The 72,089-nt window shown below is 40.4% G+C and overlaps 3 protein-coding genes across 8 annotated transcripts; 1 reads left to right on the top strand and 2 right to left on the bottom strand.

Moving 5' to 3' along the window:
• Nucleotides 1–2,227: 2,227 nt before the first annotated feature.
• Nucleotides 2,228–6,515, top strand: LOC103724136 (protein indeterminate-domain 7-like). Its single transcript, XM_008815303.6, has 4 exons — nt 2,228–2,667; nt 2,828–3,261; nt 3,422–3,821; nt 5,720–6,515. The coding sequence occupies exons 2-4, from the start codon at nt 3,066–3,068 to the stop codon at nt 6,378–6,380; spliced, it is 1,257 nt and encodes a 418-aa protein (XP_008813525.3). The 5' UTR covers nt 2,228–2,667; nt 2,828–3,065; the 3' UTR covers nt 6,381–6,515.
• Nucleotides 6,516–16,149: 9,634 nt separating this feature from the next.
• LOC103724137 (putative aldo-keto reductase 1) lies at nt 16,150–35,257 on the bottom strand. Of its 6 annotated transcripts, none has more exons than XR_003383080.3 (9): nt 34,925–35,257; nt 34,670–34,837; nt 34,343–34,546; nt 34,072–34,244; nt 32,122–32,218; nt 31,828–31,981; nt 20,406–20,447; nt 20,230–20,317; nt 16,150–16,558 (listed from the first exon to the last, which is right to left on the bottom strand). XR_003383080.3 is itself a non-coding variant. In XM_008815304.5 (7 exons), exons 1-7 carry the CDS (start codon nt 34,982–34,984, stop codon nt 16,380–16,382), a joined length of 1,035 nt encoding a protein of 344 aa, XP_008813526.1. In that variant the 5' UTR covers nt 34,985–35,257; the 3' UTR covers nt 16,150–16,379. The 6 variants fall into 6 exon arrangements, 3 of the variants coding, with proteins under 3 accessions (XP_008813526.1, XP_088577731.1, XP_088577732.1); XR_015986964.1 differs by having other exon boundaries at nt 20,098–20,317; XM_008815304.5 differs by lacking the exons at nt 20,230–20,317; nt 20,406–20,447.
• Nucleotides 35,258–40,071: 4,814 nt separating this feature from the next.
• On the bottom strand, nt 40,072–46,137 carry LOC103724138 (perakine reductase-like). Its single transcript, XM_008815305.4, has 7 exons — nt 45,953–46,137; nt 44,819–44,986; nt 43,327–43,530; nt 43,068–43,240; nt 42,663–42,759; nt 42,410–42,563; nt 40,072–40,508 (listed from the first exon to the last, which is right to left on the bottom strand). Exons 1-7 carry the CDS (start codon nt 46,010–46,012, stop codon nt 40,303–40,305), a joined length of 1,062 nt encoding a protein of 353 aa, XP_008813527.2. The 5' UTR covers nt 46,013–46,137; the 3' UTR covers nt 40,072–40,302.
• Between the last annotated feature and the right edge of the window lie 25,952 nt (nt 46,138–72,089).

The following is a 72,089-nucleotide window of genomic DNA, read 5'->3' on the forward strand; positions in this document are numbered from 1 at the left end:
AACCATGCATTATCATAAGATTCCAAAATAAAGCACATTTAGTCATAAAATAACGTTCGTCAACTTCATGCATTATGAATAGTATGATTCAAATTTATTAATATAATAATCTTATAATTTCTTATAAATCTAGAAAAAAAGTAACATTACTTATCTTGCGAGCGAAATAAAACTACAAATGCAATTAATTTTTATGATCTCTTTTAGAATCTATGATTCTGGTGAGCGCTCAACTGAAATCTCCGGCGAACACCTTGAGCTAAGACCGTTAGATACCAAAGGAGAAGAAGGAATCAATGATGGTCTAGTGGTGGTGATTGGCAAAACTTGTTGGCGATGAGGCGAAAGAGGCATGAGGATCTTTAAATATCCGTTGGAGGCTAAGTTTCCTATCTCTTATAGAAAATCGGGATGGAGGAGTTCGTCTTCTATTCCAAATCAAACAGAGCTCCATCCTTTTTTTCATCTTCCATTCCAATTTGAATAGGGCTCTATATATCTTTTTTTTATATCATCTCCTACTACAACACTTATATCTGAGCCGATCAAGTAGACTAGGCCAATTTCTTATTAGATGGGTTGGGTGCTACATAATTAGTATTAATTAAGTTGATATCGATACGGAATAAATTAGCAAATTAAATATTCCGGGGAATTTTTCATCTATACTATTTTTAGTATTAAATTAGTTAAGCTTTTCTTGCATGAGTGTCGCTGTATCCAGAGCCTCCTCACATGTGCAAGTGTTCTCTGACTAAATATAATAGTTAAAATTTTTATAGCCATCATGATATATTCAACATTAAGATATCAACTCTTGAATACTTGCAAAGAATCTCTTAATAAATCCATGCCATGAAAACCATATTAAGGCTAAACATAAAACTTTTTTATAGCGTGTCAGTTTTAATATGATATGTTCTCACATTTCTAGACACTGTTTTTAGGGTGTGCAAATATTATGACATTAGGAATAATAGGAATATCATAATGTAGAATCATGTGTACAAATTTTTATGGTAGAAAACAAATATTAACAATATGAAAGTGCATCCTACAATTTTCTAGTGAACATACTTCTCGTTTTGGTGAAAAGGATTAGTGCAGTTCACAACCAAGAAGATTATTCCCCGACAAAAATTATAGATCTTGAAATAATTTGTTTTATGAGATTAATGAAATCAAGGTATTGTTAGTAAGGCATTATGACAATAAGATCAATCTATGCACACGGCCCTACTCTTTTCTTGTACAATTGCAATAGCTATGATTGAGCTTTTATTAAAGACTTTTCATGACCCATATCTTGAGTGAAGGTAAGGAATCCTATTCCCTTAAATACATTTATTTACGCAAGCCACTTCTCTAAATAGAAATAAAACTCTCTGTTGAGCAACTGTGCGCACATTTTTTTTTGTGAGCTGGATCATCATATTGTTCTACAATGAATACATCCAAAAAGATAGAAAAGAGAAAGAGAGGAGAGGTGGTGAGGACATATAGTTATTATACATACAGCCACCAGAATGCTGCACAACATACGAGGCGACCCAATCAGCAATCTCATTTGCCTCTCAGTAAATATGGGTGACCTCAGAGGCTACACAAGCAGTTCCTCAACAAGTTGTGGATATCCTGCAATAGTGAGTGCTCATCGCCTAACCTGGCATGGCTTAGGATCCACCTAATTACTTTGCCCAGTCCCCTTTCAGGTGAATTCAATCCATCCTCACGGTGAGCCTCGCAAGGGTAATATTCTCTCATACAGCTTTGAGCTCAACTTTAGAAACAGAAACAGCGTAGACCCGACTATCTCCTGCCGCACATTCTGAGAGTCAGTACTCAGTAGTGTACATTTTTTAAGAGGAAGATACTCTCTTGCACTTTTACAACGGCACCATAAACATAAACATGCACTGAATAATAAAAGCAAGATGTCTGAATGACCGAAACAAAAGAGAATCCCAATGTCCCATTGGAAAGATTGAAAGACAATGAAACCAGCAAATCCATGCATATGAACTGATGTCCAATCTATGAGCTAGCAGCTACTAAGATCTTAGCAAACAAAAAGGATGTGTGGTTGCAAAAAGGAAACCTCGGGTTAATTGGTAAGTGAGGGCATCAATCAATGGGTCAATCATGCTTGTGGTGGGCTACAAAAAAAAAGCATGTGGATGCAAGTCTGATCTGCTTTTAACCCCTTTCCAAAGCTTGCTAAGCCTCCCTTAAGCTCCCAAGTAAGCAAATACTTCTTTCTAAAAACACCCCCTCCAATCAAGTCCCTTTTACAAAACATAAAGTCTCAAAAATGTTTGAAACAAATGGTGGGATTCCTGGCCTTGGGAGGCCGAAGCTCATCCACATTTTACTTTGTGCACCTCTCTCTCTCTCTCTCTCTCTCCCTCTCTCTCTCTCTCTCTCACACACACACACTAACACACAGAGAGAGAGAGAGTGGCCCATTTCTGCACTCAACTGGTTTCTTTTGCTTTCTGGGTCTTTCTCTAATTTGCCAGCCCTTCCCTCCCGAATCTCCAACAGCAATAATAGCTCGGTCTCATAACAGAAAAATAAAGCTCACCACCTTCAGGACCGAGTTCCTAAAATCTCTCGGTGCTATCCCTTTCAGCACAAGAGAGAGAAAGGGAGTTGAATTATGGAAGAGTACTCTTTCCACACCTCGAAATTAAACCCTTTTATTTGTTTGAAATTTGATTGCATGCGTTTGAGAGCACATGGAAAGAGATGTTCGCCGATTTGAGCTGCAGAACTGCAAATCACAAGAATTTTGATATTACCACTCTTCCAATGATGCCTTTTTCAGGTACCATCCATCACGAAGTGTCTCCTGTGCCACTCCATGAAGTGACAAGATAAAGTCAAGTCAAGTTTTTATTCTCTCCACTCTTCTCATACATGCACAGTCTCTCTCTGCATCTGTCTCTCCTCAAGGAGCTTTAGGCCTAGAGATAAGAACACGGAAGAAACCAGATACTACTGTTTGAGCCCTTTTTCTTCCAGCACAGGTGAAAGAAAACGAACAAAAAAAAGAAAAGCTTCCCATGTTCCCATCGGGCACCATGTCCAACTGCACCTCCATGTCTGAAGAAGCCAGTGTTTCTTCTGATACCAGAGCCCATGACTACAATAATAGTTTGAGCTCTCTGTGCGCACCCATATCTCCTCCGTATCGCCAACAACAGCAACAAGAGCCACAACCAAAGGCTAAGAAGAAGAGAAGCCAGCCTGGGAACCCAGGTAGGAAGGATCTCCTCCAATTTTTCTTTTAATTTATTCATATAAAAAGATAAATTCTCGCGAAAGAAGGGAAAAAAATAAAGAATATGGTTGTTTTTATGATCTAATTTTATTGATGTCGGATTTTCTCACAAAACCATTTTGTTGGTGTTGGCTATAGACCCAGATGCTGAAGTGATTGCTTTGTCCCCAAAGACCCTGATGGCTACCAATAGATTTGTGTGTGAGATATGTAACAAGGGTTTTCAGAGGGATCAGAACCTCCAGCTCCACAGGAGGGGCCACAACCTGCCATGGAAGCTGAGGCAGAAGAGCAGCAAGGAAGGGGTGAGGAAGAGGGTGTATGTGTGCCCAGAGGCATCCTGTATCCACCACCACCCTTCCAGGGCCCTTGGGGACCTCACAGGGATCAAGAAGCACTACAGTAGGAAGCATGGGGAGAAGAAGTGGAAGTGTGAGAAGTGCTCCAAGAGATATGCTGTGCACTCTGACTGGAAGGCCCATGTGAAGACCTGTGGGACAAGGGAGTATAGATGTGATTGTGGTGCCCTCTTCTCTAGGTTGGTGATCTTCTCTTTCAAGTTTTCTGGAGGTAACTCATTTATTATTTAGTATAGTAATAATCATGGAAGTAGGTGAATCTCTTTTCTTCCTTTTCTTCTCCTCCATATATTCCTCACCTCCTGGTTTCCCTACTTGTTTGGTTACTCCTAGAATTACATACTTGGATTTTCATGCGAGGTAATTTCATTGCAAGCCTAGTATGGACCTATTTTATCAATATATGTGTGTGTGTGTTGTTGAGATCTTTAGGTTGGATCCTACAATAATATTATTGATATCGAATTCCGGGGGCACATATATGAACTTGTTGATCTCGTCAAAGCAAACTAAGGTGTAGATTTCGTACGTGTGATTTCTACCTAGGGTTTGATAACGAGAATTCCATGATTTCTAGCTAATTATATGAAGATTATCTCCATCAAAATTCAAAGGGAAAAGAGACGAGGACCTTCATTGGGCTGCAAGGGATTTCAGATGCGAATTAAGACATCCCTTCTGTGTCTTTACCTTCTTCTTGCATGCTGTTTTTGCTTCATTCTTCGTGATTTCTTGATCTGGAACTAGATATTTTATATAATTGTTATAAGAGTATTTCTTTTCATGCATTATCTAATAATATTCGGCACTACAAAGAGAAGATCACTGCATGAAATTTTTAGCCAATCACATGGGACACATCTTAAACTTAGAGTTCGATGCGTCCCATTGTCTTCCTTTACTTTTATTTACTGTTCGTTTGGATTCAGAAAAGAGATTTCTAGTGGAATTCATGCTCAAATGGAAGTCCTTTTTTTCTCAATGTAATGTTCATTATTGATGTGGGGCAACGAACCTACGAGAAGAACCGCATGTGACTTATCTGAAACGTAATTGATTGCATCGACAGATTATAGAATCGCCACTGTACATAGTTGTCAGTTCATGATTGTTCTTAAGCTGACAAAACTCTTCATTGCCATGTGAGGGGATGGGACGAGAGAGAGAGAGAGAGAGAGAGAGACAAGGTCAATATCAAAGTCTTCCTTAAAATCAATTATAGAGATTGTGTTGGTAATGCAAGACAAAAGCTGGAAACAAAAGCAAAACACCATAGGGAAGGAAGATATTATATCATTGGATGTATCTACTGTTATAAGATTTTATCCCACGCCCATTTCGTTGTCCTCTTGCATTTGTACTGAAAACTGAAGTAATAAAAACCTGGAATGGTACCTCTTCTCTTTTCCTTATCTATTTTTGGGCATCAATTAAATGTGATATTGATTAAAATCCTCCTTTAACTACCGTGGTAAACAAAACTTAGAGCTACATGCACCTCTAAATTATGTTTAAAAAATGATATATAAGATGATCCAAGAAGTAAAAAGTGAGAAGGTCAAGAATGTGTTTCTTCGGTTAATTTTGTTTTTTTTTTATTAATGTAAAGGACCTTCTCTATTCAGCTATCGAGGTGGAATTCAAAATGAAGCAATCCCTTCTTCATTAGTTAAAATCTCTCTCTCTCTCTTTCTCTTATAACTGAGAACTTTTTCCTAACATCTTCCAAGAATGTCTTCTTCTCTTTCTCCATATATAAACCCCTTTTCCTTTTTCTTAACCCCTCCTACGCCCTCTCATTTGTATCCCATCTCATCTCCCATGCATGACACCTCCTTTTATTGATCTTTCCAACTATGTATACCATCTCCATCAACATGTAATAAAGAAAGTAATAAAACCTACTCTTTTATTCTTCGTCGCCCTTTCTTATCCTCCCTATGATTGTGATTTTCTTTATCTAGTATCATTTGCATCATCCTCCACTTTCTTTCCAAAGCTTTTCAAGCTCAAAATGTAAAGGTCCTCCATATTCATTTTTATTATTCTATTTCATTGTCCATATCTTCTTTTGCAGGAAGGACAGCTTCATCACCCATAGAGCCTTTTGTGATGCCTTGGCAGAGGAGAGTGCAAGACTCATGGCCACCAACACCGATGCCACCAAGATGACTACTTCGATCTCCCCTCCACTCCTCAACCCTCCTCTCTTCCTCCCCTTCTCCTCTTGGGACTCCCTCCCAAACCCTAACCCTAACTTGAACACTAGTACTCCATATCAACTCAAGCCTGAGAACACCCTACCCTCCCTCCCCCACCCTTATTACCTCCACCACCTCCCCACCGCCACCTCCCCCTACCTGTCGGCCACTTCCCTCCTCCAAAGAGCCTCCACCATGGGCCCCACAACCACCACCACGACTACCGGCTCCGCCACCATCTCCACCGCCGCCGGCGGCCAGATGGGCAGCTCGATGTTCGACGCTGGGCATCCGTCCGCATGGCAGAGGAGCGACGGCCCGACCAGGGACTTCCTCGGGGTGGTGGCCAGCGAGACCGGCGAGGAGGAGCTGCTCTCCCTAACCGGAGCCCTCGGCCTGGATCTGGTGACCGCCGCCTCCTGCGACCGCGGTGACCACGCCAAGCACTTGGCCGGGTTCCCTCCGGTCCCCGGGACGTGGGGTGACCGTCGAGCTCATTCCTATGCCCCTCGTTTTGGGGAGGAGTATCCAGGATGATGCCACCCGCCCAGAATTCATCTCTTTTCTTTTGTGAATTTTATTCTACTCTACTTTTTAAGTTTATATATTGCTAGAACCAATGGAAGGCATATCGTGAAATATCGTATGAATTTTATTATTTGATTTTTATAAGTTTTTCTCTGGATAATTATGGAACAATGGTGGCTTGGTATTTGCTTTGTAGAATGGGTGTCAAAGTTTTGTGAAAGCAGTTTTGGCTTGTTCGGCAGTGGTCCAATGCTCGTACTCGCACATTAAGAAATTGAACCGTGCTACTACCATGCCTGCGCGCATTATGTTTACCCTATGTAGGACCAAACAGCTCGAGCGTATTTTCGAGCACGGATCTTCTGCACCGCGCAGTTGGCACCGTAAATATTCGAGAGCTTGCATCAGGCCTTCAAAGAAGGTGGCCTTACGTATCAGCATGTACTCCTTTGATGGATACTGAGGGTGGCCATTTAATGCTGCACAAAAGTCTATGGTCCAACCACAAAGGATCTTAAACCATTATCAAAACCATGTGAACATTGTTAAAATATTTACAGAAGAAAAAAAAAAACTCTATTTTACCATATTTGTTATACCCCGGGAGTTATATATATTCATATACAAATTTTATCTAAAAAAATAATATAGGCTAATAATGATCACGTTAACAAGATAAAATATTATGGTTGATACATATTATTATGTAATCTCTAAAATCACTTTAACAAGATCATACTGACAAAAAAAATAATATAAATTGATACAAGATTATGCTTATAAAAACAATATTATAGGTGATGCAGATTATTATGCGATCTTTAAAAGTATGCTAATATCCTCCTTCAAACTCAAGATGGTATTATAGGTGCCAACTTGAGTTTGGAAACTACATCACGAATGTACCTAGAGACTAATTTACTAGATCAACAGCTGAAGTAGCAGCTCAGAAACTGACGTGATAGACTGGAAGCTGACATAGCAGCTCAGAGATTGACATAGTGGTAGATCAAGAGCTAACGTGGCAGCACAAAACCTGATGTAGTAGAACATGAGCTATTATAGTAGCTTAAAAATTGATATAGCAAATTAGGAGTTGACATAATAACGTAGAAATTGATATCGCAGACTAATGTGTTAAACTGATGTGACAACATAGAATTTGATATGGCATAACAAAAGCTGGCATAACAACTTATAAATCGATGCAACAAATCAAAAGCTAACGCAGCAAACTACTGCATTTAGCAATGCTGACATAGCTAAATGATTTGGTAGACCAATTCATCTACTAATATTACTGACTAACATAGCAAACAAGTACCCGTCGATATATCAGATTGATGTGAGAGATTGACGTGTCTGCTGATATGGCTGATTGACTTGTCTGACAATGTAGCAGCGAGAAGATGCATAGAAAATAGCAATCACAATGAGAACAAAGCTCAGAGAGAAGGCAACCAAAGATCGACGATTCTTGTAGACGGAGGCACCATGAAAGAGAAGCAAGAGATCTCGAACTAGATGGTGAAGGAGCCAGAGAAAGCAAATAAAATCAAATATGGAGAGAAAGGGCTGAGCGACGATGAGGAGAGACGACTGAATATCTATAGCTGAGAAGAAAAGTGGTGGAGAGGAGCTGCGGATCTATATAAAAGAAAAGATCTTCAAGTATTAATCTATCAGAAATAGATGATATGTAGATCTACTATAAAATATGAGATTTTTGAATATTGATTTACTAGAAAATAGAGGATCTGTAGGAAAACAGAGAATTTGTGATCTACAAAAAAATAGAGGATCTTTGAGTGTTGATTCATCCGAGAACATAAAATGATAGATCAGCAATAGGAATTTTCAAAGTTTCCAGATATGCAAACGACGGTCGCAACAAGGACGAAAGAGATGGTGGTGGTAGATTAGGTGATCGGTTGCTCTGATACTATGTTAAAATATTTGCAGAAGAAGAAAAAAAACTCTAAACTATGCAGTTTGATTTAATCAAAATCAATTCTTGTTTTGCCTAATAAGTTTTGGATGAAAAGAGAAAGAGAGAGAGAGAGAAAAAAAGTAATTTTATTTCTCTGTTTCATCACATTCGATATATCTTAGGAGTTATATATACTCGTGTATAGACTTCTTATAAGAAAAATAATATAGACTGATATATTATCACACTAACAAAAAAAAATTATGGATGATACAGGTTGTTATGTGATTCCTAAAATTACTCTAACAAGATCATGCTAATAAAAAAAATATATAAATTGATACAGGATCGCACAAAAAAAATATTATGGATGATGCAGGTTATTACGTGATCTCTAAAATTATACTAACAAATATAAAGCATGTGAAAGCATGTTATCAACAAAGACCTAGATCTACTCTTTGGCATATCTCTGTTGAAAACTTTCTCTTTCTCTAGAGGTCCGCATTTTAAACTTGAGCAGTGACACATTGTCACCATGTTGCTCAATAGAAAGAAAAAGTTGATCAGGATAACATGGGAGATCACAGAAATGTTGCTCAAAATAACATAGCCATGTGTTCAAAAAATAAAAATTTATTTTAAACTTTTCATACCTTGGTTTGATTATTATCTAAGGATCAATTTATGGCGATGTCTCGCTTTAAGTCCTAAGGGTACAATATAAACTAACATATTGTTTATTACATATTTATATATACTAGCATGCAAGAATGTGCAAGGCACGTCTACTAAAATATTAAAAATAGATAAGTACAAAATAAATAATAAAAATATTAAAAAAATAAATAATATTAAAGAAGTATAAAATAAGATTTAATAGAAGATAGGGATTGGAGGTGGATAAGCCTATGGTAGAGGAAGATAGAGAAAAAGAGCAAGTAAGTTAGTAAATAGATAGAGAGGTTAGTTGGGATAGAGATAAAAGAAATTTTATTCACTCAAAAGATTTCATTGGATGCAGAATTTAGAATCAAAATTTTTAATTAGTTATCAACTTTTTTCAAAATAATCCATGGTGATGGTTGTGATATAACAAAACTATTTTTATGAAATAAATAATATTTCATTCATGGGCAAATTCGGCAAACCCAATAAACTATTTTTATGAAACAAATAATATTTTATTCATGGTGATTTTGTTTTTCTGTTGTATCAGTTGTTTTATAAAGCCCTTGAATAAATACATTCAGTTGCATCTACCATCAATATATCCTCAGGATAATTTGGTAAATCCAAAAAAGTATCCCACAACTTAGATCCCCTATGATTCAGTACTGATTTTTAAAATAGTATAGATATTGCACATATTTTATGCTAGTTTTCTGGTTGATTGTTCCCTATCTTATAAATAAGTTACACTCCTTATTAATTTTCGAATTATCATTTGTTTGTAGTGCTTGTGATTTTTAAAAGATATTTGACATCGATGATTTCATGCTTTTTTCTAAATGAAGGATAGAGCATAAGCTATTATGAAAATTATACCTTTTTAGGAAAAGAATGGTTCCATGAATATTTCAATAAAAATAACTTGTTTATAAATTAGTTTCCTTCACGTTGATCCTTGTCTTGTAAATAAGCTAGGGAACTAAGATAAACGTCCATCAAGGCTGGGAATCAAAAAGTAAATTTTTGATAAAGAGGTCCGGATCATTAAATACAATTGAAACAATGGTCAAAAAGTAATTTTCTTTTCTTTTTTTTGTCGATGGATATTTTTCTTTCTTTCCCTTTCTTTTCTAAGGAGGGTGGGGTGCATCCGTATATTCTCCTCCAACCAAAAGAGGATTGCCAAGGAGATTGATAATCTGATCATTTACTTGCAACCATGAGCCATTGGATTGGATTCATCAAAATTGATAGGGTAATCTCATATATATTGAATCACATTTTGATACTGCTGAATTGAGGTCTTGCGATTATCATCTTATAATGACAGACTGACAGATCAATTTGGATATTTCCAAAATTCTGCAATAAAATGTGTTCAGTTTTTTCACTCTACCTTCAACAAAATCAGATCATGTAGCCCTCATAGGTTTAAATTCCAAATTTAATCCCTTGCATGTAAACTAGACTCCTTACCCACAAAAAAGAGAGAAAGATTTTTTTTTTCAAAAAAAATGTATATTAGACTAGGATTCAAATCCATTTGGGATCATATTTATTGGCATGCTCTGAGCCTGAAATTGTTTCATGGAAAATGCTCAATTAACTCAACAAAATGCAATCTAAAGTATAATTTCTACTTTAAAGCCAAGAGCTGTGGACCTTGAAGTCTTCGATGACCAGGGAAAAGATAAGGAGGCCGGCAGGGCCAAAAGGTTTCACCGATGGTCGCGCCAAGCACAGTTCTGAAACATCAGGGTAATTTGGAAAAGAGAAAGTAATTGAGTAAAGAGGAGTTACAGAGATGTCAACGCGTGAGCAAAAGATGTCCTGAGAGATAAACTTAGCCTACGGAATCCTCACGTCCTTTTCCTCTCTTTGCTTTCTTAAATTCCGTGCATTGTATTGGGATTGGGAGGGAGATCCGCCATAAAACTACTAGTCCTGCTTTCATGGTTATATATTTTTTCTCTTACCACCTTATGCAGTGGCTGCACTAGAAAACTACTAATACATACATAATTAATGTCTTTTATTACTGATCCATTTGAAAATTGTTTAATCCTCCTAGAAATTTTTTTTTCAAAAAAAAAAAGAAAGCATACAATAAATAAAAGAAAATAAAGAAACAAATTAAACAAATCAAGAGCTAGACCGAGAGCTAGTAGCGTGTTTTTTTTTTAGCTAGTGGTATAATTTTTTTTTTCTTTGTAATTATGTTAAGAGCTAGACCGAGAGCTAGATAATATTTCATTGTACATTAAACAATCAAGAAAGTATGAAGTGTTCAAAAGAATATAAACAATTTCTAATTATATGAAAGTTTAGAGAAATATGTATACAGTAGAAATTTGCTGGAGGTAAAGAAATAAAGGATGCTTGAGCAGTATTTTTCATTTTCCTTTTTTCTTTTACCAGGAGGGTTGTGAAGTTATAAGTTTGAGCTTAAGGTGTATACAGTAATTACAAAATATGCTATTTATAATTTAATTACAGTGAACACAAAAAAAAAAATTAATCAATTAAATAAGTGGCACATATATACATGCTTTCATATTGCTTTTCTTTTCTTAATGAACCTGTGTCAACTAGATAACTTTTAGCTGACAACTTTTTGATGCATTTAGTACAGAATTAGTGGTGCAGTCGGAATAATACATCTTTTTAAAGGGGGGTGGGGCTAAATTCATGCTATGTAGTGACCACACCACATGGGCTGGAAGAACCGTTGGCGTAGATCTCACCCTTTTGTAAAGGAAAAGAAAGCTTAATTCCGAATATTCACACACAAGCACAGAGAGAGAGAGAGAGAGAGAGAGAGAGAGAGAGAGAGTATTCCAGCTTCTAGGGATTATCTAAAGAGGTTAGTGCAAGTGTTGCATGGGATATCCTCAACCAGCTTTTAAAAAGTTGGTGGGGAGGTGTACATGCATGTGAGTTGCAGCAGTGACGAGTCCATTACAAACCATTTGCCTGCCGGAAAAGGCTGCTCAGCCTTTCCCTTTTCTTCCTACTTTATTCCTTTACCTCTCACAAGATGACAAAACGAAAAGCTCTCTCCTCCCCCTCTTGGTGCTTGAGCTACGATCCTCTTAATCTTTGCACCGTATAGAACTGTTGAGTATTCATAGCCGCCATCAAAAAGATAAATGATCGTCAAACAAGACATATCTTATATGATGTATAAGATTATCTTATTTAATGATCGTTCATCTTTTAATGACAGCTACCGAATGCTCATAAATGATCCGTATTTATTGCACTTCTGACCCTAGAATTTTTACCTTGCTTCCAAGACATCATTATTCAATTTACCCATATCCCCACAATGAAGACCTTTTAAATGAGCGCACAAAAGATACATAGCATATTGGTTTTCTTAGCGATGTATTAATTAATTGTGACAACCAATATTTAAAGCAAATTTTTCAATTGGAACCATATCACCTAGTATATTTTTAATAAACAAATATATATGATTAATCAAAGATCAAATTATCCTAATTGTTTAATTACTTTATGTTTTGGACATAAATACCTTATAGGTAAGTTTGTCCGACAGGGATAACATGTACATTCCTCTCAACAATTTACTTTAGAGGCAGGTTACCATGGATCTTGAGCATCACTTGTTTACAAGTGTTCGCAGCAGGATTTGATGTTTGATGTTGAAAGGAACCATATAAATGTAGGAGAAGGAAGCAGCATCAAGATTCAAGATAGTGATGCAGCTCTGTCAAAGAGATACAAAACCAAGTGTCCACTCAGTCTGAAGTTTGAATTCAGAAACGATGGCTCAAAGCTGTGAACATAGAATTGAGAAATGATGGCTGTGGTCCAAGGCTCCATAGTTGCTTTGTGGACTGCACATTCATCCCACAACTTGAAATGCGTGAAGGATCGCAAACCAAGGGCGTGCTCTCCTTGATATCTGTGAAAATTGGTCAGCTCCAAAGGTTGCTGAAAAGGACAGCGTGGGTACCGTAGCCCCACCTGATCCCTCTCTCATATCTAAAGTTCATTGTGATTCAGAGCAAAGCTACCAATATAAATAACATGAATTCAAACCAAAGATCACTATATCTCATTAGATGTGTAACAGCAGCAAACATCTTCTGTGATTCAAGAAAAATCAGAAGGTAGTTTTAGAAGACTAATAAAATTATTACCAATTCACTATTTTTTTCAGCAGGGCCACCTTGTAAGCCAAAGAAAGCAGCAAGAGAGCCAATGTGATTGCGGAGAACATGCTAGTAATCAAAGCAAAGCCCCATCTGAATTATGTTTCATGAGTATCAGCTGTGATAACAGTAGCCTGCTGTAATTCCATCAAAAGCATTAACCAACGGATCATTTTAAGTTCTAAAGATACCTGCTAAACTGCAGCTATATGGAAAAATCATTATCATTTTAAATTTTAACATTAATGATCGAGATCATTCATGAAAAACAGCAATCTTTATATGTAGAAGTAACAGAACTGCATTTAGGACAATAATGTAGAGCAATATATCATACTAATATTCACCTATATGCAGGATAGGATGCTTTTGAGAGTATTTGGTTCCAAATACTTCTTAATGGAAAACAATGCAGAGCCTCTCGAAATGGAAAAAAAAACAGCACTGTTGATCATTATCCGGGATGTATAGAAAGCTAAAAAATATTTAAGTTGGATCTCTTTTGCTAGCATGTCTAGCCATGAAAAATAAATGATAGCAATATAGCTAGTTAGCAAAAACACAGCATAGACTTTTTGACTTGCACTTCAAACCATTGAACTTGATCTAAATATTTAAAATATATATAGATTAAAATTTACTTATTTTATATGCTTCTAAGCTATAGCGCAAATTAAAACATAATATCATGTTATTGAAATTATCAAATTTATCTTACTTTGATGCATTAGCAAAGGGCCTTGAGAATTCATGATTTTTGGTTTCTAGTCGTTTTATATATTATATATCATGATCAATTTTATCAATTTTCTTTTTAAGAAACCATTCATTATTTGGCTCTAAATGCTTCCAAATGAAAACCAATAAAGGGCCTCTTAAAATGAAACCAGCAATATTGATCATGATTTAAGATATAAAAAATGGCTAGATCCAAAAACTACGAATTTTTGAAATCTTTTACTCCTACTATATCATGTTTTAGTTTGATCAATAGTTTAGAAATATAAAAATTAGCTAAGATTTATTATATATATAATTTAATATATTTTAGCTAAAATACCAATGGCAGCTAAAATTTCCTCCAACAAAAAAAGCTTGATATTTTTGGTCTTTAGCCATAAACAAGAGGCCAACATACCAGCTAAGGTCGCAATTTGTATGGAGTCTCATAAAAGATGCAAAGACCTCCAAAAGCTGGTGCAATAGTGGGGGAAAATAATTGCAGGCTTCTCTTAATAGATCTTTTGTTCGTAGAACTGGTCATACAATTTTTGGTCTTGGATCACAAAGAAAATATGTATTTACCTTGTAAATTAATCAATCATCAATCAAGCAGTAAAAATTTGTCCAATGATTAATAATTCATGTTTTGGTTAGTTAAGTGAAATGGTAATCAAGATAAAACACACATGGCATCAACATTAGATGTGCTATGACTTCTAGTATTAAATATTATGAACACAATTACAAGTGAAGATGCATAGTATTTGAAGATGATGAGAAGCAATTTGAATACAAAAGTCAAGCCAACAAGAAGAAACTCCGATAGGATTATTTACCAAAAGTAATTGGAGGAGTGTGTGTGGAAGAGACTTTACTAAATAGGCTCCACAACTTTATAAATATTGGTAAATATCCATAACTCTTAACCTTCATAGAGGCAAGATCTGAACTCTAGTGTGACACAACCACCAAGAGACTTTATTACCTTGGTAAATTAGCATTTTCCTCATATCTAAATAGTTGTTTAGAGGAGAGAATACTAGACATCTATTTAAGAAGGTGAACTAAAAATACAAGGAGACAAACCTCGCTCGACGAGTATTGAGATGTCACCTTGACTCATTCTATTGTAATTCAAACATTTGAAATTACTATTGTAACTTAATATTGTTGTAACTAGGGCTAATATATCTTGACTGGCACATTTTATACTTGATTAAATCTCTTCATGTATATATTCGTGAAGTTCAAGAAGATTATACTCAACTTCTACATGGTCATACCAAAATTAGCAAGATAAGATATCCAAAGACTAATTGTTGCTTGTCCCATGGACATGCATGAACTAAATTTTCCAATCAATGACCTCTTGAGTTGGTATCTGGACCTAATAATGGTTGAAATTTGAAATAATTTTATCTCGATCTCCACGAGGTAACTTGTATCAAATAGGCAATTTTTTCTGAAGTTTAAAACCAAATATGGAACCAAGTACAACAAATGCAGATCTCATCATATCTTCCTCCACCAAGTTGTACGATCCATTGATGCTTTAATTATGAACAAATTCAATGACAGAAATCAATAAATGGATCAATAAACCATTCTTGAGTGAATCTACTATATATATCTAAAATAGATACTTTGCTTGTCTAGAGCTCTCTATTCATCATGTGGATACCAATATTAATGATGCAAATATTAATCAATTTGGCCATCATTAAAATTTGTTGCCTAATATAACGGATATTAATGACACTGGTATTGATGTGCTGCCATCACTAAAGTTTATAGCTTAATATGAAACAGAAATTTGTTTATTAGAGCCTCCTATCGATTATAATTTGTTACATTGTCATATTGCATTTCAAAAATAATTAGAAAAGAAGATAAAATTATTCCCCACATATCATGCGGGGCCAATGTTAATGATGCCAACAATAATGATAGAAATTTTTGCCCGAAATTAATGAAGCCGATATTCATACACTCAAACATAAAGTTCATTGCCTAATATGCAACAAACATTAATAATATCATATGAATATAATTCGCCATATGAACATTAAAATTAAAGATGTCAAAACTAATATGCTCAATCATTATTAAAGTTCATTACTTAATATGCAATAAATATTAATAACATTAGTATTAATGTGCTCTACCATCACTAAAAATTTAATACTTAATATATAATAGAAACTTAGTTAATAAAAATTTGTATTTATTATAATTTGTTATATTATCATATTGCATTTCAAAGAGAGTTGGATGAAAGAGAGAAATTATATCCCATGCATTGCCCAAGGCCAATGTTTATTACACCAATATTAATGATAAGAGTTTCTACATAGAGACTCAGCTTGTACAGAATCCGAAATTAGTATATTAGTACTAATTGGACTATATTAGTACCTTGTTTTCGCAATGTATAACATTTATTGGGAGAAAATAACAAGCAATTGTAGAAGACATAATCCGGAATTTTCAGCTAAGAATGTGCTATTTTTTTGCGGGTGTGTTTGCAAATCTCCATGAGTGTGGCATTAAATGTTCATAGGTTCGAGGACCTGCCACTTCTTCGATACACACAGCATCTGAGATTTCTATCAAGTCCTCCTCTGTGAGCTTCACACTTAATGAGCCAATGTTGTCGTCCAAGTTCTTTATCTTGGTCGTTCCTAAAAGAGAAAAAGAATAAGATCAGTACATAACCCAAGTTCATAATAAAGGTGCATTAATTTTTAAATATCTCAATGTTATTACTATGCTTAATCATTTAATTTCGCATATTCCGTATGTGACCCAAAAGAAAACATCTTGTTCTTCATAAGTCATGGGACTTCCAATGGCAAGCAAAACCTCTTAATTAATAGACATCATTAAAGATATACAATTTTTCTCTTTATAATCTTAGTTGCCTCAAGATTAAAAGACATCATCACCCCCCCACCCCCACCAATAACAAAAACAGAAAGGATCTTAGCTGCCTCCACATTGAAAAGTTTACATGTTGCGAGGCAAATTAGAAAAATTAAATAACAGACCTTCCTACTTCCTTGCATTATGTAAACCATGATGCTACTATTAAACCTGTTGTACAAGATGAGACAAAGTCTACTTCAAGATGCTTTTATTAAACTTAGATATTGGATTAAGTTGTAAGTTTTTAAAGCTTCACCTAGTCGAATGGGACTAAAAGTATGCATGCATTTCAGCCTGCAATAGATAGCTTGGATTTGTTAGTCACTGCGACGATTATAATGTATCACTAGAACATATCAGAAGACTGACCATCTGCCTCATCAATGATACCTGAAAAAGACAATAAGGAATCCAGTTTTCATTCAATTTTAAACTTATCTGTTCAAAGGATTTGAGAGTCCTATATAACTCCAATCTCTTTTTTTTCAGAAAAGTTATAATCTCAATTAATGTTTCATACAAGTTGACTCGACAAAGATGAAGTAAATCATTCATCATCATCATCATTCCTTTTCAATTGTTGAGGTTCCAATAGTCTCCACTAATGAAATAGGAAAGGCATTGTGACTCTCCCTTCTTAACTGACATTTTCTTTGTAGCAAGACCATCTTTTTTTCTTTTGGAAAGACATGTGCCGAAGTTCCAATAATACTTAAATTAAAGGGTAAAAGCAAATGTCTTTCTCTACTCCATCAAAGAGGGTGAAAGGAAAGAAAAGGAGAAGAAATCTAAGGAAGCCGAATAGTTTAGCAGATAAGGGACAGAGAGGGGAAGGAGGGAGGTTGAGAGGGAGAAATGGATTATAGTTCTGTGCCTCCTCTGAAATATTTTCCTTTTTTACCCTTTCGAAGGTCATGTGCAAAGCATATGCCAAATACTAGTTACTTTATATGAAAGGCAACCCTTCGCAGGTTCAAGAGTTTATCCTCTAATGAGAAGCAAGTGATTGCTTGCATCTACAATTTTTATAATAATGTATTCTTGTCCAATCATGTTTTTTTTTTAAGCGAAAAATATAATTTATTTTTTGGCCTTCTTTTATCGACTCTAATATGCCTCATTATTTAGTAACTTGGTGTAGATGATATTCTTGTTGTTTTGAAGGGTAGTTGCATGAAACAATTGAACTCAACATGCTAATCATAAATCAAAATAGGCATTGATCGATGTCTCCATAAAGGGAATGAGGACTTGGTATCTCTTCCCCATCTTATTATTATATTCTGTTTTTTGTCTCGTATAGTTGGTGAGAAAATGAATGATTACAAACCAGTGAAATGATTTTTCTGTTTGACGCATTTTAGGCAATGTAGATCATGATCTACTGTGCAGACTTTAATTTTGAGAGCATTAAAATTATTGTCATTGGAAAGCATTTGGGGTGAAAAATTCTCAAAAGCTCTATTGCCGTTTCTCCATCTTTTGTCTGTAAAAATATCAAAAGTATCATTGCTGTCTATCATTTACGTGCTTGTGTCTATTTCTCTCTATGCATGTGCATGTATAGTACTAGATTACACACGAAATGTTAAATCCTTTATAAAGATTTAACAGAATCGATGATGGGGCCTTCAAATTGAAGATCAACATAGTTTATTGTCATATATAAATTAATAACAGTAATCTTTTGCTTAGGATTCTGTACTCACTTCAGAATATCCATGGAAATTCAGCCTAAAAAATGTCTAGAAACCAACTGGTTTTTAACCTATGGATCAACTGGGTACAAAATTGGATGGATTTAACTAAATGTTATCATATTTTGCATTGATTAAAAAGTGGGATTTCAGTTTAAATGCCTAAATTTTTTTTTTCAGCACTAGTCAATGATCATCTTCCACTTTTTTGCATTCACTTGATACAAAGGTTACAGATATCCAGAATATATGACCTTTTATCTTTAGGCATTTTCAGAGATAAAATCAACGTTATAGATTTTTGCTTCATATGACCAATTATCGATTTTGAACTCATTAAATATTTTACCAAATATTCAGCATTTAGTATAAAATCCAACTCACAAGTGCGTGCACGCATGCATTTGTATGAACTTATACATATTGTCCAACTTTTGTTTTGCTAGGCTCGGTTGGGAAAATTTTCAGAAAACCTGTACTCAGTCTAAAACTTTTGAGGCCAAGTCTGGGTTTTATGCAGCTAGTCCACCCAAAGAAATCCAAGGCCACATCATCTGATGATATACATTCTGATATGCATGAAACCGTATCTATAAACTGAGATAATGCTTGACAATGCAAGGAAATCATCTATGCATGATCATGAACATTACCATGCATATAACATTATCATAACCATGTCCATGACCATCAAGCCTTATCCTAACCATTCAGGTTGGCTTTAAGAATCGTCATTAACCAATCATTCTTTCTGATGGCTAGATCTGGTGTTATTGCAAGTTGTACTTACTAGAGAAGTTAAAGAACAAAACTGAAGATACAGTGCTAGTAACTAAGAATGTCAAAATGAAAGATGATACAGTACAAGTGATATAGCATAGTTGTTGATAATTGAAAAGGCTCGTGGTGATGAAGATTGAAGACAATAACTAGGTTTTGCTACAAGTCGGGTTTGACTTCCAAAGCAGACTCAAGCAACAATAAGATAGGTAAGATCTAAAATGCTGCCCTGGGTGATGAAGTAGTTTCCAAGGCTAATAACATAAGTTGGTTAGGTGGCTAGCAACTAACCCATGAAAAACAATGGGTTATTAACTAGCAAGCAGACTCAATTTACAACATGATAAACAAAGGATAAAATAGTAACGAAATGATGTTCCAGGAAAAATGAAGCAAAGAGGTTGACAAGAAGCTAATTTTCACATCAATAGTCATGAGACAAGGAATGAAGCTAGACATAATCATAGCATAAGAGGAAATTACACGACTGGTCAGAAAGATGTGAAGGTGTCAAGCCGGCATAATCATACTCCAACTAAAAGGCATAGTTCCGATATAAAAGTGTAACAACTCCAAAATCCAGCAATTTGAACAGACTAAGAAAAAGCAATCCAAAGATGCACCAAAGGAAAACTTATCCTTGTTCTGATGGACTAAGGACAAAAAGTAGAGCGAATAGCAATGACGAAGAAAATATAAGCTAAGAAATGGGAAGGTTAAGGGCTAAGCCAAAACAAGAGGGATGAGTGAAGGTCAGAACACAATGAATATAAAATGCTTATAATAAGACTCCTATATTAAACAGTCAGATAGTATACCAAACTCAATATAATGCTAAGGATGGTAATAACCACGGACTAGCAATATGTTGTGGATATGATGAATGTGTGGTCTGCAAAGATCTTGATGCCAAACCAAGACTGACAGATTAATTACTGGGAAAGCTTAACTTGTAGAAGTTTGAAGAGTTCCACTATGATCAGAATTATAAGCTCCCAGAAGCAATCCATATTAGTCAGATCCAAAAGTGACTCCGCACTAAAAAAAAAAAGAAGGAAAGATTTAAATACTTGAATATGTCCAAGTACCAAAAATGTTAGTGGGGAAAAATTTGAGAATGACACACCTTAAAGTCTCCAGGAAAAGGATGAAGGAAGAACAATGATATCTGACAAGGCTTAAGAAGACATAATCAGCTAGTTGAAGACTGTAAAATATGATAGATTCCTAAATAAACTGTAGGCTGATGATAATTAAATTAAGGTGTCTCATAAAGACCAAATAAGAGTGTACTTCTAAAATTTGGTTGTAATTATAGCTTAAGCACAAAATACTAAATAAAAGAGCCTAGTAAGTAGAAAAAAATAAAGCTATCTTAGATCTTTGGATCTACCACTTGGTGTCAAAAGGCAAAACTAAAGCAAGCAAAAAAGAGCTAAACCAATTTTATGGTGATTTGATTGCAAAGAAAGACAGAGAAAACCATCAATTATTAAAAGTCCACATAGTAATTTGGTAAAAAATTAGGCATGGAGCAAAAATGACAAAATTTTTCATACTTGTTACTCTGTATTCTCAAATTTCAACACGTCACAATAACACATCATGTATCTTGTAGACCTTGGATCTCATGACTTCAATTTATATTCATTGTGATTGTCAGATTATAGCAGAGACACAAGAGATTGATATCAGGTGGCAACACTAGAACTGACCCAAGAAAAGTAAAATATACCTAGGAAAGAGATGAGTGGTAGAGGTATTCTAGAAGACCTGACTCCCTACTTTCCTTACATATGTGAAGAAGCTTATACGTACACAGGTTTTAGGGAAAAAAGAACAAAAGCAATATCAAAGATAAAAAAATTATTCAAGAGGAAATGTGAGTATGCCTGTAGCCAGGTGATCATAGTGATAGAAGTAATGTAGCTTCTAACGAGGACGATAAATCATGGAATATAAGAATAGCAATTAAATGGAGCCAATGCTTACATTTTTAAAAAGAGTTTAGCAAGAAAGCGGAGCAGGAGGTTCGAGTGGCACATTGAGATTTAGATCAATGCATCAGCAAGAGGAGGTAAAGTATAGAGGTCAAGGTCTCATTATGTGGGAGTTCTTCCAGGAGTTCTATCTAGTGCTTGAATACAGCCTCAGGTACCTAGACCCCATTTGGGGGAGCTGTTGGCAGTAGAGCTTTTGAAAGTAGAGCTTTCTAAAGTAGAGCGTTTATAAAAAGTTGTTTGTTGTTTGGTAACTACATTTCTAAAGTATTGTAGCACTTTAATATGTATTTGGTAAACAAACTGAGAAATTACTTTTGGCATGACAAATAGACCATAAAGGACATTATATAGTATTATACAACAAAGCATAATAAAATATAATATGTATTAATACATAAATATATGATATAGTATAATATTACTATAATGTAATATAATATTATTATAATATAGTAATATAATATTGTATACTATAGCATAATAATTTAATATAATACTAAATTATTTAACAGAACATATCAATGTATTATGATATAACGTAATATAACATTATATTTATAGTATAATACAATAACAAAGATATAAAATATTATAATTATCAGTATAAATTAATTTCTCATAATATAACATAATATTAAATTATTTAACATAACATATTAATGTATTATGATATACTGTAATATAATATTATATTTATAGTATAATACAATAATAAAGGTATAAAATATTATAATTATTAGTGTAAATTAATTTTTCACCCTTCTGTAGATTTGCAAAATTATAAAGGGATATTTTGTGTAATTGTTATATTCTATCACAGGTATTTTGGTCAAAAAAATCGCTTTCTGACGGAGCCTAAAAGTGCTTTTCCGGAAAGCTTCAAAATAAAGCTTCTCCCAAAAGTTGTTTTTAGCTTTCTGGAAAAGCAAAAAAAGTTTTCCGAAATGTTTATCAAACACCTCTATTTCATTTAAAAGTGCTTTTTGACCCTCCAAAAGCTCCCCCAAACGGGGCCTTAGTCCTATTGACCATTTTTTGTATCGTAACTAGCCAAAAACATTTGTGCTTAAGGTGGAGTGGCAAATGTGAAGAAAAAATTGACAGGGTTATTGCAAAGTTTTTCAAATTCAACCACATTCTCTTCAGTGTAGTTGACCGTAAATATTGCTATAGCATGATTGAAGCAATTGAGGAGGCGACTCATAGTGTAGATCCACTGACCGCTTATGAGAACTCAAATACATATTTGAATGAGGAAATGAATGGAACAAGGATACATATTGACACATTTAAGAGATATTGGAATTAATTAGGTTGTAGATTAATGTGTGATGGTTGGACAATCGAAAACAAAAGGAACATGCATAATCAATTTCATTATCTACAACTGCCATGGCATAGTGTTTCTAAATTAGTAGATGCCATTGCTCACTCCGGAAACTGTGAGTATATATTTCAGTTGATGAATTTTGTGATTAAAGAGATTGATGAGACTTATGTGGTGCATGTTGTTACTGATAATGAAATAAGTACAACATAGGAGGATAACTATTAATAGAGAAGTCAAAGCACTGGATTAAGATATTGCAAAAAAAACAAAGATCAGGGATGTCATTTCTTAGGGACAATTCTTGATTGGATTTGTATATAACCATGGATGGAAAGTTAGTTTTACAAGGAGGAGACAAGAAACAAGGAGCTCATTCAACCTACCATAACACAATTTGTCACTCATTTTCTATCCTTGCTGTGCATATACAAGCATTATAATGATCTCGTGAGTATTCACCTTATAGGATTGGAGTAACGGCAAGGATAGGCTTAAGCCTAAGGATTAGATAGGATGTGAATGCCATGGTTTTGACTTTTGAGTGATAAAGTTCTGAAAAAAAGGACAAGAGATGAACTTAGAATGTTTTAACATTTTGCAAAGGTGAGATGGGCTTCTTGTACAAAACCATGAATCAGGCCAAGGAGGCTATAAAGAAGAATTACATGAATTGGTACCAGAAGTTTTCCGCCATTTTTGATAGCCAATGGGACGAACATATTGACTGCAACATAAATGCAGCCAGCATGATTTGTTTTACTTTGTACCGTTAGTTTGTATTGTACATCCAATTATTGTTGAATGTGAATGGGTGATTATTGACAAGCATGGATTAAAGAAGTATATGTATCATGCAAATTATTTCTTAAATCCTTATTGAGCATATGCCAAGAGATTTATTGCTGATAATGAGGTTTTGCTAGCCTTAAAAGGGTGACCGAGAGATTGGAAACCGATATATCAAACCAGATAAAAGCAGATGATAAAGTTATTTTGTTTACTCTGTAATTGTTATAATATTTATACACAAAAACTTAAGATTCAAAAGATGTTAGCTAACAAGATCTAATTTTTGTAAGTCTAGTGGAGCATTACAGATAGGAAGGTAGAATTAGCATTCAGAAGGCTATGGTTGCCATATAAAGGGTCATTCTAGGTAACCTCACTTAAAATTTTCATAAGAATATTTTAGAACTTCATTTACCATATTGTAGATTAATAAATTCACTAATTCAGAAATATCTATTCTTATTTCAACAAAATGCTGATCTATTTATGGAAGGGATGATGTTCCATATTCGACACCAATTGATTTAATATCTTGAGTTAAACTGCAAAGAGGATAATAACTAACTTGAACTTAATTACAATGGGTGTCAGATGTGGAGCATCATCTTTCCAAAAATAGAACACCATTTCTTCAAAAGAAGAAAAGGCGTTCCAAATAGTCAATTTAGTATACAATATAGTTAATGAAGTTATTATATGTTATTATCTATATTTTAAGTGAAGTTACTTAGAGTAACAATTTCTTATACCAGCTATAACCTTCCAAGTGCCAAATCTATCCTTCCTACATCTATAGTAACTCACCTAAACTTATAAAATTTAGATCTCATTAACCAACATCTTTTGATGCTTGAGCCTTTGAATATTAATATCATAATAACAACATAATAAAAATGTTTACTTCACTATCAACTTCTATCTAGTTTGATATATTAGGTTTAATCTCTCAACTGCCCTTCCAAGGCCTACTGAAACCCTTTTGTGGTGAACTACTAAAACCTTGTTATCAACAACAAATCTCTCAGCATATATGACAAGAGGATTTAAGAAAATATCCTGCATGACATATGCTGTACTTCTTCAATAATGTTCATGAATAATCAACTGAATTCAACCAATAATCTCATATAAAACATAACCTCAAAAATTATAAGGATACAATTAAATTGTAATTGTTGCATGCATGTTACAGTAGAGCCGATTATCTCATCGGCTATCAATAATACCCACCATTTTTGGTATAACAGCACAAGACCTCGCCTAAAAAGGCAAGCCAAAAGTTATATTTTCGATTCCTTGGTACTAAATAGACATCAATGGATCCGTATATACCCTCCTCATTTAAGCCTTGGCATCCTCACTAAGCTAACGGCTCAAATTCTATCAAATCCAATTACAAACACTACAATTAGCCTATGGTCAGCCCTACAAGGACCCATGTTGTAGTGTCCCCTAGTCCATATAGGTCATGGGCCAAATTCGCTCTGATACCATTTGTAACGACCTTGAACCTCGCTCTAAAAGGCTAGTCCGATGTTATATTTTAGATTCCTTGGCCCTGTATAAGTATTCAAGAACTACCCAATACATAGCTAATGTGAAATTCAATACATGCTCCTCACATTTTATACCATTTCTATAATTCTGGTTTATTGGCCCTATCCATGGCTCAAATAAGAAGTTGATCTCAACATGGTCATCATTATCTATCCTCTTCCAAAATTTATCACTCAAAGTCATGGCATATACATCCTCTAATCTTTTTGTTATCTATCCTCTTCCAAAATTTATCACTCAAAGTCATGGCATATACATCCTCTAATCTTTTTGTCCAAGGGCTCAAGTGAAGCTTGGCCATTACATCGACCTTGTGATGGAAGCGTTCTCTTAAGATCATCATGATAACCTTACATGCACTATAAGGCTAGGAAATGAGTAGCAAATCATGTTATGGAAGGCCGAACAAGCTCCCTATTTCCTATCTTCCTCATCATCAAATTGAGTACCCATCCATAGTTATATAAGAATCCAATTAATAGCTGTCCTTGACAAATGACCTCTTTGATCTTTGGTTCTTTTGCAATATCTTCCAACATTGGATCAATACACTATGCAGCAAATGAAGTCCAATATAAGTTCTTTCTCTTGTCCATCAATAATTATATTCCTAATTTGTAATTTGATCCATTATTCATAACAATGTGCACCAACTGAGATCTTCAACCAGTGAATTCATCATTTTAAAATTGTACTTGCTACTTTTAAAGTTAGTGGTATCTATTGATTACACAACAAATTGGGTCTATCGATAAGAAAGATTATTGTCTATTGTCCAACCATAATATGCTGATATATAGCCTGATTCATCCAGTACATCTTAAATGTATCTATATATGTCTGGTTGTCATTCACTCATCATTCAAATATGCATTTAAGATGTCATAAGTGGTCAATAGGTCCACACTTCTGGTTTTCATGGTAATATCTTTGTTCAGCTATATTGAAGACGATATATGGTTGATAATGAAAAACTTTGCAATAGCCCCCACTAAGGGTTGCCTTTTTAAATGCTTCAACCATACCAATGGTAATATCTATTTCCAGCTATATCGAAAGGGATGAGATTGAATATGAGGAACTTTCGACCCCATTATTAAAAAACTGGTCAACAAGACCAGGTACTTGATGTCCTACTCCTGCATTAAGGGAAACCCTTAGCACTAGAAGACCTCCCACCCAATCCAAGGCCTTGAGCTCCAAACTTTACCTCCATGACCTTGCATGTCTGCTAAACTCGTCCAGATGCATTCATTTGTTTTGTTTTATTCTTATTCTTATATCCCGTCTCTCATTGTCCTCATCAAAATCTGCATCACTACTATCATGTCATCGCCTACAGCTAAAATCATACTCTATAATATTTTCTCCTTCCCAATTGCAATCTGTTTTTCTTTCCTTCCTAAAACATGTCCATGATTAGCTTCTTGATATCTACAAGGACTTTATGTCAGTGTGTCATATTTTCTTGAATCCATGCTAGTTTCAAGTCGACATTCATCTCCTTTCCACTATAGGTGCAGTTTACTCTTATCAGATCTCCATCATACTACAGTGCAGCCATTTATGTTACACAGACTCCGGTTCATGTGTCAAATACTAGTAGTCTAGTACTTTTCTTAGTGTTGAAGGACTTGAATCTTTTCAATTTCTAAGTATCATACCAATATCTATATTTAGGTATTGGTTGTGGATACTTTAGGCTAAATCAAAGGGTCTGGGAAACATAAACTGCCACCAAATATCCAACTCCCAAGAGGACATATCATGGAGCCATAATCTAATAATCAAAGTAAGTACTACTCAAAGTCACTAGATACAAGGCATACAAGACATAACATAATTTATTATTATAACATGTTGAAACTTCAGAGAGGCGTGTAACAAACTAGACAAATTTTGTTATGTTTGTTCCATATTTGATTAGCTACTTTATAACAAAGTACCATACCAATTTTAGCCATTTTTTCTCCATTCATTTAGGTTATTTTTTTGGATATGTTGTTAAGTAAGACCCAATCTAACCCTATGAAAAATTATTTTTTAAACTAATTTTTTATTTTATAAATTTATTTATCTTAAAATATTTAAATTAAAGCATTAAAGAAATACTTTTTAGAAATAAATTATGGTAACATGATTGTGTTATATATAGTAGCTAACTACAAGCTGATCAACATGATTTTACATGCCTCTCCATATTTGACCCGAACCTATACCCACAAATTAGCATAAGTTTAAAACCCCAATATATTTATATGGAGTATTGATAGGCCAATTTACAAAATCTCTCAAAATAATTAAATTTTAAAATTAAACTGATTTTAAAAATTCTATTTTGATTAAATAATTATTAAAATATTAAATACTAAAAAAAATAAAGGATAATTGTCATTCTTACTTATTGGAAAGAAATCATGTCTTCTTCATTTGGGAAGAAGTGAAAGAAGACCTAGGGAGGACCTACAATTCATGCCATGGACCCGACACCTACCATGACCAAGCAATAATGCCCAGATGACTAAATAAAGACAAGAAAACTATAACGAAAGAGAAGAAGAATAAATAAAGGATGATAAGAAGAATACAAGGACCGCATCAGAAAGTAGTTCATTTTCAATTACATCCCAGTGTCTCGATGGGAACACTTTTTCCTCTCCATGATCATTGTAATGTACAAGGCTAGGCCTGGTATTGAGCCTCCTGTGCCATAGGAGAGACACGGGCCATTTCTGCAGAAAGAGGCTGAGGATATTGGGGTTTAGATCAACTCCTATAAAGCCCAGTTGTTGTTTCCTAGACCAACTAGGAGCATTATTAACTTGTGTACTGTGACAGAGTGATCTTCCACAAGTCCATCCGATGACTAACCATGTCCAAGACTATGACTACATCCATGGTCCGATAAGAGAGGTCATTTGAGAAAATCCGGGAGTATTATTTTGAGCAAATGGCGACAAACAATGACCCTCAATACAAGAAGGCAGGAGGATTTGATGATTAAGATGCCATATTTTTACTATTTAGGGTTTAGCGTTTACGATTATATAGCAAACTATATAGGTTTGATGCTAAAGGATATTGGAGACTTGCCACAGGTGAAGACAGCTGTGGAGAGCAGGCAAGCAAACTCCAAATACATGTAATTCGTACCTGGCCAATTGCTCTTATGTGATTGTATGTGGGTGGATAGATTCTTAGTCCTAGCATGACAGAATTTGCCACAAACTAAATGGTACCAAAGAGCCTCTTTGATAAGAAGCAAAGTCTCAGAATGATGTTTGCATCAAATGAGTGAAAGAGTTTCAGATATGGTGGGTTAGAAGAGGGCCAAAAAATTAAGGACATTATCCTAAGTCAGGCTTTTGGATAAAGCGCTGCCGTGGTTAATGTGGAGCCCTACTTTGTGGTATTGGGGGCATTGGATAGTGGAGGTGGTCACAAATGGTCTATTTTTACATCAAGATGCAGATTGCGTGGCAACAGATCATAGAGAAAGCGGGTGCGAGGTAGACTGGACCATACTTGCACATCATCAAGAATTGATGGGACACTTAGATGGGTGGGTAGTTGTACCTAGCAAGTATAACCTCATCAAATCTCAAAGCCTTTATCATATTTGCTTGAATAATAGTTTTTATCTTACAGTGGTTATTAGCTTTGTTCTTTTGTTTGCTATGCAACCAAGCATCTGAATCCCAAATACTGATACACAGAACCCATTTGCCTAAAATGAAGACTTGCTTCAGGGAGTTAGGAGGGTGGCACAACTGATGAAGGGTAATGATGGCTTAGCTGCACAAACCACAAGGAGGTAATAAACTAAATTAGGGTTGATGGCCATCGAGGTATGGTATTTGATATCCAAATGCCATTAACATCAAGTCTATAATGGCTGATCGAGGAAAAATATTCAGTGAGGGAAACAATAGTTTTGGAGAACAGGGAGAACAGAAATCAATATCAGGGATGTCTTCGTGGATCATTAGCAAACAATAGATAGTTTCAGTTCATGTGAATTTAATGACTTTAAGTCTTATATAGCCATGTATTTTTTGATTGTAGGGGAGTGATGGGTCCAATGAGGCACCTCTACACCACATCTAAGGAAGATTGCCTTCTTGGTTCTCTCACAAACTGGAATATCTTTCTGCTGATCTATAGCAAAGAGCAAAATCGCTTGGCCAGCAAGAGGCTGCATGACTTGGTATTCATATACTACAATCAAGTACATCAATGATTCAAGATCATCAATGAGGGCAAAAAGAAGCATGATATGGCCCACTAAAGGATGACTTTGCCCTCGACAAGGATGATCCTATGATTAGATGGGTTGCTGATCAATAAACTCGTGACTAGCTAGTGTTAGATGAGCTAGGGAAATCCTCCATGACTAGATAGAGCCATTGCAAAGGTAGGTGTTTGAAACACAGAAAGATGAGTGGAGGAGAATGTTTCACTCAGTTGAACACCCAACTGTCTGAAGAGGCTTCAATCAGTAGCTTGATCATAGGATTTTCAGGAAATTAGGGAGTGATACACATGCCTCCAAGGCTAGTCAAGGCACATGGATCACTAGCAAGCTAGGGCAAGGAAGGGCACAAGGAAACTTGGTCAAGCCAAATCAGTTTCATAATGGTAGCAACAAAGGAAAGTCAAAATGAGAACATGTAAGTCAATCCAGTGGATGCAACTAAAAACATATTGGTCCAAGATAATGATGACAAGACACCGAAGCCATCAGATCCCAGCTTGGGTAGATCATCTCGCGATAATGACGATAATCAAGATCTGTCATACCGCCTCATACCACCCGATACAAGGCGTACCGTACCGTATTGAAAGAAAACTGGTACAAAACACACCTTCATGTCAGTACAAGTCTCGTACCGCTCATATCAAGGCGTACCGAGGTACGTACCGGTCCATACCAAGAAATACCGAGATAAATATTGAGAAAAATAATTAGAAACTCTCGATATAGAGGAATGTCATACTGTACCGAACCAATAAAGTAACGATACGGTACATGGTATCGAAATTGCGGACCTTGGCGATAATGATAATGATAGCTTCGGTGATAAGTCTGAAGGTTAGAATGCACAAGGTGGTTAGGACGGAGGTGATTTCTCAGAGTTTTGATCTATTCACCAGTAAGGCAAGATTCATGTGTGCCACACAAGCTGCTGACCATGGGGCTAGATCAAAATACAATCATAAGAAAGACATCATACAAGAGAAGTTCCAAAACTAGTATCGGATGCAACAAAAGGTAGCATGGAAGACTCGAGAGCTTTTATGCGAATTGGAGGGAGTGGATATTAGAGAAAGATCTACCAAAGCGTTAGATAGCCATGGGGCTCAGCAAACTTCATCTATACTAGAGGTAAATCTCCTGTTGCATCTAATAGAGTGGATAGTATGCTCCATACACATATGATTGATATGCATACTTTCAGCCATCATACCATAGTAGAGACGACCCTATACAACATTGCCCCTCCTATAGATATGGGTATACTCACAATCCTACCACCCTGAGTAGGGATAGTTGGGCTCCTATGACTACCTGACATACACACAACTTCAGTAGCAAGAGGCATATCTAGGTTACTATTAGCCACTATATGACTAGCAGAGATAGGATAATATCCAAACTATTATCAGATCTAAGCTCCAGATTGTGAATAACACACAAATATAGATGAGGACCACAAATGCTCGACCCAGGATTGAAATTTGAAAATGAGTCATTCTTGATTGTTCTATTACAATATTATACATTATTTGCCATTTTTTTAACTTATTGTTGCAATTTTTTTAAATCTCGTCGAGTCCACGAGTATTGGAACTGGCACCGATACTTCGACATCACACACCCCGTTAAACATCACTAATTCATTAAAAAAGCAAATCAAAATTCACTTCATATCCATATTACATATCAAAAGATAAAAAATTGAAAATAAAAAAATAAAAAATTTGTGCCTCAGTATTGTGCTGGTACAAAACCCTACCATAAGTTGGTATAGGAATATTATTCTAGTTCGATAATAAATATATACCACCCTTAGTACCAGCGTTCGATTTCTTAGCAGTATGACTGTTGCAGCTCTATAAGATCAAAGGGTACAATAGGCTGAAAAAAGCACTAGCTAGCAGCTAAAAAGAGGTTAAAAAGAGTAAGAAGGTATCCCAACAACATAAAACAAGCCATGAAGATTAATATCTGTCAAAGTTACTTTCAGCTTGTCCTCAATCTTCTTGCACACTTCTAATGAAAGAAAACAAAAATGGGGATGTTTAATCCTTTTAGCTCAGTATCAACCAATACCAAATGCCATCCATCATGTAAAATTAACAAAACTCAATACAAGGTATCATCATTCAATATCGAGCAACTTGCTTAGTATCTTAAATTGATCCACTACCAAGTGTAAGTTAGCCTAGCGCAATGGACGCCAACCACATGGTCTTTCAACAGAAGCATCTAAACAAATGTGGGATGAATATATATGTATCCTTAGTTTTGAAGGTTCCAGTCGATCTTGTGGTTTACTAACCCTTGATGTGGTCCGAATGCAACAATTAAATATATTTGCACACATGGTTAATTTAGATGATTTCCATCTACACTACTAGTGTAGATTAAACAGTTCAATTAATAGCAAATCCTCCATAATATCAAAAACTAATTTATTTGTTCAAACTCATATGTGCTAGGTGATAACCAATCTCCTAACCTTACATATTTTCATAACATGATGTTCTAAAATATTGATCATGAGGATTTCAGCAGGTAGAAATAAGCTTTCATCTTATGCATGATATGCTAAATTATTATTAGAGCACTACAGAATATTGCTCACCGGGGATGGGAACCACATCATTGCCTTGATGAAGTATCCAAGCTAGAGCAAGCTGAGCAGGGTTACGACAATGCTTCATGGCCAACTTCTCTAGTCGTGCATATAATATCTTGTTCTTTTCTAAGTTATCTCCAGTGAATCTAGGATGTAAAGCCTAACAAAAATATTGAGGTATAATTAATCAGTGGAATTCATTTTCATATATGGAGGAATTTAGCATCTTAAGGATGGAAAAGTTTGAATTTTATCCAAACAACAAGGTTAATTTAAAAAGTCAATTAATCAATTTCTTACCAAGTAACTTTGAGATGGCAAACTTTCTACAACTGCTCTTCCCCCAAAAAACCCACGACCCAGAGGACTGTATGGAACTATCCCAATGCCAAGTTCCCTGGATGTAAAAGAAACTTTATTTCTTTAAATTGTGGTGCAGCAAATTAACTATTTTAGAGAAAGGAGACATAACGAAAGCTCCATAACTATGAGTCTACAATTATTCTAAACAGAGGGAAAAAAAGAAAAATTCACAATCACTCAAGATTTACTGACCCTTCTCTTCAAACAAGATTGATTAACCTTGAAAAAAAATCACAAATACTCACTCCCACCCATATATTTAACTCAACCCAACAAAAAAGTCAAAGACATCTGCAGAAGTCCATGTACCAAGAAAACAGGCAGTCTTCTGATCCATACCTCTTGTTAGCAGGAAATTTCTAATCAAGTTTCTAAGCAGACATAGTATAAAGTTCATCATTTTATATGCTTTCAAATGTAAAATGTTAAAAGGGTATTATGCATATCTTTCCCCACGTGAAACTTTCAGTTAGTAAGTCTTTTTCCAAGACCTTGCAACTCTTTGGTGTTTATCTGCAAGTAGCAAAAAGAAAGAAAAGGAATATTATAGAAACTTCTCTTACCATTAAAATTTTAAGTAAGCATTTAGGTTGCAAAAGTTTAGGATTCGTTGCACCTTGATGCAAGCCAACATCCCAAAGAGATATGGCGATATATGAATGGGGACGAAGGAGAAGTTTTAGTAATTATTCACCAGAACGTAGGAATAACTTATTAAAAATCCATAAAATCAAGGTTTGCTGTGCCAAAACCGGAATCCGGACTGGTTATCCGGCGGCACGGGTCGGTACGCCCCCATACCGTTCCATGCTGGGTCCATACCATTCCATGCTGGGCTCATACTAACACAGTAGAGGAGGCGAGAAAGAGAGAGAACGAGAGAAGAAAAGCAAGAGAAGAGGGAGAGAGGAAGGGAGACAGAAAGAGGGTGGCTGAGGCCGGCAGAGGGAAAGGAAGGAAGAGCGGAGGCTGGCGAGCTCTCTCTTCCTTCCTCTCCCTCTCCCTCCTTCCCCCACTTGCTCTCTTTTTTCCTCTCTTTCCTTCTCCTCCTCCGCGCGCTGGCCGGTCTCTGCTCTTCCTTCTTCTCCCTCTCCCTCCCTCCCCCGCTCGCTCTCTCTCTCTTTTTCTCTCTTTCCTTCTCCTTCTTCCCCTCCATCGAATGCTTTTCATTTTGGTTGCCGGACCATCCAAATCCGCCGCCAACACGGCTTGGTATTCTTCGAACCGCCTGGTTCGGGACGATTCCACTGACCTTGCATAAACAGTGGATAAACTCATTCCCAAATTTGAATTCATTATTCCTCTAATTGAATCTTTTCGCAAAACCCTTACAACAATACATAAAGACACAAAAATAATTCTAGACCAAATTTTATTGAACTAAAAAAGAAAGTGGAACTCTTTCCTAGGTCTAAAAAAAGTAACATATCCTGAAATACTCTATATTCACAATTGAAATATACTAGAAATATAAGTATGTTCTATCCTCTACATGAGTACCGAGATCTATGATTGGAACATATGATAGGATCTCCCTCTTTTGCAATATTTTTTATGCTGATTTGTTCATGATATATTTATTGAGGAGCTTTCATCAGAAGGCTTTAGAAAGATGTGTTCTTTCCTTCAATGGATATTTGAAGATTCAACAAATCAATAAAACATATGCCTCAGAGTTGCCTGTTTTAGATTTTCCACATAAAGTTCTCTCTTCCTTCTATTGTTGTTTATCAACTTATGCAACCTAACAACCATTTGAAAATTACTGCACTTTTAAAGATAAATTTTGGACTCAATGCTACATATGTTTTCTCAAGACAAAACAAAAAAAAAATGAAAACTTGCAACCACATGGCAATCATTTTAGGTTTGGAATTTCAAGTATACCTGCAAAGTGGGACAATCTCCTCTTCGATTTCACGAGTCCATAAAGACCACTCCATCTGCAACGCAGTGATGGGATGCACTGCATGAGCACGCCTAATTGTATCTGGACTGGCCTCAGACAATCCAATGTATTTGACCTTCCCCTCTTCCACCAACTTTTTGAGCTCCCGCATCTACCTCCCGCGGAAACCCCAAAAATAAAAAGAAAATAAAAATTCAAATCCATCTATCCATTAACTTAACCAACAAGAATTCTGAATTGACTGCTTACAGTTTCTTCTATAGGCACCAACTTGTCCACCCGGTGCTGGTAATACAAATCGATGTAATCTACACCAAGCCGTTCAAGGCTCGCCTCGCAGCTTGCCCGGACATATTCCGGATTGCCCTTCACAATCACCCCAGTCTGATCAACCCCCGCAATACCAAATTTTGTGGCCAATTGGACCTTCTCGCGGGGCAATAGCTTCAAAACCTACAGAAAGAATCGATCTTTCTTACTTTCTGTCCATTAGCAATCAATCAATTCCTCTCTCTATAAATCAATTTCAACGAAATATTGAAGAGAAAAAAGAGGCGAAAGGGGATAGAATTGAACCTTTCCAATCAAGATCTCATTAGTATGGGGTCCATAAGCATCGGCGGTGTCAAAAAAGGTGATTCCTTCGTTGAATGCGTGCTTGATGATGGAAATCCCGGCTTCTTCGGGGACCGGAGAGTTGTACACTCCGGTAAGGCTCATGCACCCGAACCCCAGCTTGGAAACCTGGAAAAAAGCGAAAGGAATCAGCACCAAGACCACCATAAGAACAAAGAGGAAAAGAAGAAGAGAAATCGAGAAGGGGATTGAGACCTCCAAGCCCTGGCTTCCCAACTTCACTCTGGGGATATGGGGCTTGCTCGGCTCCTCCATATGTTGTCACCTGGATCTCTCTCTGATCGCTGCGCGTTAAGAAACGTCGGTGGGAGACTGGAAGTGCGCCACCAAGAGGAACACCCACCCCATGGTGGTAGCTTGGATGATCATGCCGTGCGTCATGGAAGGGGTGTTGGTTGCGGGAAATGGCCTGGCAGAAGACCGCACAACTAAGGCCCTGTTTGGGGAGCTTTTGGAGGGCCATCGCGAGCCTCTGTCCGGTTCCTCCATATTAGGATTGAGGCGTCGTATCTCACATTCTCTTTTCCTAAAAAAAAAAAAAATTCATCCTCGAAATTTAACATACCTTAGCTTGCAAAAAGATCCGAATATTTTTTCTTCATCTCATCCTTCAATACCCATGTAGCCTCATGTTCTGAATGATTACTCCACTGGATCTTGACATAAGGAATTGTGCGCCTTCTTAATACTTGTTCCTTTCTATCAACCACACGTATAGGCTGCTCAGGATATGTCAAATCTTCTTTAAGCCGCAAGAGGGCCACTTCTATAGGGGGTCTTAGATATTGGTGTGGTACCAGGAATTAAATCAATTGCAGATTCAATTTCTCTATCTGGTGGCAAGCCAGGGAGGTCTTCCGAAAAGACATCAGGGTATTCATTCACTACTCGGATATCTTCCAATCTTTGATCTGATTGTCTGGTATCAACTACAGTGGCAATATATGTCATACTCCCCTTCCTGAGTAGCCGCTTAATTTGCATAGCAGAGACAACTCGAGGGAAAGTATAAGCACCACTACCTATAAAGCTGAATTCAGTGTCTCTAGGGATCTGAAAGTTTACCCTTTTTTTATGGCAGTTAATGGTAGCAAAATGTGATGCTAACCAGTCCATACCGAGAATTATGTCAGTCATGCATATATATAACTATTAAGTCAGCAGGCAAGTCTCTACCTACTATCTGAACTGGACAAGTCTTGCAGACCTGATTACCAATCATCCCACTCCGGTAGGAGTGCTAACATGCAAATCATACTTTAATTGCACACAAGGCAGGTCATGTTTTTGCACAAATGTAGATGACACAAAGGAATGCGTAGCACCAGAATCAAATAGTGTATGAGCATAAACAGAAGCAACTGGCAATGTACCTGACACCACAGTGTTGGATGCCTGAGCATCCTGCTGAGTAGTGCATAAATACGACCCTATGTGTGCGGTTTTCCTCCTGTCTGCTGCTTAGGAGAAGAAGGCTGAGCAAACTGAACCGGAGCAGGAGAACCTTGCACTTGCTGGGTCCCTATAGCTTGAGGCCTCTGAACTAACCGATGGTCCTGTTGAGGACACTTAGTTACCTTATGACCCTGCTGGCCTCATCTGAAGCAAGCGCCGGATAATCGTCTACAATGTTCAGTCTTATGCATACCACATGCATCACACTTAGGCTTGTCTTGCTAATGCTGAGTAGTCTTCTCATAGAATCTCTGCTCCCCTGATTGCCAGGGTTGGTTATGAGATTTTGCAGTCCTGCAGGAATTCTGTCTACTATGAGTATCATCATCTCTGCTCCTCTTCTTTTGTATTCTATCTTTTGTATCTTGTGTTTCTTTCCAGTCCAGATTTTTGGCCCTGTCTACCAAATCATCATAGTTTGTTGAGTGTACTATGGCCAAACCCCGATGAAGCCAAATCTCCTCATCCGGGACTCTGCATCCATGACGAGGGTGGGAGCAAACCGAGATAGCCTGTCAAACTCTGCCTCATACTCATCCATAGTCATAGTTCTTTGATTCAGATTGAGAAATTCCCTCTCTAGCTCCCTCAGGCGACTGGAGGGAAAATACTTGGAGTAGAATGCTGTGCGGAATCTCTGCCAGGTAAGTGCCTCCTGCTCGGGTGCCAATGTGCGCTCCACAAACATCCACCAATGATGAGCTCGGTCATGAAGCATATAGGTGGAAAATCTAACCTTCTCTTCATTGGTGCACTCCATTGCCCTGAAGGCTTTCTCCATTTCATCTATCCAGGCTTCGGCCTCTTGAGGACTAGTGGTGCCTTTAAAAGCCGAAGGAGCCATTCTTTTGAATTCTGCTATACTCCTTCTTTGCTCAGGAGGAGCAACATCTTACTAGATGGGTTGATGAGGTTGTTGCCTCTGTTGGCGTACTAACCCAACGACCTCCTCAATCAGTTCGAGCACCCAAGTTTGATTTCCAGCGGCAGTTTCTAGAGTTGATTGGCCCTGGGGCCCTGAGCTATGCGATGCCTCGCCTGCTTGGCTAGTAGGGACTTTTTTCCGAGAGCCCCCAACCATCTGATTCAAGCTACAGACACGGCGAGGCGGCATTCTAATTCAGTGAAAATATATAAATATTATACATTTATCCAAACAGAATAATACATGATAGTTAACAAAACAAATGAACATTATCCTCTTATCTAGTTCCTACCCATCTCTCAACCTTTCCGATGAATTGTAGGAATCCTAAAATTCAGGCTCAAATATGATTGTTTCACTTATGGTCCCTAGTGATTTTAACCTGAGCTCTGATACCACCAAATCTGTCACGCCCCAAGCCTGAAGCGCGACAGACACCGCACGCCCGCACGGCGGGCCGCACAGGTGTGCAAGGCATCGGAATATATCGGAGCAAATACAGATGTTCAAAACTTATTTAAGGGTTAATCACAGATGCTTGAAATTGACATAAATAAATCATTCAAAAGCAGTCTTACAAAATTCCAAAATAATATTTGCTAACATAATTCAAATGTCCAAACTAATCTATCTAAAATGCCAATAACTAAAGAAATTATCGAAAAATCTAATGCACTCCCCAATCCCATGCGATCAAGCCTCTGGATCTGAAAAACAGAGAAAATAAAATAATAAGCTACACTAGTCCAGTAAGCAACAAAATACCCCAGAGTGGGATCAAAGATCGAAATACAAAATAATGATTGGGAATAAATCACAAATAACATCATTTTTCTCTTTTCAAAATTTATCATCATTTTCACAAAAACTCTGATACAGAAATCCCAGCATATGTAGGCTACGACCACGAAACCCAGTGGCATGGGTTGCACAAAGTGCCAAACACCACTATTTTCAGCACCGGTGGTACAGTGTCCAAATACCACTATTCTAATCACCGGTGATACGGTGTCCAAATACCACTATTCTAATCATCGATGGTATGGTGTCAAAATCGGCTCCTCACAGATTACAAGTCGACAGATCCAACGTATAATCCCCATTGGCAGGGCCAGAACAAAACAGAACAGGTCATAGCCATGCTGAGAATGCATATATCCAAAAATAGATTTCATAAATTGTCCAACTATATTTTACGGATTTCAAAGCATAACATAGTTTTCAAATAAAATTTAACATGCCTTACCCATTTTACTGAATACAAAATATATGTCAAAATTTAATCAATTTATCAAATAATTTGCAAATCACACTTGAAGTATTAACTTACTTACCTCTTCTCGCTTAATTCCTACTTCAGGTAGGCGGATCAGGTTCACCTGTTAATATTTAATTAATTTTTCTGTAAATTTCAGAGCTAAGCAAAATCCAAAAATAATACTACTGGACACGGCCCAATAGGGCCCCCAAGGTTGGCCTCTAATTGGTTTATTTATACAATAAAAATTCATTTTAGGGGCCAATACCTAATTATATAGTACTATTTCTTAATAAAGCTTGAGTAAAAGGACCAAACAAATATAGTTAAGGACCTTTATGAAATGAATCTTTCTTTTAGGGATCAAACATAAATTACAGAAGATCCTTCTATAAAATAACATACTGTCAAGGGCTTAACTGCAAAATTCCATTTATTGGCCAAATGGGTTCGGATTTCGGGTTTGGGGTTCCGAGTTTCGGGTCTGAACTGGATTTTGGGTTCGAATTTTATATTTTGAATTCGGGTATGGGCCCACAGTGAACCGGGCCTAAGTTGGCTCAGTTCGGCCCACGATGGGCCTTCATCTTCCCCAAACTCCCCATGCATAGGGGAGATGGAAACCGAGAGAGGAAGGGGGGATCGGCGGGGTGGTCGGCCTGGGTGGCCGGCCTAGGTGGCCGGGGGCCGTCGCCCGATCGACGGCCAGCTGACCACAGCGGCAGCCGGTGGTCGTTGCGGCGACGGGCATGAAGACAACCGAGCATGGTCTCGGTTTGGGGCCAAAACAAAGGGAAGAACTCGAGGACGTTTAGCAGCGGAACAAAGAGAAAAAGAAGGGGCTTACCGGCGGTCGATGGAGGCGGTGGATCTCGGCCAAGGGAGGGTCGATCCGGTGTCAAGCGGCGGCGGTGGCGGCACTTTCCAAAGGGGAAGTGGATCCAGAAACAGGGAAAGGCCGCGAGGGGATTCGGACGGTGCTCGGCCGGAAGAGCACGCCGGTCACTCGGGAGGCAAGAACAGAGAAAGGAGAGGGAGAGGAGAGGGAGGAGAGGAGCTCGGTGGTGATCTGGAAAGGAAAAGAGGGGGTTTTATCATCCCCTCGTAACGGCTCTCCGCCGTGAAAATCGCAGCGGTCGAGCGTGATCCGCGGCCGTGAGTGGCCGCGGTTTGACCGAAGGGGGGTGCCGCGGGATGCCCGCGGCTCCTTTTCCCATTTGTTCCCGGAGGAGCTGGAGAGGATCGCCATCGCGATCCTCTGTCTTGTTCCTCCCATATTAGGATCGGGGCTGAAGTCGGCTGGGGCTGCCGACTTCAGCCCCTTATCTCACAATTCTTCATCTTCCTTTCTATACTATTCTAGTGTGCTACATATTCTTTTAATCCCACACGTACCCGCTCTCTCTGGTTTGCTTGTCTCTGAAGGAATTTGATTTGTTGAGTAATGGATAAGAAGTTATATCTATAGTTAAATAGAAAACAACAGTTAGTACAGAGCTGAAGTTATAGTTCCCCAACAAGGGCAAAGAGGAGGATTTCTCAAAATTAGCACAATCTGTTCTTATTTCACTATAAACTACAAGAGAGGAAAACAACGATTTCAAAAGACTAGAGTTTGGCACTTATTGGCGATCCATCAATTTCAGTCATTAATGCATGATAACTGTGTAACACCCCTCAAAGATCATCGTACTGATAGAGATATTGATGATCAACATCATAATTTATTAAATACTTCAGAAGTTGGCTGGGACTGCTCATCCAGGACGAGCATATACAACTCATTGAAAGAAACCATACGCATTGATCACATATACTGATACCCAAAACTAAACAACATAACAAGCATAATAGAAGTTTATTTAGCTTTCCCAGTGACAGGGAGACATGGAAGACAGGATTGACGAACAAAGCCAACTCTATCTTCAGCAAGTTCTAGCCAGCTACTGCTTTGGGGGTTTGGTTGCTAGGCAGTGGTGTATTAGCGAACTTCCATGAGCAACTAGTGAAGAGATCAATATCCCTCTCACCACCAACCTCCTTGATTGGCACTGCCGCTGAAACTTCTTTCAGGTCTTTGTCAGATAACTTCACTTTCAAAGACCCAATATTGGCATCTAGATGCTTGACTTTTGTTGTACCTAATACAAAATCAAATAAGCACCCCAAAAATTAGGCAATCATACAGTTAGCAGCACGAGAGCTAATTTATGACATTGTTTTCTAAGGAACCTATTATATATTTAGACATTAAGAAAACGTTATATAGAAGTTGTCCTTCTTTAATGTTTATCTCTTTGAATGCAATTGCATGTTAGCAAATACAATTACAAAGAGTTTTTCCCCGTAGTCTCATTGAAGGTAATATATCTGGATATCCAATCAAGAATTAAATAAACCATTGACAATGTATTCAATGATCAAACTCGTCCATCAAACAGGAGTAGGAAAACTGTGTATTTTTACTCCCTGTTATGACGGTCTTTTAAACTAGATCAGATGTGAATACTTACAGTTGCTGCACTCCTAACAAAGTTTACAAGGTGTCTCATTAAAAAGATGAAGAAAAAAAAAGAAAATGTTTGTACAGTGGGATCAATCAAAGTAATAATAGAATGGTAGAACGGTATTATAATGGTTGGGTTTAACAGATTTGCTGCTTTCTATTTTTTTAACTCTTCTCCAATATTTTAAAAAGGCATTCTCTTGTTTGTCTGTCTAATAAATGTACCCTATAGCATCCATTATGAATCTAAGCAATGTTCCAAAAGACTGGTATTAAAAGAAATGATATTGAGCATTGATCAGGGCCTAAAAAATAATGGAAGTTGTCTTGGTTTTTGGTTGACTTAACAATGTTATGTTTAGATCTCTGAAGTGTTTTAACCAGGAAAGATGGACTTCAAATGTGATCCATTATCAAATTGGGTGCTGTCGCTTGCTTTTCGCTCTCTTTCTACTTAAATCTTCAGTAAAGGTGAATTCTGTGTCTCTGCCCACCTCTTCCTATTCTTTTGATGACACCACTTCTAAGTTGAATGGAGTGTTCAATTTTGAAAACAATCTGTGGTTACAAGGCTTAAGAAATCTTGTCATGGTCTGGTCACTTATGCCAACTCAAGAGGATAGAAATGATTTCTTCTGAAGATGATTGTTGGGATTTCATCTGGTAAGCAGCCCTTGCATCATGCTGATTATGCACAATTCTCATAATTTATCCACATTCATTTTCTTCTAACCATACAGAACCTAACTAGTTTCTCCAAGTAGTGAATATGGTGATCATTAGAAAACACTATGTACTGCTATTGAATTATCTGATTGAAAGTAGCACCTGTCCTAAATATATTTGAATCGTCAGTTTGGTGGGTGTCAAGGAAAAAAATGTGCTTAGAGTTAAGAGAACAGTTGTTAGTGATTCTATTGTGCATCATAAGACAACAGAATCTAATATAGAAATCTTTATAATTTTCTATTTTATCTACGTTTAGTCATGTTTCTGATATGCATTATGAGAATTATTATTAATTGTTTCTCTTCCAGTCTTGGAAGCTATAAAAGCTAACAGAGTGCTTGTATCTTTGATTATGGCCCACATTTTTTGCTCTTCCTTTATTTCATTGTTCATCAATCTATGCTGAAACTCATACCAACATTTGACAATCAAAAACCTTATCTTCATAATGTTAATTAGAAGCTTCAACAGTGAATCACTACAACGATTATCTATTCTGCTTTTGAGAAGATATTTATGTATTCAACTCAACACAAAATCTTCTAAATTTCCTTTTTTCTCTTACAAGATTCTTTTTGACTGGAATTCATTTATTTTTCCTTCATTCTTCGGCAAACAAGTAAAGACCTTGAATTGATCAGACTTACAAGATTAATTTATTTTTTGCAGCCATGATGTAAGCTCAAGAATAGGTTACAAGTGCTAGCTGATTTTCTTTTCATTAATTGCCATATTTGAGTCATTTGCATGCAAACTTGCTGCAAATATAAAATCCCCAGCCTCTCATGAAGGATAAAAAACAGTTACCTGGGATAGGTACCACATCTTCTCCCTGATGGAGGAGCCAAGCCAGGGCTAGTTGAGGAGGAGTGCACCCATACTTGGCAGCCAGTTTTGCAACGCGCATGTATATGATCTTGTTCTTGTCTACATTCTCACCATTAAATCTTGGATTGAGGGCCTATTCACAATCAAATTAGTACATAGTGAATAAAACAGTACCTTTTAGTATGAAAGAATATTGCATCATTTAACAGAGTTCTGTTAGCCATGTCTGTACCAGTATACTTCCTTCGGGCAATCCTTCCGTATTTGCTCTTCCAGCAAAAAAACCATGACCAAGAGGGCTGTACGCAATTACTCCAATACCCAGTTCTCTGCATGAACACAGCATTACAATACAGACATGGTTTGTCTCAAAACAAATGTATTAATGGTTAGGGAAATTCTTAGGGACGTATATAAAGGGTACTTTATTTTCAGCTAACTTCTTTCACCAGTAATATATAGAATATGTGACTGTTTTTTTTCAACTATATAGTTGTGTAAAAGCAAGAATTAGCTATCATTATTATCAGTTATCTTGGATCTGTTTGCCTATCCTTCTAGAGAGAGAGAAGGAGACAGGTAGGGAGAGGAGCACTAGTTCATGAATGGCAGCATAGAAGAGTTCAGTTGAACAAACTTGCAAAGGGGGATTATTTCATCCTCGATATCACGAGTCCACAAAGACCACTCCATTTGCACTGCAGTGATGGGATGAACAGCATGAGCACGCCTTATGGTGTCCGGACTCGCCTCGCACAAACCAATGTACTTGATCTTTCCTTCCTCGACTAACTTCTTTAGTTCACCCATCTATCTCATAAAAGAAGTTCTTAATCAAATCAGTCATAAACTAAGATGAATCTCAGAAAGCTCTGTCAATTGCATTCGGTACTTACAGTTTCTTCTATAGGAACCGTAGTGTCTATGCGGTGTGGGAAGTACAAATCAATGTAGTCAACACCAAGGCGTTGGAGACTTCCTTCACAACATTTGCGTACATACTCAGGTGCACCTTTGATCAGCAGCCGCCCATTTTCAAAACCAGCGATGCCAAACTTGCTTGCTATCTCAACTTTTTCTCGAGGTAGGTGCTTCAAAGCCTAAAAGTTAAGAAGGTACTAGCTGAAGTGAACTATGACAGTGAAAGTGTCACGCCCGAAGCCCGAGGCGCGGCAGATGCCGCACGCCCGCACGGCATGCCGCACAGGCGTGTAAGGCAGCTGATCATATCGAAGCAAATACAGATGCTTAAAGATGACATAATTATTTAAGTTGGTCAAAAGCAGTCTTACAAAATTTCAAAATATCATATGCCAGCATAATTCAAATGTTCAAGCTAATTTAACTAAAAAGCCAATAACTGGAGGAATCATCGAAAAATTTAACGCACTCCCCCAATCCTGTACGATCAAGCCTCTGGATCTGAAAAAAAAATAGAAAACAGAATAATGAGCTACACTAGCCCATAACCTATGTGGACTAGGGGACACTGCAGCACAGATTCATTGAGGCTGACCACGGGCCAATCGTAGTGTTTGTGATTAGATTTGAATAGATTTGAACCCTTAGCCTGACGAGGACGTCAGGACTTGAACGGAGGGAGTATGTGAGGATCCGTGCAGGCGTGTGTTTAGTCCTACATCGGTTATTCGCTGGGTAGATCTCGGGTACTTATACAGGATCAAGGAACCCAAATAATACCTTCTAACTAGCCATTTTGGGTGAGATTCTGGGTTGTTACAGAAAGAGTATCCATCATCTTAAATGAATTACCAAACGCTTCAATTATTTGAAAATAAATAAAAAGCCAGCATTCATGAGATTATGGAAAAAGAGCTTTGCTTAAGGCATGTAAAGTCCTACATATTTCGTATATATGATTATTCTCTTGTTTTTTTCTGATAGCAGTTGAGCAAGTATCCGGTAAATACATTCTCAAATCCCTTCTCGTTAAGAAATTAAGAGTTATCTTTTTCCTTGAATTAAACCATAGAATATTCTTCTCTCCAAAAATAAAAATAAAAAATGATAGCCAACCTCTCTTGCCTTGAGGACAAACTTTATTTGCTAGTTGCTGGTTATTACTCCTACTAACACTAGTTCACAAATACTGACATCTACCGGTTTGTTACCAATATCTCAAAACAGCTAGCTTCTCAATCAGAAAGGTCATATGAGTAGCCAAAATGGCTCACATTGAAGTAACAGATTTAGTTCTTAGGTTTCATTGGCAAAGAGCACTCTTAAGATGTCTTAACTCTTCATCAATGGATTTAAGAACTAACGAAGGTCATATCATGCAGAATACTACTGTTTGTGGATTATAGAACTTCACACTAATCAGTGTAGTGAACCAAAACTTTTGAGTCCCAAGAGAAAAACACAGACCTTCCCGATAAGGATTTCGTTGTCTCCATCGGCATAAGCATCAGCAGTGTCGAAGAATGTCACCCCCTTATTGAAGGCATCGATGATGAGGGAGACACCTTCTTCATGGGGAAGGGGATGGTTGAATATCCCAGAGAGTCCAGAGCACCCAAAACCCATCTTGGAAATCTGTTACAAAGATGAAGCTTAAGAATTAGCGTAACAGATATCCATTGAAGCTTGAAATTAATACGGACATAACTATTAGGCTATATTGGCTCCTTTTCCTCAATATACGTATATACCACACAAACAAAGATGAAGATTAAAATTAATAAGGATCCCAACTATTAGGCTATATTGACTCCTTTTCCTCAATATGTATATATAGGAGTATGTTTACATTCTGATATCATAGTCAGTTAAGTAATTAGGGTACTACCAGTTTCTGATTGCTAGGACTAGTTTGCGAATATCTATAATATTATGTGGAGCATTTTCTCAAGCAATTCATGTTTGCTGATAATTGCAAAAAGATTCCATAAAAACTAACTTGAGGCAGGTGACAATAACCAAACATCAGTTAAAGAATAAAGTAAAAAAGATAAAGGATATTTTATACTTAAATTGAAAATAAGTTACGCATTAGTAGTTTGATTTTGCAAGAAGAATGCTAACAGTCATTTGGCAAAAAACAATCATTCTATACTACCGAAAGAAGAATTCAGAAACATACTGAACATAGCTGCTGTTAAGTGACATGAATGAAGTAACTAATATATTAAACAAGTCCATTAAAAGGACAAAAACACAAGAAAGACAAGGATGAGTTTGTGAGGCATTACTATACGTTCCTCATGGGTTAGTTTTCAAGGCATTATCCTTTTTTGAGCAAAAGCTTTTGAGGCATTATCATACATTTCATTGTTTCTTCTCAAAAAGATCACACTTATTGTGTGGATTTTATACATAGCCTGAATGGAATTGTTTGCTTTCTCAAAAGAGCAAAACAAAAGAAAGGAAATGAAAAGGCACATCTTTTGCAGAGAAACATGTTAATTGAAAAACTAGAACTCAAACACAAGGCAATGCTGCTCCACTAACTTAGCTAAGAGGAATGATGCTAAGCTCTCAACCATGGCGATGGGGTCTTACCTCAAATCCTTGTCTTCCCATCTTGATCCTCGGAACTTGGAACTCTTCCTTGCCCTCCATACTCCCACACTTGGAGATGATATTGTCAAGCTGCTACCGACGCACAGAACACACCAGAAACAAGCTGTGAGTTCTCTGGGCGCACCATCTGTTTCTTATATAAGCAATGATGCTCCGCTCCTGGCCCCATGGAATGTTTAGGTGAGTAGTTGAGTTGTGATCACGTGAAGAAGGGTTTGGTGTGGGCTTTGGGTTTGAAGGTCTGGTGATGAGAGGTTAGGATGGTGGCAGCCGGCAACCACTCTTTTATGAGAACTGGCTCTAGATTTTAAAGGGCAACTTGTCTTTTTTTTTTTTATGAAGTTTAAAGGGCAACCTGTCAAAAGGTTTTCTTCTTAGTGATTTCAGCGTTTGGAAGTCCAACGGAATTATATTATAAAAAACATGATTTGAGTGATGGACTGTCCTCAATCAGCTCAACGTAGCATGGACAAAGGGATTAAAATATTGGAGGCTAAACTTTATGACCCAATTTTGATGGGTTCAGTCACTTCAGTGTGGCAAGTGGGTCATAGAAGATGTTTGTAGTTGGTCCAACTCGATACATTTGTTTAGCCTTCTATAGTTCTACTTATTGTTAGTTTAGGTTAGTTATAGATCTACAATCCAATGCCCATCCAGACCGATGTTTGGAACCAAAAAGCTTGGCTCGATCCGACTTCCCATTGGTGCTTTGTAAGCGCACTCAAATGACTCGACCAAGCTATTACCAAGTCTAAAATTTTACGATGATATAATTATAAAAATTAAATATAAATTAGAACTTAACTACTTTTGAGAGTATATCCGCTATCCAATGAGAGTTGCCCCTTATGTAGCAACTACAGGTTTTTTTTTAGATTTTGAATCTTGAATTGTAAGTTAGGCTAGACTAGGATATGCTTCTCAGTATCGGGCTTCAAATACCTCCTAGTCGAAAAAAAATAAAAATAATTTAAATAAAAAGAAAATCAAAGTCATTGGTCACGATCTAATATATTTAAAATACTTGAAAACTAGAAATTTTATTTGAAGTCTCTTGTCTAAAATATAGCAATATAGCGTGAACTTTATAATTTACAATTCTAAATATTGATTCCAATGCTTGGTTCTAAATATTTATATATGTATAAAATTAATACCCATGCTTGGTTCTAAATATTTTTTAAAGAAAATCTAGGGATAATTCACTTGGGGGCGGGGGAAGTATCACAGTTGCATCCTTTAAGCAAAAGAAGAATCAACTACTGCAAAGATCTCAAAGTGCTCCAAACTCTATCATTCATCTATCTACACATATCTCAAAATGAGTAGCAGATGATCCAACGGTAGGTTCTTCTTTCACGTGAAGGATACAACCACATCCTCAATTACAATAAAGATGAGATATAAGAAGATAAGGTAAAGAGATCATGCATTAGAACAGCATCGTGGACAAATTGTATACCCTATACCTAATGCACCGACTTGGCAGTCACACCAACCATCTCCTCTCCTTTCTGAGACGAGCGAGCATATGATGAACAAGATCCATAGAAAAGAAACGAGGCGATTAGTGCGGTGCATGTTCGATGTAGAATATCAATTTTTTGTGGACCAGGTGCATGCAAGAATTTTTGTTTTTCCCTTTTTTTTTCTTTTTTTTTTTCCCAACTAAAGCCCGAGGCGCTTGTTGACGTGCGGGTTGGACCTGGCACGGCTGGTGGTTTAGATCACGCGTCGTGGGAGAGAGACCTTGCCTTGGCGGTTAGGTGACTTGAATCACAGTAACCAGCCTTATCCACAGCGTCGTACTACTGTATTAGTTGACCAGATGCCATTGTAACCTTACAAAAAAACAAAACAGGATTCATGAAGGTGCTGGGTATGTACCATACAAAGAATGCATGACATGACCCATTTAATTCATAGATTTTCATTTCAGAGGAAAAAACATATACAATATTGTTGGGGAAAATACAAATCCCCTCAAGTACGTGGGCGCGTCGCTAGCACGTGATCGGAAGTGCCCTAATCCGAACGACGGACCTCGGGCGACCGACCTGGTCGCCCGAGCTCGGACATCCGACCTCGGACGACCAGCCTAGCGCCCGACCTCAGACCACCTGACGCCCTACCAGGCGCCCAACCCTGGACCCTCAACCTCGGAACGCCCGACCTAGAAAGCGCCCGATCTCAGAAGGCATCCGATCCCTAGAAGTCAGACCTCAACAACTGCCCGCTACTGTCACATCCTCCTACGGCCCAGTTCGGAACCATGCCTTGAGCGGCTTACGCAACAATTAATGCGCATGGTCTCTGCAGACCTCCAGCTTACTCAACAATTAATGCGCATGGTCTCTGCAGACCTCCAGCTTACTCAACAATTAATATGCATGGCTCCCATTGTCTGCGGATCTCCAATTCTCCACGGTAAGTCAGCTCGGCCGCGTTTAGTCAGCCACGACAACTCTCTGACCCCGGCCTCATCCTCTACGGCAAAGCATTAATTCACATGATCATGTGCTAATTCATGCGACGTGCCCAGCCATACGGCAGCCTGATACCGTCGCATCACAGGTAACCCGGCACCCCACTATAAAAGAGGAACCCCTCTACCATAAATGGGGGCTGGACACTGAAACCCTGGACATATTGCTTCTTCACATTTCTCCTCTGACTTAAACATAGGAGAGCCGGCGCCGGAAATCCCAGCCACCAGTTTCTTGCAGGTCCCCCGGAGGATGCCGCCCGCCGACGGACCGCCGCCACCCGAAGCCCGCCAATTCTCGCCGGAGCCCCACCTTCTTGGCCCAGTGGTCGCCCCCAGGTCCGAATTCCAAGAACAGTTGGCGCTAGAGGAAGGGCCCGAGTCGCGGCCATGAAGTTGAGAAGTAAGGGAGCCTCCAACGCTTCCCGGCGTCTTCCACCAAGTCTTGGACACTCAGTCCAGAACTCACCGTCTCCAGCTGATCCAGCTCAAGTTCAGCCGGAACAGTTCAACATCCTGGTGCAGCAGGTCCAGGCCTTGGCCGCAGCCGTCCAAGGCTTGCAGCGTGAGGGAGCCCTACCTATGCCGCCCCCGCAGGCCCAGGTTCAACCAGCACTCCCTCCAAACGGACCAGTGCCCCAGAGCCAAAATCTCCGTGGCTCCTCAAGGGCCAATAATGAAGAGCAGTGCTATCGCCAAAACTCGGCCCGAGCGTCTCCCCGGAGGAAGTTGCCAGGGAGAAGCATAGACCGAAGGCCGCAACTTTCGGAGGCCGAGTCAGCCCCGGACTGCCACGAGCCAGAACAGACTACCGTGGCAATCCCCCAGGCTGGGGAGCTCGACAGGAAAGTCGAGAACCTTGAGCGCCAAATTGAGGCGCTTCACAGCAGGAAGGCAAGGCGCGAAGGGGACTTTGAATTCACCACCAAGTCCCCCTTTTTCCGCCAGATCGAGGACGAGCCGGTCCCACCGAGGTTCAAGATGTCCCAAGTGGAGGCCTACAACGGAACTGCCGACCCCCTCGACCATTTGGAGAGTTACCGAGCTCTCATGGCACTGCAAGGGTCCTCGGAGGCCGTACTCTGCAAGGCCTTCCCAGCGACTCTCCGAGGGACAGCTCGGCTTTGGTTTTTCGGACTAAAGCCGAGCACGGTATCCTCTTTCGAGCAGCTCGGCAGGCAGTTCGCCACCAATTTTGCTGCCAGCCGGCGCCAGCGGCGAACATCGGACTCCCTCCTGGACGTCAAGCAGAAGGAGAGGGAATCTCTTAGGGAGTACCTCGACCGCTTCACCGACGCAACATGGGACGTACACGAGCTTGACCAGTCGATAGCCATGTCGGCGTTAAAGACTGGGGCTCACTCCTACAGATTCCTTTTCTCAATCGAAAAGAGCTTCCCGGCCGACTTCACCGAAATGTTGGCCCGGGCTCGGAAGTATGCAAAGGCCGAGGAGGCAATCGCCTCCAGGCGGGGTGCCACCGAGCAAGCTTCAAAGAAGCAAAGGAAGCGCCGCGAGGAGCGCGGCCGCCAGAGGAGCCGATCCCCCCGCCAGGAGAAGAATCTCCCTCGACTGAGAAGTCCGCCCCGATAGCGGGGACAGCTTCGACCAAGGTCCCCGCCCCGACCGAGGTCCCCGCCGCGGCCCCGAATGCACTTAGGGAGGTACGAGAACTACACACCCATCAACGCACCTCGGACCGAGATCCTAATGGAGATTAAGGGTCGGGACTTTTTCCGACCTCCGCCTCCAATGCGGGATATAGGAGTCCCGCGCAATCTCAGGAAATATTGCCGCTTCCATCGGGACCACGGCCATGACACGGAGGACTATTTCCAGCTTCGAGACGAGATCGAGGCGCTTATTCGCCGCGAGGTACTCAATCGGTTTGTAAGGAACCGACGTGAGGAAAGGAGGTCGATGGAAAATGCTGTGCCGCCCGAAAATCCAAATGACAACAGGCCCATCGTCGGAACCATCAATATCATTGGAGGAGGAGGCTCGGCTGAAGAATTAACCGAGGAAAGGGCCCCCCTGAAGCGCCCACGCACCTCCGAAGCCATCTCGTTCTCGGAGGAGGACTTGGAAGGAGTTGAGACTCCTCACGATGACGTTGTGGTCATATCCATGGTTGTAAACAAGTTTCATGTAAAGCAGATCTTAGTTGATAATGGAAGCTCAGCAAATATTTTGTATTACCAAGCCTACAAAAAATGGGTTTAGCGGAAAGCCAGCTTCGAAAAATAAATGCCCCGTTGGTCGGATTCACCGGGGACTCGATCCTGGTTGAGGGTGAGGTTAGCCTTCTAGTCACGGTTGGTCTTGCCCCCCGAGAAAGTACTGTGAGGACGGACTTTCTCGTGGTCCGCCTGTCTTCGGCCTACAATGCTATCCTCAGACAACCAGGGCTAAATGCCCTCCGAGCTATAGTCTCAACCTACCACCTGCTCCTGCGGTTCCCTACCAACCAAGGAGTAGGCGAGGTCCGCGGAGATCAGATGGCGGCCAAGCGATGCTACATGGCGACCTACAAAGCAAAGCAATCGACCGAAGCGTCAAGCCAGCAGGAGCTACTGACCGAGGCGTCGACCCAAGCAACGGACCGCATGCTGCCTATCGAAACCTTGGACGTACAGGACGACCCCTGGAAGAAACGGGTAGAGCCTGGTGAGCTTCTTATCTGTTGCCCAGAGATGGTCACCCAAGAGGGGGGTGAATTGGGTGTTTTAAAACTTTTTGCCTAATTAAAACAAAACACACAAGTGTATGTGCAAAGGTGAAGCTAAAGGTGCAACCACAATCAAACGCAAACACACAAAGATTTATAGTGGTTCGGAGCTTCCACTGCTCCTACATCCACTCTCCAAACACCTTTGGAAATTTCCACTATAATCAGCAATTACAGTCCGATAGTTTTGCGAGTGCACTACCCAACTCGTTGTTTTACCCCGGGCTAACAACGAACCCTACAATCCCCCAATTTCACCTAGGCTTGGGATGCCTTTCCCTTGTTTCAAGTCCCTTGACTGGAACAAGCACAATAATAAAATGTTTTACAAAGATTTAAAAGCTCTTAATGAAGCAAATATAACAATGAGAAATATCAAAACCCGGAAGAACCCTTTTGCCGTTGGAAGCGTGGGTAATGGTGGCTCTTCCGATGTGGATCGCGTTGGCTTGAATGTGAGCTTTGAATGCCGAGTGGGAGTGAGTAGTTGAGCACGAAATCAGATGGGAAAGCTTGAAAGCACTTGATTTCTTCTCTTGAAAGCACTAACTCCCTTAAACCTCTTTCTCTTTCTTCTCTCTTGAATGATCTTGTGTTTGGTTGGTGAGAAGTTGTTGGAAGGCACTTAAAAGCTCCCTTTTATAGCCCAAAAAGCAATAGATCCGTTAGACACAAAAATATGACCGTTTGAAATTCAAATTTACCTGCAAGAGTGTGTCAGTCGCGTTCCAGGCGCTCCGGAGACGTCTCTGCTTGAACGCGAGACGTCTCGGCTGTATAAAATTTCTTTTGACGTTGTTTGGAGTCGACTCGGCGCTTTATGGGGACGTCTCCAAAGAAGAACAGCTTGAATGCTTGTTTTTCTGTTTTTCTGAGAGAGTCGGCTCGGTACTTTACGGGGACGTCTCGGGATGTTTGCGCTTTTTGCATGGGGACGACTCCGCGACGTCGGGGACGACTCCGTAGCTTTATCACCGAAAAACAAGTCCTCTGGAATTCCCTGAGAGAGTCGACTCCGCGCTTTCTGGGGACGTCTCGAGAAGTTTGCTTTTTATGCGTGGGGACGACTCCGCGTCCTTTGGAGACGACTCGCGCGCATCCCTTGAAATCGGCCTTTCTGCCGTCTCTGAGAGAGTCGACTCCGCAAAGTCGGGAGTCGGCTCCGACCCTGCGAGATGCCTCGCCAGGTGCCGGGGACGTCTCCAGACGTGCCAATTCTTCCTGTTCGTGCCAGAGACGTCTCTGGGACAATCCGGAGACGTCTCGGCTGTCCCTGATCTGTTTTCTTCATCTTAAAAATTCTTCAAAAAATCCTTGAAAAATATGGGAACATGCCTAGACATTTCTTACCAATATTTTTAGATAAACACCTGAAATCCTCAAATAAATTGTTAATACACAGGAAATTATACTCTAGTGTTTTGTATTCATCAAAATCCATTAGGGGGTCAACAATCTCCCCCTTTTTGATGATGACAAAACACTGAGTATATGCAAAATTTAAAATTTAAACATATACACAGTATTTGTTCAGATGTACAAGTATTATGTTTTGGTTAGAGCTAGATACAGTGTGCATAATTCAATATAGTCAACTTTCAGTTCTATCCTTATGCATAAGTATTGATCTTAGTAGCTCTTGAGCAATTTTGGCATATCAACTGAATTTGAATCAAGTTAAATTGTAAATTGCTAAAATATTGATGCTAAAGACAATTGAAAGCTAAATACTTTTTGACTCCTCCTTTCTTTTTCAGAAGGGCAATTGTCTTAAAGCCAATATTCTTCAATTTTATCTAATTCAACTTTTAAGTATGAGTTTAAATTTTGTATTTTGCATTCCATATATTTGTTCTAGGTTCTACTCCATATACTCTATATATTAGTTCTACTCCATATACTCCATATATTGATTCTACTCCATATACTCCATATATTGATTCTACTCCCCCTTTTTGTCATCAACAATGAAGGGGACAAATTTTCCTTAGGTACCTAAAACACAATTTCTAGTAGAATTCAGCATATTACCATGAATCACTCAAGGATATTCAAGTTATGCTCCCTCTGTCCAAGTTATTTTTATTAATGAATTCAGCATTCATTTCACTCCCCCTTTGTTTTGGAATTCATTTCAGACCTTTTAAAAGTAGTTATCACAAGTTGTGCTCCCCCTGTTTCATATGCGTTGATAAGTTGTGTCAAATTTGAACACTTAAGGTATGTTATGAGATTTTTATGGCACATCACAGAATTACATACACAAAGTTTGAAAAGGAATTGTATGACATTCATATATCATTGCAATCATTTGAAGTCATTACAAGGTTAAAAAGGAAATCATTACAAGTATTGATTCCTAATACAAAGGAAGTTTCAAATAAGCCTCGGGGTTTACAAAAAGATGAACCCTAGATGTTTACAAAATGTCCTTCACCGGCGACGTTGCTCAATAGCCCTAGCCACTGCCTCTATAAATCCATTTATTGAATCCAGTAGAGTTCTAAACTGATCCCGCTGAGATTGATGGAAGGCTGCCACTAGTGCTTCAAACTCAAGACTTGCCCTTTCAATTTTTCCTCTAAGTTGGGCAACCACGGTGCCCACATTGCCTCCAGGGCTCGTCAACTCTTGAAGACCATCTGATATGATCTTCAATTCACCCTGTAGCTCAATTGATCTTAAAGTTTGGCTGGTACCCACATGAACCAATTCTGATGCTGTAGCTTCTATCTGAGCTTTGATTTCCTTCAATTCTTGTAGGAGAGCTTCATGTGAGGTACGGATGGGGGCCAACTCAGCAGAGACTATCGATCTCATCTCTTCCCTCATCTGCTGGCATATCACAGATGCTAGAGTGTGCATCTGTTCATCTGATAGGGAGAAAGATCCACTGACTGGAGGAGGAGGAGGCACAGAGGTGGATGGTCCAGCCGAGCTGGAAGGTACATCAGGAAAAGCCATGGGACTATGTGGAGGTGAGAGGTGGTCAGGCTCCTGATGTGGGATCTCAGGCTCTGTGGTTTGGGATTTTCTTTTAGGGGCCTTAACCCAAGACCCGTTTTTCTTGTGAAACTCCATCCTATGTAATGTGCTCTCATTGTAGTAGTCAGTGTTTCTTAAAGGTTTTGCCGGCTCATTTTCTGGAATTGGAACTTTAAAATGTTTGAACAGTAGGGTAAAAATCATCCCATATGGTATGCTAAATCTGGAATACCTATGACATATGGAGATGTAGTTCAACATGAGCCTAGGTAGGTTTAGGGGAATCCCTAGCAAGATATGGTGCATGATAGCTAAATCTCGCTCCGAAACGAAGTCGAAGCGACCGGTTTTTGGGAACAAGACCCGGTTAACTATGCTCAAAAGCAATCTCATCTCGGCATTGAGGTCTTGGGAGTTAACTACGTCAAGAGGGCCGCAGTCCTCTCTTCCTAAAAGTAGGTTTAGGGCAATCTCCCTTTGGAGATGTGAGGTCGGAGCCTCACCGTATTTAGGGATTTGTAATAAGCTAGATAGAATATCCTCATTGATTTCTATCAATGTCCCTCGGACATATCCAGTGTACCCCGAGTCCCCTAAGGCTATATTGCTAAACATTTCTCTAACTAGGCCGGGATAGGTTGAAATATTTAGGGAACAAAGATGTTCCCAACCTTGGGCACGGAGTCTCTCTCCAATAGAGAACCCCTCACTCGCTAGAAACTAGAAATCTATGAACCTACCCGTGGTTACTGTGCGATTTGCACAGGAAAGGGTCACGGTTGGCGGAGCAACCGGAGGAGACGGCGCGGAGGGCTCTTCCCTCCGTTCTTCGTCGTCGTTCGCTACTCTAGGACGCCTCCCACCCGTTCGCCTAGCTTTCTTAGGTTCCATGGATAGAAAATCTAGGGAAATGGGAGAGATTTTGGTTTGGTTTGTGGTGAAGAGAAAATGGAGGCTAGGGTTTGTGTTTTCGTTGGGGACGAAGGAGGATATCTAGGGTCGGCTCGAGCTGTTTCGACCTAATTTAAAAGACTTTCATTCGGTCCCCGAGACGTCTCCGCGACTAATGCGAGACGTCTCGCTGGGGGGACGTCTCTGTGATTTGCCAGAGACGTCTCCGGCACTGAAAAATTTCAGAATGATTTCTATCTTTTCCCAATTTATTTTATTCAGCCACAATAATCAGTGTGATTTCTTTTGGTGACTATAGAGTGAGTTTGCTGGTGATCCTTTCCTTCAATAATACATCCTATAAAAGTTTGATAATGATTTTTTGAATTATCGATATTGAAATGAGGAATGTTTGACCATATTTCGAATGCCTATGAAATAGGCTCTGAAAATATCTCCATGAAGAGTCCAAGGGAGGGTAACCATCCTCCGGAAAGTCAAACAATTCGTCATCCAACTTTGATAGATTCATGTTTTCACTTATTAGATACTAGGTTTGCTATTTGTCACCTTGAAGTGGATTATTAGTTTGAGTAGCAAAGCATTGCATTACAAGTTCAATTTATTTACTAGGATCATACAAGCACAAAGCATTCCTTAAAAAGTTGAACCTATCTTTACTAAGGGGCTTTGTAAAGATATCGGCCAATTGATTTTCAGTACATACATACTCAATCATCACATCATTTTTCAGCACATGATCCCTTATAAAGTGATGCCTAATCTCGATGTGTTTTGATTTAGAGTGTTGGACAGGATTTTTTATTAAATTAATTGCACTTGTATTATCACATCTAATTGGTATGTTGTCCATTTTGATACCGAAGTCTTCAAGTTGTTGCTTAATCCAAAGAACTTGGGCACAACAGCTTCCAGCTGCAATGTACTCAGCCTCAGTTGTGGATAAGGCAACTGAATTCTGTTTCTTGCTAAACCAAGAAACCAAATTAGCACCCAAGAATTGACATGTGCCACTTGTGCTTTTTCTGTCGAGTTTGCACCCGGCAAAATCAGCATCGGAATAAGCAATTAAATTTATATCAGATTGTTTAGAATACCATAAGCCTACATTAGATGTCCCTACTAGATATTTGAATATTCTTTTAACAGCTTGCAAGTGTGATTCCTTAGGACATGCTTGGTATCTAGCACACATGCAAACACTGAATAATATGTCTGGTCTACTAGCAGTAAGGTAAAGTAAAGAACCTATCATACCTCTGTACAATTTGCAGTCTATACTTTTACCTTTTTCATCTTTGTCAAGCTTGCAACTTGAGCCCATGGGTGTGCTGATTTCCTTTGCATCCTTCATCTTGAACTTTTCCAACATTTCCTTGATGTATTTGGACTGACTGATGAAGATGCCTTCCTCTGATTGTTTTATTTGTAACCCAAGGAAGAAGTTGAGCTCACCCATCATGCTCATTTCAAATTCTCCCTGCATAAGCTTGGCAAACTCTTGACAAAGACTATCATTAGTAGCACCAAAAATTATATCATCCACATAAATTTGCACAAGCAATAAGTCATTCCCTTTTCTTTTAATGAAGAGGGTTTTGTCTACATTTCCTCTCTTAAACTTATTTTCAATTAGGAAATTACTTAATCTTTCATACCATGCCCTAGGGGCTTGCTTAAGTCCATACAATGCTTTATGCAATTTAAAAATATAATCTGGATGTAAGTGGTTCTCAAAATCTGGAGGTTGTCCTACATAAACTTCCTCCATTATATAACCATTTAAAAAGACACTTTTTACATCCATTTGATAGAGTTTGAAATCCATGAAGCATGCATATGCCAAAAGTAGTCTAATAGCCTCTAACCTAGCAACAGGAGCAAAAGTTTCATCAAAATCTATTCCTTCCTCCTGATTATATCCTTTGGCTACTAGCCTAGCTTTGTTTTTTATTACTATTCCATCTTCATCTAGTTTATTTCTATATACCCACTTGGTGTCTATAATTGAAACATTAGGGGTTCTTTTTATTAGAGTCCAAACTTGATTTCGTTCAAATTGGTTTAATTCCTCTTGCATAGCATTCATCCAATTTTCATCTTTTTCGGCTTCTTCTAGTGATTTAGGCTCTATCTGTGAAACGAATGCAAGATAATTACTAGTGTTTCTTAAAGAGGATCTTGTCCTTATCCCTTGTGAAGGATCACCAAGGATTAGATCCCTTGGATGACCATGTGCATACCTCCATTCCTTAGGAAGATCTTGATTTCTCGCTGGAGGTTGATCTTCTTCATCTTGCTGAATTGTATCTTCTTTGATTTCATCCTCATGTTGTTTGTCTTGTATGGAGAATTCCTTCATTCTGTCTTCAAGTATACCTGCATCACCATCTTCTTCTTTTCTAGAAGAATCTCCATTAGCTTCATCAAAAACAACATGAATGGATTCTTCAACAATGAGAGTTCTCTTGTTGAAGACCCTGTATGCTCTACTAGATGAGGAATAACCTAAGAAGATCCCCTCATCTGATTTAGCACTAAATTTACTTAGATTGTCCTTTCCATTGTTTAAAATAAAGCAGCGACAACCGAAAACATGAAAATAGCTTATATTAGGCTTCTTATTTTTCATTAACTCATAAGGTGTTTTCTTTAAGATAGATCTAACTAAAGCACGGTTTAAAATATGACAAGCAGTATTTATTGCTTCAGCCCAAAAGTACTTTGGTAGATCCGATTCGCACAACATGGTACGAGCCATATCTGCTAGTGTGCGATTCTTCCTTTCTACCACCCCATTTTGTTGGGGTGTCCTAGGTGCCGAGAAATTGTGATTGATACCGTTTTCTTCACAAAATTTTTCAAAATGCTGATTTTCAAACTCGGTACCATGATCACTCCTAATTGCTTTTAGTTTAAGATTGAGTTCATTCGAAACCCTATTATGAAACTTGATGAAAGCGGGAAAGGACTCATCTTTGTGTGCAAGAAATGAAACCCATGTAAAACGTGAGAAATCATCAACAATTACAAGACCAAACTTCTTACCCCCTAGACTAGCAGTTCTAGTAGGTCCAAATAAATCCATGTGAATTAGTTCTAGGGGTTTTGATGTTGAGACTATGTTCTTAGACTTGAAGGAACTTCTTGTTTGTTTCCCTAGTTGACATGCAGCACAGATTTTGTTCTTTTCAAAGTCTATTTTTGGTAATCCTTTGACTAGGTCTTTTGTAATCAATTTAGAAATTAAATCCATGCTAGCGTGCCCTAACCTACGATGCCATAACCAGCTAGTCTCATTGACTTTGGCATCCATGGCTACAAGACATTGGCCATCCTTCATAGTGAGATCATCAAGATCTACCATGTAAACATTTCCACGCCTATGTCCCGTAAGTATGATTTCATTGTCAACTGGACTACTAATTATGCATAGCGAAGATTCAAAAGACACTTTAAAGCCCTTGTCACAAAATTGACTTATACTTAATAAATTATGTTTTAATCCATTAACTAACAATACATTGTCAATAAATGAGGAGGGTGATATGGAGATTTTACCAACACCAATGATTTGACCTTTAGCATTGTCTCCAAATGTGACTACTCCTCCTTCTTTCGATTTTAAGGTGACGAAAAGGCTCTTGTCACCGGTCATATGCCTTGAGCAACTGCTATCAAGATACCACATTCTCTTTTTACTCCCGGCTGCAAGGCATACCTGCAAAATAATCATGTGAAGCCCTTAGGTACCCAAGTTTTCTTGGGTCCTTCTTGGTTAGTGTAGTTGGTTCCCTTAGGCACCCACACTTTAGTTGTGTTTTTACCCTTTACAAATGTATTCTTGTTAGTTTGAATCTTTCTTTGAATGCAAGAATAGGCTTTATGTCCACTTTTCCCACAATGTAAGCATGTAGGTTTTTCAGTTTTGATATCTTTTGCTTTCACAAAAAAGTTCTTTAGATATTTTTGTTGTTTGCTAGTTTTGTATCCTAATCCGGCTTTATTAAAAACAGCTCTTTGATTGGATAGAATGAGATTTAATTTTTCAGAGCTATGTGTGAATTTCTGCACAATTGGTTTGTACTTGTGTACCTCATTTTTAAGGTCCAAATTTTCTTTAGTCAATTCTTCCTTCTCATTTTTAAGGGATTCAATATTTTGTGCAAGTGAGGTATTACTATTGAGTAGGAATTTGACTTTTAGATTTAATTCCTTAATGAGTGTTTTTGCCGTTTCATTTTCAATGCTAAGCTTTGAATTTTTATTCTTTAGGTCAATGGTGTTATCATTTTCATAGCTCTCCTTCTCAATCAATAGGTTTTTAATGTCATCCTTTAGTGTTTGATTGGAGGCTTTTAATTCTTTATTCTTTGCTCCTAACATACTACAATCACTCATGAGCTCTTGGAAAGCTTCATACAATTTTTCTAAAGTAAAATCTGTAGTTGAGCTTTGACATACCTCGTCGTCGTCGAATGCCATGAAGCACAAGTTGGCGGTCTCTTCCTTCTCTTCCTCGGAGGAGGATGTGTCACTATCATCCCAAGTTGCTTTCAACGCCTTCTTCTTCTTCTTTCCATAGTGCTTCTTCTGTTGAGGGCATTCGGAGCGGATGTGTCCCGGTCTCTTGCAATCATAACATATGATTGGGTCTCTTTCTTTTTCTTTTTCCTTTTTCCAATCATTTCTCCCTCCAAACTTCTTTCTTGGGAAGGGTTTCTTTCTTCTCATGAATTTTTTGAACTTCCTTACTATTAAACCCAAATCTTCATCTTCACTTTCTTTTCACTCTCACTGCTTTCTTCTTCACAAACACTTGAAGTAGCCTTGAGTGCGATTGTCTTCTTCTTTGGCACATCTTCTTCATGTTGCTTCATTGTGAGCTCATGCGTCATCAATGAGCCCAATAGTTGTTCAAGTGCCAATGTGTTGAGGTCTTTAGCTTCTACGATCGCCGTGACCTTCGCTTCCCAAGCTTTTGGCAAGGACCTGAGAATTTTACTCACAAGTTCTGGGTTAGTGTAAGATTTACCCAAATTCTTTAGACCATTTATTATATCAGTGAAGCGTGTGAACATGCATGATATAGTTTCATTTGGTTCCATCTTAAATAACTCATATTTGTGAACTAGAATGTTCACTTTAGACTCTTTGACTTGATTGGTACCCTCGTGGGTAACTTCAAGCCTATCCCATATTTCCTTGGCGGAACTACAGGTGGAGACTCTATTAAACTCATTTACATCTAGAGCACAAAACAATGAGTTCATGGCTCTAGCATTGAGTTGAACCATCCTACTATCATTCTCATCCCAATCCTCCTCATGTTTGGGAACTTGAATGCCATTAACCATGTGAGATGGTTCGTGTGGTCCCTTGATTATAACCCTCCACAAGGCATAATCTTGTGCTTGAATAAAAATCCTCATTCTAGTCTTCCAATAGGAATAATTTGTCCCATTGAAGAGTGGAGGTCTATTAGTTGCCTGCCCCTCAGCAGGAACATTGTTGAAGGGTGTTGCCATCTAGATCTTTGGCTAAGACGGTTAGGTCTTCAAGAAATACACAGAGCACCGGTTCTGATACCACTTGTTGCCCAGAGATGGTCACCCAAGAGGGGGGTGAATTGGGTGTTTTAAAACTTTTTGCCTAATTAAAACAAAACACACAAGTATATGTGCAAAGGTGAAGCTAAAGGTGCAACCACAATCAAACGCAAACACACAAAGATTTATAGTGGTTCGGAGCTTCCACTGCTCCTACATCCACTCCCCAAACACCTTTGGGAATTTTCACTATAATCAGCGATTACAGTCCGGTAGTTTTGCGAGTGCACTACCCAACTCGTTGTTTTACCCCGGGCTAACAACGAACCCTACAATCCCCCAATTTCACCTAGGCTTGGGATGCCTTTCCCTTGTTCCAAGTCCCTTGACTGGAACAAGCACAATAATGAAATGTTTTACAAAAATTTAAAAGCTCTTAATGAAGCAAATATAACAATGAGAAATATCAAAACCCGGAAGAACCCTTTTGCCGTTGGAAGCGTGGGTAATGGTGGCTCTTCCGATGTGGATCGCGTTGGCTTGAATGTGAGCTTTGAATGCCGAGTGGGAGTGAGTAGTTGAGCACAAAATCAGATGGGAAAGCTTGAAAGCACTTGATTTCTTCTCTTGAAAGCACTAACTCCCTTGAACCTCTTTCTCTTTCTTCTCTCTTGAATGATCTTGTGTTTGGTTGGTGAGAAGTTGTTGGCAAGCACTTAAAAGCTCCCTTTTATAGCCCAAAAAGCAATAGATCCGTTAGACACAAAAATATGACCGTTTGAAATTCAAATTTACCTGCAAGAGTGTGTCAGTCGCGTTTCAGGCACTCCGGAGACGTCTCTGCTTGAACGCGAGACATCTCGGCTGTATAAAATTTCTTTTGACGTTGTTTGGAGTCGACTCGGCGCTTTACGGGGACGTCTCCGAAGAAGAACAGCTTGAATGCTTGTTTTTCTGTTTTTCTGAGAGAGTCGGCTCGGTACTTTACGGGGACATCTCGGGATGTTTGCGCTTTTTGCATGGGGACGACTCCGCGACGTCGGGGACGACTCCGTAGCTTTATCACCGAAAAACAAGTCCTCTGGAATCCCCTGAGAGAGTCGACTCCGCGCTTTCTGGGGACGTCTCGGGAAGTTTGCTTTTTATGCGTGGGGACGACTCCGCGTCCTTTGGAGACGACTCGCGCGCATCCCTTGAAATCGGCCTTTCTGCCGTCTCTGAGAGAGTCGACTCCGCAAAGTCGGGAGTCGGCTCCGACCCTGCGAGACGCCTCGCCAGGTGCCGGGGACGTCTCCAGACGTGCCAATTCTTCCTGTTCGTGCCAGAGACGTCTCTGGGACAACCCGGAGACGTCTCGGCTGTCCCTGATCTGTTTTCTTCATCTTAAAAATTCTTCAAAAAATCCTTGAAAAATATGGAAACATGCCTAGACATTTCTTACCAATATTTTTAGATAAACACTTGAAATCTTCAAATAAATTGTTAATACACAGGGAATTATATTCTAGTGTTTTGTATTCATCAAAATCCATTAGAGGGTCAACAATATCCAAATCCCTTTACTAGAAAGTTACCCCGAACTAACCGTACAGGTCGGCTCCGGTTTGAGTTCCTGCGAAAAAGAGCGTCTGATCGAATTCCTTCAAGCCAACATGGATGTCTTTGCCTGGTCGCCCGCCGACATGCCGGGAATCGACCCCGAGGTCATGATTCACCGACTCCAGGTGAAACCAACCTGCAGACCTGTGAGGCAAAAGAAGTGAGGCTCCGCCCCGGAACGACAACGAGCGGCGGTCGAGAAAGTAGACAGACTCCTCGAAGTCGGCTTCATCCGGGAGGTCTCCTATCCAGACTGGCTCGCCAACATGGTCCTCGTGAAGAAAGCCAATGGAAAATGGCGCATGTGCGTGGACGACACCGATTTGAACAAGGCCTGCCCGAAGGACAGTTTTTCCCTCCCCAGCATCGACCAGCTTGTCGACTCTACTTCGGAACACCAACTGCTAACCTTCATGGATGCCTTCTCGAGATATAATCAAATCCGAATGGCGCTAGAAGACGAGGAGAAGACTGCCTTCATCACCGACAAGGGCACTTACTGCTATAAAGTGATGCCGTTCGGGTTGAAGAATGCAGGAGCCGCATACCAAAGGCTGATCAACCAAATTTTCAAAGACCAGATAGGCCAAAATATGGAGGTTTATATAGATGATATGTTGGTAAAAAGCCGAACAGCAGAGTACCATGTGGCCGACCTTAATGAAACATTCTCGAAGCTCAGAAAGTATCAAATGAAGCTCAATCCGGCAAAGTGTGCGTTCAGGGTCACCTCGGGCAAATTTCTGGGCTTCATAGTAACCCAGCGTGGAGTCGAAGCCGACCCCGAGAAGATTCGGGCGCTGCAGGAGATGGTGCCACCAAAGACAGTCAAGGAGGTGCAGTGGCTCACCGGGCGGATCGCGGCTCTGGGGAGATTCGTCTCCAGGTCGGCCGAGCGGTGTCTCCCATTCTTCAAGATCCTCAAGCGACCGAAGGACTTTTTGTAGTCGAAGGAGTGCCAGCAAGCTTTTGAAGAGCTTAGGTGCCTTCTCGCCTCACCGCCGCTGCTCACCAAACCCCAGCAGGGCGAGCTTCTTTACTTGTACTTAGCTGTCTCCCCGGTCGCAGTGAGCTCAGTCTTAGTCCGAGAGGAGGACAAGCTTCAGAAGCCTGTCTACTACACCAGCCGGGCCCTCAGAGATGCTGAGACCCGATATTCTAAACTAGAGAAGATAATTTTTGCCCTGATCATCTCAGCTCGGAGGCTCCGACCCTACTTCCAAGCCCACACAATAGCCGTACTGACTGACCAGCCCATCAAACAAATTTTGCAGAGATCGGACCGAGCCGGGAGGATTGCCAAATGGGAAGTCGAGCTCGGGGAGTTCGACCTCGAATACCGTCCAAGATCCGCAATCAAAGCTCAAACACTCGCCGATTTCATCGTGGAGTGCACTTTGTCGGACGACCCCGAGCACCCATTCATGCCAACAAAGGAGACCTCGAGGGATCCATGGGTCCTATATGTGGACGGCTCCTCAACCTCGGGGGGTAGCGGAGCCGGTCTTATCCTTACAAGCCCAGACAGGGTGGTGGCAGAGCAGGCCCTACGCCTCGAGTTTCCGGCTTCAAACAACGAGGCGAAGTATGAAGCGCTCGTTGCTGGGCTCAAATTGGCAAAAGAGCTGAAAGCCGCGAATGTGAAGGCCTTCAGTGACTCCCAACTGGTCGTGAGCCAGGTTTTGGAAGATTTTGAAGCAAAGAAGCCGTCGATGCAGAAATATCTCTAAAAGGTGCGAGATCTCACATCCGCCCTGGGCCCCTTCAACATTCACCATATCCCCAAGATGGAGAATCTCAGAGCTGATCAACTGTCAAAGCTGGCGACCTCCCGCATGAGCGAGCTCCCCAAGATGACGGCGCTTGAATATCTCCAAACATCCAGCATAGAAGAGCCCGAGCCAGCCATGTGCATAGACACCGAGCCGAGCTGGATGGACGAGCTCGTCGGCTACCTCCAAAGTGAAATCCTCCCCAATGATGAGCTCGAGGCTCGCCGAGTCAGACGTCTAGCCTCCCGGTTCATATTATACGAAGGCAAGCTCTACCGAAAATCCTTCACCTCTCCTCTCCTCAGATGCCTCCGCCCATCAGAGGCAGACTATGCTATGCGAGAGGTCCATAAAGGGGTACGTGGGAACCATCTGGGAGGCCGAGCGCTGGCTCATAAAATTTTACGCCAGGAATACTTTTGGCCCACACTCCAAAAGGACGCAATGGACTTCATCCGAAAATGCAACCGATGTCAGCGAAACGCCAACATCCAGCACCGACCCTCGGCCCCGCTGACCTCGATCGGTGCCCCCTGCTCATTTGCCCAGTGGGGAATTAACATTCTGGGGCCATTTTTTCTGGCAACCGGACAGAGAAAATTTCTATTTGTCTCCATCGACTACTTCACCAAGTGGGTCGAAGCTGAACCAGTGGCTCGGATCACCAAGCAAAAAATGCGGAACTTTATTTGGAAGTCGATCATATGCAGATTTGGACTCCCTCGCATCCTCATATCTGACAACGACCGCCAGTTCGACAACATCCGCTTCAGAGAATTCTGCTCCGAGCTCGGCATCGACCACCGCTTTACCTCAGTCGCCCATCCTCAAATAAATAGAGAAACTGAGGTAACAAATCGCACCATTTTACAAGGGCTCAAGGCCAGGCTCGATCAATCCAAAGGACAGTGGGTCGAGGACTTGTACAATGTTCTCTGGGCCTACCGGACTACGTTCCGACTACCCACAGGCGAGACCCCTTTCAACCTGGCACATGGGACGGAAGCTGTTATCCCCTTGAAAATTGGCCTCCCCTCCCCGAGGGTGGAACATTACGACGCCGACTCCAATTCTTCTCAGCTCAGGAACAATCTGGACCTCATTGAAGAAACAAGAGAGGTCGCCTGAGTCCGCATGGCAAGATACCAGCAGAAAACGGCCCGATACTACAACTCCAAAGTCAAGCCCAAGCTTTTCAAAGTGGGGGACCTTGTCCTCAGAAGAACTGAAGCCTCTCAGCCAACCGAGCAGGGGAAGCTAGCCCCGAACTGGGAGAGACCCTACCGGATCGCACGAGTCTAGCGGCCCGGAGCATACAAGTTGGAGTCTCTTGAAGGGACCCTCATTCCACGAAGCTGGAACTTCGAGAACCTTCGGATGTATTACCAATAAAACCCCTAGGGGTCTTCGACATCTGGAAATGCGACTCTCACCCTCCTCCTCTCTGTTCTAATCTATTCATATTTCTCCTTTGATTATTCTATGCCTTTCCTAACGGTAAAACATTTGTGAACTTCAGGAAACCCGACTAAGTTCGGATGCCCGACCAAGATCGGATGCCCGACCAAGATCGGACGCCCGACCAAGCTCGGATCCCCCAGTTAAAGGATTAACGCCATGCTACATCAACGTCGAGCTCGGCCTCGATCTCCCTCAAAAATCTCGACTAAGGTCGGGATGCCCCGTGTGTCGACCGTAGAGTCCCAAGCTCTCTCGGAAAGCGTCACCAGGCCGACAGTGAGCCCAAGCTCCCTCGACCTCAGAAAGCGTCACCAGGCCGACAGTGAGCCCAAGCTCCCTCGACCTCGTGCTCGATAGCTCGACTAAGGTCAGAATGCCCCGTGTGTCGACCGTAGAGTTCCAAACTCCCTCGACATCGGGAAGCGTCACCAGGTCGACGGCGAGCCCAAGCCCCCTCGACCTCATGCTCGATACCTCAACTAAGGTCGGGATGCCCCGTGTGTCGACCATAGAGTCCCAAACTCCCTCGACCTCGGGAAGTACCCCCAGTTCGACAGCAAGCCTGAGCTCCCTCGACCTCGGAAGATCGGGGATAGTGCCTTCGCGGCCCTCCGGGATACTTGACAGCGACAACGAAACAACACCCGCTAAAATCCCCGACAATGGCAGCATCTCCCGGTTCGCCTGTGTTCCCAAAACGGACCCCAAGCCAAAGGACGCCTCCGAAAGCTGACAAAGCGGCCCGCTTCAACACAGAGCGCTCGCTCTCAAAGGTGCAAGAGGTACATCCCACTCGACACCTACTCCATTTCATTTGTTTACTCACGTATCGCCGGCAAGATTTCGAGTAAACTCGGGATTTTCCCCGACCAAAGTCGGGATCCTTCTCTGGGTAAATCTAAGGCCGAGGTCCCACCGACCTCGTGCACGCTCTCCTTGTTGATCTCCATGTTGATCCATATAGGCCCCTCCGATTGGGGACCTGGCTAAGCCCAAATACCGAAAGGTCGGTGCCGGCCCACAGCGACGGCCTCGACCTTTAATACTTTAGTTGAGTTTGGAAGAGCCAAGGCACCCATCATAAATCTTTGCCCCATTTGTTGGTACCTCAACTAAGAGACTGACCCAACAACAACACTGTTTCGACCTACAGTCTCCTCGAAGACTGACCCCGAAACCTTTCGTAAGCCCGCGACTGGATAGCCGAATTCAAAAGCTTAGCTGAGTGTCTCGAAAGGCAAACCAGCGGGCCTGACGAAACCCCTTCGGGGTCCAAAAGCCGAACTTAAGGGCTTGGTAAGATTCGCATCCGAGCTTGAAGACTCAATGAATCTTTCTAAAAATCTAAGCTTGGGACTTTTCCTAGCGAATGCAGTCGGAACCTAGCCCAACGGGACTAAGGTTTGGGAACCTGGCCGAGCTCAAGGACTTAGCGAATTCCCTCAAGGTCTGAGCTCAGTGCCTAAAATGCTATCCTTATCGGAGCTAAGTCTAATAGCTTAGTGAAAATGTCTCGAACCTAAGTCTACAGAGCTCGAGCCTGAGAGCTTAGCCGAATTCAGAAACTTAGAAGAAATTATTGCGCGAAAGAAAAAAAAAAGGGAGGGCGAACACAAATTGGCAAAGGATATTCTTTCATTAATAAAAAGCCCGAAGGCTGAAGTACAAAATTGAGGGTCGGCCGAACAACAAGTTGGAAGGCTGACCTCGTTACAACAAAAAGAAAAGCAAAAGGAGAAGCTAAGTCCTAGAGGACGGCGGCTACACCAGTATCACCCTCAAGGTCATCTATAGCGATAACCTGAGGGCCTTCGGCAGGCGCTGGCACCGAACCCTCCGCGGCGACCTCAGTCGGGGTCTCGTCAGCGGCCCCATGAGCCTCCTCGGCGACCTCCTCAGGAGGATCCTCTGATGCCGCCTGATCAGCCATACCGGCTTTGATCTCGGTGAGCTCCTCCTCAGCCGCAATGCTTGCAGGGACCTCATCCTCGGTCTCGTCACTTAGGCCCATCCTCGGATGGATTCCCGAAAGGTCGAGCTGGGGGCAATATCGAGCCATCTGCCTTCGGAAGTTCTCGAAGCCCCGGAGGAACCCGTCCACGGTTTTCTCCTCCAGCATGTCGCGAAACTCTTCCGACTCCTTGAAGAGCTCCACGGTATTCTCCGCTCGCTCGAGCGCCCTCTTCTCCCGGGCCTCGAACTGCTCAACCTTCAGGCGGAGGACCCCGCCCTCGTACTTGTGGCCGGCGGCTTCAGAACGGGCCTCGGCCAAGCGCACCTCGGAGGCATGCAATGCTGATTTCGTCAAGGAGTGTGCGGCCCTCTCCTCTTCGAGTTCGTCGATAATGGCTTGCCGACCCGCCTCTGTGGCCTCCCTCCGCGCTACAGCTTCCACCAGCAAGGCCTCCGCCTCAGCAAGCCTCTTCTCGGCTAACTCCAGTTGTTTTTGGAATCGCCGAGACTCGTTCTGGCATTCCGAGGCAATGAATACCAGAGTGTCCACTTTATGAATATGCTGCAGGAAGAATAGCAATGAGTAAGAATGAAGGAAATACCGACGAATAAGACCAAGATAAGAAGGCATCTTACCCGAGCAGTGTTACAATAAGTCTGGTCGACAATCTCTTCGAGGCCGAGAGCTCCGAACTCGGCCCGGTCAGCTGGGAGCATCGCGCGGTGAAATACAGCCCGCGCGACATCGCCATCCTGGAAGGCCGAGCTGCCCTCCGGGATCGGGGACTCTGGCTCATCTGATCCCCCTTCAGGGCGCCCTCCGGCCCCTGAGGAGCTCGCCCCGCCTAAGCCCATGGTAATGGGATGGGACAGGCCCGGAACCCCGGGGCCCCTGCTCGGCTCAGGTCCCGAGCGCCGCAGACAGATGACTGGCCGGCTCGCCCGCTAGGGAGCAGGAGCAGGGCGGGTCGGAGAAGCCGAGCCCAACGCCCCGGAGCCCGAGCCCGCGCGCTCGAGAACTGGAGCTCTGCCCCGGGAAGACCCCGGGGCCCCAGCCCCCGAGCCCCTCGCCTCGGCAGGGGCAGAAGTGGCAGCCAGCCTGGCCTTCTTGCGGGGCTTGGGTACAGCCCCACCGGCTTCGTCCGACCTCCTTTTTAGTCGGGCGAAGAGGGATGCGTTGCTGGTCGGCATGTGAGGAATATCTGAAACAAAGAAAGGAAATTTTTGTTAAGTATCGGACCAATGTCAAGAAAGCAAAGGAAAGAAACAGATGGGGCGAGAACTGAAAAATGAAGGAGCAGTACAACTGCCCTTACCCTCGGGGCGCGCCGAGCTCAGGCCGACGTGCGCCAGAGCTTCCTCGGTCAAAAACTCGGTCAGAAGGATGTCCCTCCTGAGACTCTGCAAAGCGTCAAAGGCCCTCTGCTCCTCCACCGAAAGACCACTAAGCCTGTTCAGGGCCTTCAGCCCGGGACGCCCCCACCTGAGATCGAACCCCCACGAGAGCTCGGAAGAAAGAAAGAAAAATTTCCCCTTCCACTCATGAATAGAGGAAGGGGCACCTTGGAAGAGCGACAGGTCGCTTCTCCAGGCAAAGTATAACCACTCTACATCCGCCGGGTTCGTTTTTAACATAAAACACCGGCAGAATACACTCACTGAGGTCGGGATCCCATGCGCAAGGCAGAGGGATGCGAACCCGACAATGGTCCTCCACGAGTTCGGGGTGAGCTGTGCCGGGGCGAGCTGGTACTTCACCAGCAAGTCATTTATGAACTCATGCAGGGGGAACCGCAGGCCGGCCTAGAGTGCATCGACGTACACCCCGACCCGACCTGGCGGAGGTCTCGTCACCCGATCTTCCGACGCTGCGAGTTCGAGACGAAACCCGGGTCGGAAGAAAAACTAGGAGCGGACCAACTCCAGTTCCTCCTCGGTCAAAGTAGACCCAACCTCACCAGGACCAAGACCCATCTCGAGGGGAAAAAGGGGGACGAAGGAAACAGCAAGGAATGAAAACGAAGAAAGAAAAGAAAGCAGGTATTTAAAGAAAAGAAAGAAAAGGGGCTTCCGAGCCAATATGGGAGAACGACCTACTGTAAGGCCGCCGAAGTCCGTCCCAGGGTATCGCTGGAAATCGCCTCTGAACGTCGTCGGGAAGGCTCAGTCACAGTCGGGAGAGAAGAAAAGAAGAAGGACGCCGGCGGTACCAAACAAGCGAGACCTTTCTAGGGCGAAGTCGAGGGTTTATATAAACCCTCTTGACGGCTCAGATCGGCGAGGCTGAAGCCCGCCTCCCGTCCGGATTGCGCCACATGTCAGCCCCGAGAACCGAAGCAGTGCATTTATTTTGGACGGACGCCTCGGATACGGGATCGAGGCGCCGTCCCATCGGATCTCGGAGCCTCATCATAAGCCCGCTACACGAAGAAACCTCGAAGGGCGAAAGGGCGTCGCCTCCTTTCTCCCATTAAAAGCACCCCGAAGCGCGTGGAGCACCGGCATAATTTAAGTCTCCCTGGCCCCCATCACCGCAATAAAAGCGGACTACTTCCCACGTCCGAGCTCGCAAGCAGCCCGAACTCAGAAGTCGGGGGGTAGTGTTGGGGAAAATACAAGTCTCCTCAAGTACGTGGGCGCGTCGCTAGCACGTGATCGGAAGCGCCCTAATCCGAACGACTGACCTCGGGCGACCGACCTGGTCGCCCGAGCTCGGACATCCGACCTCGGACGACCGGCCTAGCGCCCGACCTCGGACCACCTGACTTCCTACCAGGCGCCCAACCATGGACCCTCAACCTCGGAATGTCCGACCTAGAAAGCGTCCGATCTCGGAAGGCATCCGATCCCTAGAAGTCAGACCTCACCAACTGCCCGCTACTGTCACATCCTCCTACGGCCCAGTTCAGAACCACGCCTTGAGCGGCTTACGCAACAATTAATGCGCATGGTCTTTGCATACCTCCAGCTTACTCAACAATTAATGCGCATGGTCTCTGCAGATCTCCAGCTTACTCAATAATTAATGCGCATGGCTCCCGTTGTCCGCGGATCTCCAATTCTCCAAGATAAGTCAGCTCGGCCGCGTTTAGTCAGCCACGACAACTCCCTGACCCCGGCTTCATCCTCTACGGCAAGGCATTAATTCACATGATCGTGTGCTAATTCATGCGATGTGCCCAGCCATACGGCAACCTGAACCCGTCGCATCACAAGTAACCCGGCACCCCACTATAAAAGAGGAACCCCTCTACCATAAATGGGGGCTGGACACTGAAATTCTGGACATATTGCTTCTTCACATTTCTCCTCTGACTTAAGCATCAGAGGGCCGGCGCCGGAAATCCCGGCCACCGGTTTCTTGCAGGTCCCCCGGAGGACACCGCCCGCCGACGGACTGCCGCCACCTGAAGCCCGCCGATTCTCGCCGGAGCCCCACCTTCATGGCCCAGTGGTCGCCCCCGGGTCCGAATTCCAGCAACAAATATCTTACTTGTTATTATCTTGAATGATGTAAACTGGTATATGGTGATATATTAGTTTTTATGATATCAACATTCATTGGGGAAGATAATTTTAGTTCTTATTATCATCTTACATTTTTTAATGTAAAAAAAAATTAAAATTATAGCTGAACAATATTGGTGAATCTCAGCGTAGCCAAGGTATCAATATCATGGTTCCTATATAATGTCCTAGATCTCAAAATGTTTTGATTCTTTCGAAAAATGAGATTTTAGACTATAGGTTATTTTAGTAGCTTTTATTGGATAAAAATACTGCAATCTTTACAACAAGAGTAGTTTGGAGAGCAAGTGAGATGAAAGAATTTCGGAATAGTATGGTATGTCTGGTATTGCTTTTGTTTCTTTGATTTCGTTTTCAAAAAAATCTAGAAAAAAAGAACTATAGAGTGAATAGATATATATCATGAAACCTATTTTTTTTAAATTGTTTAATGTTAAGAGTTTCTGGCAGCAATGATTGATATCTTTTTGGAAAAATAAAAAAAAGTAAATATATCACCAAGTGTTTGCTCTATGGATCGCCTTTTGCCACTTGGCCAAGAAGTTGGGGTCTAAATTAGGTTGGAGCCAAACCCCAAGGATGAGGGAGGTATAAAATAGAAAAGATGGGGATTGGCCCCTCCAGCCTCAAAAAATAACTAATAAAAATAAATAAAGGAATTGAATGCCCAAAATTCCATGTAACAACTAGAACAGGTAAACAAGCAAGCTGTTCGTGAGTTAAGGGAGGCAATCATGTTAGTTTGGAGCTGATACAGATTGGCTCAAATACAGGATAGATCAAAAATCTGTCAACCTAACCTCAATCTTTTTATTAATCGGGTCAAAAATGCAAACCTGAACCTAATCATTTTACTAAATAGGTAACCTAACCTGATTTATAAATAGTTAAATCGAATTAAATGGGTTTAGCATTGCCAACCCTATCATGAATTGATTGAAGTTCAACTTGATATATAACTCGAGTTCAGCTCACTTAGTTAAAAAATGTCCGATCTAATTAAATAAACTTGAAATATTTATATATACATAAGTTACATATATTATATATTATTTTAATAATTATTAGTTATATAAGTAATTATCTTATAGTATAAGTATTCTAATTTATTAAGGATAATGTAGAATAAAATGTGTTCTAA

This window comes from Phoenix dactylifera, chromosome 5, assembly GCF_051530095.1.
Source record: "Phoenix dactylifera cultivar Ajwa chromosome 5, Ajwa_hap1_PhDact_Kaust_v1.1, whole genome shotgun sequence".
NCBI lineage: Eukaryota > Viridiplantae > Streptophyta > Magnoliopsida > Arecales > Arecaceae > Phoenix > Phoenix dactylifera.

Coding starts and splice junctions, on each gene's coding strand:
- LOC103724138 (XM_008815305.4), bottom strand. CDS start 46,012: ATGGAGGGCAAGGAAGAGTTCCAAGTTCCGAGGATCAAGATGGGAAGA. Junction 44,987..45,952: donor TGGGAAGACAAGGATTTGAG/GTAAGACCCCAT, acceptor TCTTTGTAACAG/ATTTCCAAGATGGGTTTTGG. Junction 42,760..43,067: donor GAAATAATCCCCCTTTGCAA/GTTTGTTCAACT, acceptor GTGTTCATGCAG/AGAACTGGGTATTGGAGTAA.
- LOC103724137 (XM_088721605.2), bottom strand. CDS start 34,984: ATGGAGGAGCCGAGCAAGCCCCATATCCCCAGAGTGAAGTTGGGAAGC. Junction 34,547..34,669: donor ATGAGATCTTGATTGGAAAG/GTTCAATTCTAT, acceptor TTCTTTCTGTAG/GTTTTGAAGCTATTGCCCCG. Junction 34,245..34,342: donor TGGTGCCTATAGAAGAAACT/GTAAGCAGTCAA, acceptor CGCGGGAGGTAG/ATGCGGGAGCTCAAAAAGTT.
- LOC103724136 (XM_008815303.6), top strand. CDS start 3,066: ATGTTCCCATCGGGCACCATGTCCAACTGCACCTCCATGTCTGAAGAA. Junction 3,262..3,421: donor AAGCCAGCCTGGGAACCCAG/GTAGGAAGGATC, acceptor TGTTGGCTATAG/ACCCAGATGCTGAAGTGATT. Junction 3,822..5,719: donor TGTGGTGCCCTCTTCTCTAG/GTTGGTGATCTT, acceptor CTTCTTTTGCAG/GAAGGACAGCTTCATCACCC.